The sequence below is a fragment of the Papilio polytes genome, unplaced genomic scaffold (genome assembly GCF_000836215.1).
Source record: "Papilio polytes unplaced genomic scaffold, Ppol_1.0 DF824180.1, whole genome shotgun sequence".
NCBI classification, from domain to species: domain Eukaryota; kingdom Metazoa; phylum Arthropoda; class Insecta; order Lepidoptera; family Papilionidae; genus Papilio; species Papilio polytes.
This window is the reverse complement of record NW_013525024.1, coordinates 3,008,838-3,077,294: the sequence shown is the minus strand read 5'-3', so window position 1 is coordinate 3,077,294 and position 68,457 is coordinate 3,008,838. Positions and strand designations below refer to the sequence as shown.

Sequence of the window (68,457 nt, the reverse complement as noted above, 5' to 3'; positions counted from 1 at the left end):
AAAAAAAAAAAGTGAATATGCCTATGTTCTTCGAGACTGTCCTCTACATCTATGCCAAATTTCATCGAGATCCATTCAGCAGTTAAGGATACAAATTCTAACAAACATCCATCCATCCATCTAAACTTAAGCATTCATAATATTAGTAAGAAGTAAGATGCTTCTACTATAGTTATCATGAAGTTATCATACAGATATTTTTGTTTGTTATAAACCACACGGACGCGAACCATTTTATGTGCCTTTGAAAATAGTTAAAATAAGAGAAAAATAAATGAATGACAAAACTTATTCCTATCTCTATCACACTGTCAGTTAAGTAAATAAGGGCCTGTCCCACTACTGGCTGATAGAGTCTCAGACAGCTTAATTGACGTCACTGTCAGATAAAGTAACAGAATCCATTATTTCCATCACATATTTTACACGTTGGATTGTTATCAGACAATTTGCAATTTGGAGGGACATGCCCTAAATATATTAAATAAGCTGGTTGTATAACCGCACAAAAAATTAAAATTAAAATACGATTTTCCTCTACTATCTATATTTCTGTTTCGGAGGACAAACCGAGAGGCGGCCGGCACTCGCTGAATAATTCAAGCTAATCTTTGTTTCGGCAATAATTTGTTCATTTGTAATGTTTTTGTTCTAAACAAAACAGTAGGACGTTTTCTAGAATAAGGAAATTCTAATGTCCGTATTCTGGTCGTATTGATTCCCGGTAAATAAAAAAAGGAACGTTAAAAAAAACCTTGAATACATCATGCACAAGATTGACGTCTGATTTAAATTTGTCGACAACTGACAATTTTATCGCAATCTCAAAACAAAATTGCATAACAAATCATAACGATAGAAATATTTTACATTACAAAGGTTATAACTAAATGTAAAACTTTAGAGGAATGGATGGATGATTGTTAGAGTTTGTAGCGTGAACTGCTGTACGGATATCTATGAAAATTTGCATAGATGTAGAGAATAGTGTGGATTTTTTTTTAAATGACACCCACACGGAGTCGGGGCGAAAGTAAGTTTACATTAAATGTGATTTTGTCGACATTTCTGAGTAAAAAATAGCTTTATCGCGTTACAATCAAGACAATTGACCATGAAAACTTTATTTTTATTAGTTTTAAAGGTTTTATTTGAATTTTAACCAAAAAACCGCACATCTTTAAAAGTGTTTCGATGTCGTAGAAAAATGTAAGAGTCAATCAACCGTCAATGTTAAGGAGGTTAAAACGTGCTCACCTTTTTTTTAAAAAAAACAACAAAGATAGGACTAACAAAATTCAATTTACTATTCTGAAAATACTAAGTAATATGAGGCGACGAATTCAATTCTCTTATATTAGAAAAAACTCGTAGTTTCAAATTTACTTTATTGAAATAAAAAGGCCGTTGTAAAGAACAATAAACATCTGGAAAAACTGATTATTTAAATCTTTTATTCTTACATTTCATTAAAAACGAAATTCAATTTGAATAAGAAATAGTTTGCTTATTTATTTTTATTTATTAAGAAATGTAAAACGATAATTTTGTTCTGGGAATAAGACACATGGCCTACGGATAAAAGAGAAATTTTGTTTGCCTTTATTTAATACATTCTATAGTTTATTTTATTTATTTATCTTATTGTCAGTACATCATTTGATATGCTTAAAGTTAATATTTTACATGTATGTAAATATAAGCGAAAGCAGCCCTATTTACATGAGATTTCTTTTTTTATAATAATAGGTGGCAAAGGAGCAAGCGGCCACTTGAATCCACCGAGATGGAAAGTGACCGCTGCCCATAGACATCCGCAATTGCAGATCCGTTGCCTACCCTTTAATTGACGGAGGAGAAGACGCACATAAAAAGGGAATTTCCCCTTCCTATGCGTCTCCTCCATCGTCAAATCCACTTTTCCATCCCATCCTCTCGTCTTAAGAAAAGGGTAGAAAGGGAAAGGGACCAAAATTAGGCCGCCGGCACCAAACTCATCAGAGGAAACGCGGAATTGTTTCCACTTCACGCCAGTTTTCTGTGTGGTCGTGGTATTACACCGGGCGAGCCGACCCATTCGTGCGAAGATGTTAAAGCGGGCTCTACCACTGTTAAAAATTTCTACCGGGCAACCTGGTTTACAGGTTTATTTTTTAGATAAACTAACTGCTAGTATGTTAAAAAGTTGTTAAGTACTTTTCTTTTAATTCGTTTAAAATATTAATAATTTATGTGCCTCATTTGCTCGTTACGTAAATGGCGGAGTCGAAATAAATAATGCAGATTCACGAGCCGACCGGACGAATGAACGAAAAATTAAAAAAAATACAATTTACAGCTATTGCGTTTAATTCAGTTAAAAACAAGAAACGGGAGAGCGTTACGAAAGTTTCTGAATAATTTAATGTAATCTTGGTTGCAGGAGTTATTCGTTGATTCGTTGTAATACTCAGTTTAATTTTACAGTCACGTATAATTAATGATTTTTATAACGACAAAGTTAAACGTATCTTTAATCTTACTAATATTATAAATGCGAAAGTTTAGATGGATAGATGGATGGATGGATGTTTGTTAGAGTTTGTAGCCTAAACGGCTGAATGGATCTCGGTGAAATTTGGCATAGACGTAGAGGGTAGTCTGGAAGAACACATAGGCTACTTACTAACTTTTGTTTTTTTGAACTCCACGCGGACGGAGTCGCGGGCAAAAGCTAGTAGATATATAAATACTTTCTTGTAACATAGATAACTACACAATGTAATCTGCAAATATTTGAAAACAAATTCAAAGATGTTTGTGAATCAGTCGGTTACTGCAGCATGTTATTCTAGAATTGATAGAAATCCGTTACTTGGGAAGGATTGTTCAACCGTCACTCTGCTTTCTCTGCCAAAAAGTTTCATTCGTCCCACCTTTTAGTCCCACTATCACCAATAAGGTGACAGATGGATGGTTATAAAATAAGGGGTGGGACTGATGAAACTTTTCATTCTCATCTGTCTCCATGTGGGGACAGAGCGGGTGGACGGTTGGGAATAATCCCTTAGAAAAGTCCCATGCCCTAAGTCCGAAGAGTGAGTGAGTGAAGTATTGATATTAGTGAAAACCTCCAGTTAAATTCGCCAATAATGGTAATTTTTGCAAACATTTGATTTATTTTGGGTACACTTGAGTATACTTCGCTAAATTGTATTAAGAACGTCTTAAGTACTTCTTAACAATTTAAGTATTTTCGGCGCGAACTGTTGTTGAACATAAAATTTAACAACGCAATGTTACTTCGAGTTACTTAAGTCGTTAACTGAATTGTTTGATGAGCAAGCTAAGTGGTACTTGCTAATTGCGATTAAGCTATTATTTTTTATTAATTTAATTGCTTTAATTAATAATTAAAATATCTACTTAGCATGACATCTACATAATAATTTAACAGCTTTCTTTTATTGCGATATCAAATCTTCAGCTCACTATACGTCCCCACCGAAGGGCTCGGAGCCTACCCTAATAAGGGGTGACTAGGCCATAGTAAACCACGCTGGCCAAGTGCGGGTTGGTTGACTTCACACATACCTTTGAATTTCTTCGCCGATATGTGCAGGTTGCATCACGATGTTTTCCTTCACCGTAAGAACGTCGGGTAAATTATGTACATATGAAAATTCGAAAACATCGAAAATCACATTGGTACATGGCGGGATTCGAATCCAAGACCTGTTGATTACAAGTCAAGTGTTCAAACCACTGAGCTACCGACGCTCCTTAACTTAAACTTAAACATACTTAATTGCGTTTAATTTTAATCTGTAATTTTACGTGACAACAATATTTTAAACAATGCAACTTAATCTAAAAAATAACTATATGATCCCACAAGTGTAAACCACAGAAAAAACAAACAGTTTCCTCTGCAAGCCGTCCATCTGGTTTTAAAACTTTCTAACGGAACTTTAATCTTGACTAACGTAATTGCTAAAGTTGGAATACAAAACCGTGTTCGCGGAATGCGCAATTTAGTGTCAGACATTTTGTAATTGATGTAGAGGCAGTGGTACTGTTGTTTTGAACTATTGCACCCCTTGTTTTAGACCGCGAGCATTGATGTATCGATTTAGTTAAGACTCAATAACGACTATTATTGTTCAAGTTTACTTATTTATGACTCGACATCTAAATCATTTGTTAAGTGGTACTTTAAGTTTGAGGTAAATTCGTTATTCTTAGCACTAGACAGAGAACTTCTTAAGAAGCTTCCATGTGATAGAATACTATCTCACCTATGATTTCAAATGCCCTAGAACATGGAGCTCAAGTATCTAGTTTGGCGTCATTATTATCCAAGATTTTCTTTCCTATCTGATACATAGTAAAGCTATGTAATTATTGCACAATGTCATGACTACATGACAAATATTTTTTTTTTATAATAAGGGTGGACAACAACAGAGAAACTACAGGTAAGTTGCCGGCCTTTGAGGAATTGATAGGCTTGCTTCTTGTCGTACTGGTTTTAAAATACCGTCGACATATTTTATATTGACAGGTATCGCTTTTATATATTAACTAGCAGTTGTCCGCGACTTCATCCGCGTAATATTAAGATAAAAAAAAAGCCTGTAATATGCTCGTCAGCTATCCTTCAGTGAAAGTCCGGTCGAAATGGGCTTAGCTGTTTGGACATTACCAGGAACAAACGCGGCTTGTGGAGAGACAGACAAAAAAAATGCAATCAACAACGCAAATAAATTATCTTACCGAAATCTGGAAGTTTTCTTTTGATATTACAGACAATCCAATTTTCTAAAATGTATGGATAGGTTCAAGATACGTACCACATTCTGGTATTTAAATAGATTGGTCGTCGAGACAGTGTGATTGATATCTCTAGTTTATCTTTCGGACAAACTGAATGATAGGTCGGTTAAATGTTGAACAAAGGTCGATGGTAATCCAATCTATTCTTGTCTTCAAATTTATTAGTATTAGGGCCTGTCCCACCAGATTGTAAATTGTCTGATAACAATCGAACGTGTAAGTTATGTGATGGAAATATCGAATTTGTTCCTTTTTTGAAATCTGAAATCAGTGACGACATTTTTAAGCTATCTGAGACTATCAGCCAGAGGTGGTACAGGCCCTCAAAGTTCTATTTTTAAAATATAGTTGCTTTTTTGCATTATAACCCTGAAAAAAACTTCAAGTGACTTTGTTTCTTCCTGTAAATATGCAGTTGTACAAAATGCGCTCCATTTTAACTGTCACAAAATGCATAATTTGCGCACTCACGAATTGCAAATGCTTTATGCATAAAAATTCATGAAGCTTACAGCGATTTTTTTTTTATATTTACATTCCACGTCCTATTTACATTGCCAGATATTTCTTTACAGTTTTGTTATGTCTTCGTTTTTAAATTGAGCTACTGTAAATAAAATTTACATATGTAACACTGCAGTTTCACTAACCTTGATGATCTCGTTTCTCTCGCCTTTTATTTGTTCTATTCTCTTATAAAATGTTCTTAAAAGTAAGTGGTTTAAAGTTCACAATTAGGTTATTTATTTTAAATAAAATTATTTGTAGTTTTTTGTTAATTTACTAATATTTCTTTTAACCATTCCAATAAACTAGGCTTGTGCTAGGATATGGTTCACGACAATAGTCGAATGGCGGGATTCTAACCACAATATCGGTAGTCCGAATCCCAAACCTTAGGCTGTTGGCTTTTCTTTTTGCTTTATTTTCCATAAGAGTTAGGTTAGGAAACACCTACTTATTTTTAACAGTATTTCTAACTATCCCACGTCGTCAGAGACGTCAGATTCTCAACAAATCGCTTAAATGGTCTGTTACATTGTGAACACATAATTCGTATGCATTACGTGGATAGTGTACAAATATACGATGTACGTATGTCCAGATATCTCTTGAAGAGTGGATTAGTTGCGACATGAAGGACGCCTTTCCGCTGTCCGCTGACCCTAAGATTCATTTGGAATTTATCTAATTGTAGAGGAAATATGTTTATGTGAAAAATAACTAAATACTATAACTAACTATAATATATTTACATTCTTTATTCTATGAACATATTGATTTTGATTATTTAATTTTTTAAAAACAAACTCAAATTTCTGATAAGAGCGGGCACCCACCTTTGACTAATCTATCGCATAACTGTTGTGCGATTGTCGATTGTTTCATAGCCCATTTAATTGTTTAGTTGCACAACTAAATATCGAGTAGTGTGCGCACTTCCATATAAGCTCATACGAAGCAAAGCGCGACTAAACAATTGTGCGTGCGCTCCTACATTGTGACACATAATAGGAAAACATGATGCCATCCCACTCATGTTCACTGAGAGAAAAGAGATAGCATGTGTTTATACCGGTAGTAGGGATTGTTTGAACATTTTCCGCAGGTAAAGCCTATAATGAATACTGAGGACGTTTTCCCGGACGTTGACGAATCTCGACATTTATTTTGCTAAGCCGAATTACGTTCACGTACGCTTTAGACTTGTTAGATACAATAAATTACCTATTTTGGGAATTGTTAATTAAGGGAAATACCGATTAACATCGTCTAATTGTTTTTCTTCTTTTATTAATGACTATCTTTTGCTCGTGATTACAAGGAAATAAGAAATTTAGTAATAAAGATAGTCAATGTTAGTATTATGTAGTTTTCTAATGATAAAATAATATTTGAAATAATTTTGGTAATTTTTAAGTTTACTTGTTACATACAAAATCCAAGTCCTTCCTCTTTATAATATTAGTATATACGAAGCTGTTTTATTGTAGATATAATTTTACTTCTTACTAAAATTATAAATGCAAAAGTTTAGATAGATTTATAGATAATTTTTAGAGTTTGTAGCCAAAACTGCTCAACAGATATCGATGAAATTTGGATGTAGAAGATAATCTGGGAGAACACATAGGCTGCCTATTTTTGTCTTATTTTTTAATTCTACGCAGACGGAGTCGCGTGCGAGAGGTAGTATAATCTAAAAGCAATTTCAAATTTCATTAGCACATCAGTAAAGTGACAAGAAATAAACTATTGAAGAAAATAAAATAAAACACAAAAGTTAAATGTCATTTATTTATTAAATTACTACATAGTCATTTATGAAAATGGTTTTAATAACTCATGTAAACAACAAAGCAGTTTAAGTACATTATTCACATAAGCATATTAATTGAATCTTTGCTTTATGAAATTAAAAAAACGTCTGTAACAAATGTAAGTGCTATTTGAGTATTAATTTTAAAAAGTATGTTTTCATTTCGACGAATCACCAATTTTATTGTTTGTAGCTGCCCATGTAATTGTCGCATCTTGCCATCTGAAATTATAAAAATTAATTTTAGAAATAGTCTTTAGTAAATTACTATGAAATGCAAAAATTCCTAATCTACTACTTTGACATTCTACTTTTTTAAAAACCACTAATATAATAAATGCAAAAGTTTATCTGGATGTATGTTAGAGTTTGCTGCCTAACTGCTAAACTGACCTAGATGAAATTCGGCATTGATGTAGAACATATTTTGGACGAAGACACAGGCTACTTTTTTTTTAATTCGACGACGAAGACACGGGCTTAAACTAGTACATACTAATAGGAAAACATACTTGGTGTGAATGAGTTTCTCAAGTGGTGTTGTATGCAGGTCGTCTTTACGTGCAGTCGCTTGGCTCTGCACTCTGGTGTCAATGCTGAGAGGTACGTAGCAACCGCCGCAAGTGTAGAAGTGAATATCAAACCTTGAGTAAGATAAACTAAAATAGTATAGTAAGATCGCGCACACCTCTGACAAAACTGTCGCATAACTTTTTAGTCTCGCTTTGATTTAATGAGCTTATATGCGCACACTACTCCATTTTTAGTTAGTCAATTAAACAGTTAAATTGGCTGCGAAACAATTGACAATCGCTGGACAGTTGTGCGATTGTTTAGTCGAAGATGTGCTCCCGGTCTAACATAAATTAATAAATGTAGAGTCAATCTAAGATAGGAAACAGGCATGTTATAAAACTATTCACGATGTTATTTTTTACGTATTTTTAATGACTTCAGATCGAAGATATAAATACCTTTTTTCCGCTTGATAATTTTTCAATAATTCCCTATTTGTGTTGAATAAAACACCAAAATGTCCCGACGAACATGTTATCTGTAAGAAATAAAAAAACATGTCATCCACGAATCATATACTAATATTATAAATGCGAAAGTTTAGATGTATGGATGGATGGGTGTTTGTTAAGAGTTTGTAGCTTAAGCGACTGGACGGATTTCTATGAAATTTGGTATGGATGTAGACGATAGCTTGGAAGAACACGTAGGCTATTCTTTTTGTGTTTTCAATTCCACACGGACGGAGTCGCGGGCGAAAGCTAGTATTATTATAAATGTGAGATTTTAGATGGATGCATGTTACTACTACTACTACACTACTGAACGGATCTCGATGAAATTTGCCATAAACATAGAGCATAGTCCTAAAGAACACGGCCCATTTATTTATTTTAATTACTTGCGGACGTAGATGCGGGCGAAAGTCAGTATTTTAAATAAACAACTGAGTAACATGTAACTTTATGATGTTTTAATACAGACCCATATGGGAAACGCTGGAGTTTTAAGTCTCGATCCGGGATGTTGTTTAGTCAACGCGGATAAACGGTTGTCTAATCCTTCGTGCCAAAGCAAAAAGCCCACAGAACTGCGGGCGAGTACGCCGAATTGTGGTAGCGCCTAAAAGTACATATATTTTTACATTTAATTTTAAACCAAGATATAAATTAACATTTAATTGGCTTTACCAAACTTGCTAATATTATAAATGCGAAAATTTAGATGGATGGATGTTTGTTAGAGTTTGTTAAACGGCTGAACGGATCTCGATTAAATTTGGCATAGATGTAGAAGATAGTCTGAAAGAACACAGGCAAACTTTTTTGTTTCCTTTAAGTTCCATGCGGACGGAGTTGCGGGTGAAATGTAGTACCTTATAGTTTAATTTGTGTTATATACTTTTCTTACCAATCACTGCACTATAATGTTTGTAAATAATTTAGCCAGAGAGCTTAATTAAGTAGCTCTCTACTAGAAATCAGTTGAACAAAGTTGATTGTAACAAACTCACATAATTATCCTCGTCTCCTACGTAAACAACTCCATTGTGCAAGTACGGCGTTGCCCGTCCTGTTATCACCAGCATAGACACATTCAAAGATCCTTCTGGTTGTGCAGATACTAAATAATTTAGTTTACCGTCCAAGTCTTTTTTAATACTAAAAAATAAATATATCTATTCAAAATATCAAATCTAAACTATTAAGTGTATATTATATTATTATTGTTTTCTGTAAAAAGTTCGTTAATATTTGTCGTAGTTTTCTTCTAAATAATCAAACCAACTTACTTCGCACAACCCCTAGTTAACACCATAGCATATAACAACAACAACGCCCCAGCGCCACCGTCTCCTTGAAACTATAAATGCAGGATTAAATTATTTTAAACGAAAAGTCAAACTATTGTAACTTATTTATAAATACTTACTAAATACAGGTTGCGTTTGATGAATATCTGTAACTCTTCTAGACTTTCCAATTCAAATAATTGCAGCTTGAAAATTAAAATAAATAAATAAATTTTACATTTTCTAACACTATATGATCTAATTTTCACTAAGCTGGGCACACGAATTCAGTTACACTGTAGCTTTATGTCAGAAATCGCGCGGCTAATCAGTGGAAATAGGTACTAAATGTTTGCTTGTTACCTTTTCGGTGACACCGTCCTGATAGTACTTGAGGCTATTGTACACATACGTTGTGTCTGTAGGCAGTGCGACCACAGCCTTGCTTTCTGATCCGCTTTGCGAACCGCATCGCCAGATGACGTCACTGCAGATTCGCCACAAAGCCTCCTCCTGAAGTGCCTCACTAATACGTAGATAACTGGAAGTTATTTGTGTTTGAACTGTCACGGAAATGCGCTTGTTCTTCAGGAAAAATTGCCTTGTTTATTGCAATGAGACAAACTCCGTCTCTTACAAATAACTATTTAGATAGCAGTGAATGCAAACCAAGAGATGATAATAAAAAAAAACTAGCCGTGTTCCCACTCTGTCCCCACATGGGGATAGATAAGATTAAAAAGTTTCATCCGTCCCACCTTTTGCGACTCGGGGACCGTTGGAACTTATTTTATTTCATAACGGTTCCATCTGTCACCTTATTGGTGATAGTAGGACTAGAAGGTGGGATGGATGAAACTTTTTATTCTCACATGGAGATAGAGCGGGGTGACGGTTGGAAATAATCCCGTGTATCACTAACCGCCTTTTTTCGTACACATTTATAACTTGCGTTATATTGATTTTTTTTCCGCGTCTCGATCCAAAAATTCAAAAGATTGTAGCTTTTTAGGTGGTGGTGGAAGTTTCTCCGAGTGTACAAAATTGAGTGTGAAATTTCATACAATATACAACTTTGATAGTATCCTTTCATTTTACCTTTCAGGTGGTTCCGCCGACTTCTTGTCCATAGACGGTGGACGGGAATCGAATAAAATCCATTTGATAATATACGCTTGTAGACCAGTTAACAAAGACCTCGTACTGTTGCGTGGTCCCATTAGACCGTAAGCAAACGTCTGGTCAGGAGGTCTCATCAATAATGGTGACCTGATCCATTCACCACGAGGCGGGCATGCGGCAGTGCCGAATATAGTAATACGGAGTTCCTTTTGAAATTAACAATAATTAAAGATTTTAATTTTATTCCTTGTCTATTCTTAACAACGTACATTGCTACATAGCCCTTTTATGGTTGTTAGAGTCAATGGGTACTACACCTATTTAGTATTCTATACTAAATGATATAATATATTACAGATATTTATTTAGTTTTAATTCTTTAGACCCAACTTTGGTCCCTTTTAGTGGATTTGAAGGTGAAAGAGACGCGTAGGAAGGAGAAATATCCTCTTTATGTGCGTCTCCGTCTATTAAGGGTAGCCAACGCATCCGCTATTGCGAATGTCTATGGACATTACAAGAGATAAAATGACTAATGCACGGTTTCCCAGCTACGTAACAATTCGTTAGTTTTTGGTTCGATAAATTCATGAAATGCGTTTCCGAACGTAACTTGAGTTTTACTCCGTTGAAATTAGGTAAGATTTTTTTTTAACCTAATTAGATCAAAAAGGTGTGGAGTGTATCGCTGATCCTTTTTTTTTTGGACGACATTCCGAATTAGGTAAGATAGGTATAGACTAGAAGAACACATAGGCTATTAACTTGACCTTTCTTAATTCCATGCGGACGGCGTCGCGGACGAAAGGTAATAAAATAAATGGAAACTAGGTATAATTAAAATGATCGAATGACTTACAATAGCGAGTTCTTCAGTAATAATTCTGCCGCCTGTCACAATTGATTTATTAGCGTGTAAAAATTTATTCCGTAAGTAAAGTGCGCGTTCTGGAAATAAAAGAACGATTTTCTTAAAATAACTTTTCTAAAATTGTAATCCAATAAATTAGCTTAGTGTAGGCATCACCAGATTAAACGTATTAACCTCAGATTGTAATTAATGTTTTCTATAAAATTTAATTGTTACTTTTTTGTTTTCAATAAAATACTTAAATTTTTGAATAGATCTAGTAATTTCTTAAAATTCTACCTTCGTAACTTCTACCTAAGTCTGGTGACAAGAGAAGTAGTTTCTTGTCATTCTTGTCAATTGAAGATCGATCGCCTCGTTTTTGAGTAGTCATTCTTAGATGGATCTGAAATAGGTATTTATGTAAATATTGATAACTAGCTGTTGCTCTCGACTTCGCCTATGTAAAATTAAAAAATATATCCCATGTTACTCACAGATAAATTACATTTTTAACGCTGAAAGAATTTTTAAAATCGGCTTAGTAGTTCTTAAGTTATTTCAATACATACAAATATACAAATCTTTACTCTTTATAATATTAGTTTTGTTTAACTGGTGCTGTTGTTGTTAGTATGTTTAACTTAGTAAATTAACATTAATTAAATTGGTTAGATTAAATTATAAAATAAATTGTCTAAATTAGCAGAAACATCAAGATATTTCGAATGATTCTTTTACATTACAGAGACTGGAAAAAACAAGTTAATATGAATATTTTTACGTAATTTATCTTAATATTTTGTATATTAATATGCCATGCAATTTGCACATTAATTACATTTAAATTTCCGTAAGATAATTAATTAAAACTTCAGACAACCATAATATTTCATACGTACTTGAAATCCTCAAAGAGCTTTTGTTTCCTGATTTGTTTTGACAAAATATTTTAATCTCCTGTATTTTCGTTTTAATTTTATTTTAGTATTCTGACTTCTTACCACCGAAGCCTGGCAAGGAATAGCACCAAGAGTCCCAATATTATTTATACGTTAGTTTTCATAAGGGTGTTAACGGTATGCATATCATATGAGTTTAAACAATCTTGGTACTTTTTATATTTCAACTAAAAACATAATTTTTTTCGACAAAGATTTGATTACCAATTATGTATGTCTAAAGGGATTAGATTATAATTAAAAAAACTTAGTTTCTATTACAAAGTATTCTCCTAATATTTGGTTATTTGTATGGTTATTTATGTAAAAGAAATAATAAGAAAGGACTGCGTATTTTATAAACAACTGCGATTTTATTGTACGGATGCAAGTAACTACGTAGACAAAGGAAGATAAATTTAAAACTTTGTTGATTACCCTAAAGGCATGCCAGTTATCTTAAATTATTGTTTCCTAAACATTTAAAGACTCAATACATGATCAAGACTCCTTAATCCATGTATAAATCGATGCGAGTGTCGTGTAAGCGGTTAAGTCGTAAACTTCCACCTCGGAGCAATACATTTTTTCTTCTTATTGAAAAGCTTTGCCCCAAAACCATTGGCAGACACGATTCTAGAATAACTGGTATAGCTGCAGTTCGTGTGACATTTTCACATACTTACCATATTTTGTCTGTGGCTTTGTTTTTTTTTCGTAGAATAAAGCGAGAATTGTCACGTAAGTAAAAATGTATTACGTATCTCTTCTTTCACGTTGTCCGTTCTTTGTTCCTTTTTTATAATGTTACGAATTAAACTTTTTATCTGATTATCATTTTTAATTGTACTTTTCTTTTTAATTTTGGACTATATTTGTATTGTTTAAATTGATAATATACAATGACTTTTTATTTAACTGAAAACCATACAATCACGACTTCAAGTAGCAAACAATAAAATATACTCGAAGAGAAATTTCCAATTTGCTTCCGTCAAATGTACAGTCGAGTAGAAAATCGCTTGAGACAACAATGCAAGCGCGGTAGATAATTGTTATGAAATATCGAATAAAGTCTTTGTTACAGCAAACTGTGTTTGTTTTTAATTAAAATATATCGCGCTATTCAATCAAGAGTCTTACTCTCAACAACTTGTTAAGGAAGAAAAGCCATGAAATTTTGGCTATTACAATAAAAATACGATTTGATTAACTGAATAAAATAAATTTATGTTTTTGTTTAAATAATTTAATGCGTAAAATTGGCCTCATAAATAAAAGTTTATTTTAAAGTAACAATGTCGCTTCCCCTTATCTGTCTACCCTTTTTTGCTTAGATGTAACTACGTAACGGATTGTGATGCAGTTTTTTTATATACAGAGTAATTCAAAAGTTAGGTTTATGTAACAAAAATACCGTAAATTGTTTCCTAATGTGTTGTCGTAAATACTTTTGGACAACATTGGAGACGTGCGAAGCTGGGGTGAGTCGCTAATAATAAAAAATGGGTTAAAACAGTACTGTAATAAATAAAAAACTGCAAATTGGTCAACTACGACGACTGTATCAGGTATACAAAGTTTATTTCATAACACGAATATTTTAAATTCTAATAAAACGTAAGGAATCTTAATAAACTCACTGATTAAATTAAGAAGGGACGACAAAGTTTTACTTGTCTCATAAATGCCTTTGGCGAGAATAATTTTTACTTTAATAAAAGTTTACGACAGTTGTAACTTAATTTTCTCGAGCAATACGAAACCAGTAAAATGAAATTTAACGTTTAGTTACAACTAATATTCTCTGTGCTTACTTTTACGATACAGCCTGCGGGGAACATCGTTTAAACTTATTTTCTACCTGTTATTAGTATTTTATAGTAGAATTTATAAAATTATGCATGCAAGGAAGCTTGATAAACATTTTGTATTACACACATACATAGAATGGTACGTAATTTTTTATGTATAATACTGTTAAGGCTGGCCATCGCCTGCGGATATTCTAGGCTTTTTTTTATAATATAAGGTGGCATACGAGCAAACGGCCACCGAATCCACCGAAATGGAAGCGACTGCTACCCATAAACATCCGCAATTGCAGATGCCTTGCCTACTCTTAAATGTCGGAGGAGACGCACATAAAGAGGACATGTCCCCTATGCGTCTCTTCCACCGTCAAATCCACTTTTCCTTCCCATCCTTTCTCTTAAGAAAAGGGTAGAAAGGGAAAGGGACTAAAATTAGGCCTCCGGCACCACACTCATAAGATGAAACGCGGAATTGCTTCCACTTTACGCCTGTTTTCTGTGTGGTTGTGGTATTACACCTAGCTCGGTCTAAAGTGCTTTTTATAAAGATTTTACATTTTGTTTTACTCATGGAGGTAACTGCGTCCTCTTTGCAAACCCTTGGCGACGCCCATGTTTCTATGAGAAAAAATATTGCTATTGAATAAAGCTTAATTTCACCAAAAGTAGCCAAATAATATTTGACGATTGTGTAATCATTGAAAAAAATAATTAAAAACTGAAAAGCCACAACAAAGAACTTTATAAAATAATGTGTTAATTACATTTAAAATGTAATAATGTACAAATTATTTATTACACTGAGTTTACAAACAGGTCGATGGCACCCTTTCAATTTCGAGAATACTTTAAAATTTACGACCAGAAAGCGGAATTGCTTATTTATTATTAACAGTTCGTCGTTTTTACTTTATATGTTTTACTTTTTAAGCTTCGAAAAGCTCTTCTGTCCTTTAAAGCTTTCAGTAAATTCAAGTACAAGAAAATGTGTAGTTCTCTTTTAATGCTTAAAACGATTTCTAACATGAGGCGTTCGATTTTTAAGATTTGTACTTTTTTTTTTAATTTCGAATGTCAATTGTCTTCTTATCTTATGTCACAAGTTAATTTTTATCATTCTCTTGCATGCCTTAGTAGTGTAGTTAGTTCTATAGCTTTTGTTCAGAACAAATTAAGGAGTGTCTTGGCATGCAGTTTATTTAGTTTAATTGATAACATGAAAGGAGAAAATCTAAATGATACGTCACAACAGAATCGAGGTACATCGTATCTCAGGCACGATGAAGCTGCCTCGTTAATAACGTAACTCTCTCCAATCCCGCGTGTCTATAAACTGAGTGACCGCAACTATGAACCTTAAAGTCGAAGAAAACTCGAATTTACAACGCTTACGTTTAAATGTTATTATTTTCTGTTATCGATTGAATATTTCTCTATATTTAAGGGAGTGTTCGACTTGTTTTGGCTATTTTTTAATTAGTATAAGCACATTATTCTTTTCGGTACAGCTTTATATTCTCTGGCCTGTAATTCTCTTGAATTCATGAAGTGAAAGACGTTTACTATTACATAACATACATTTAAATATCTTATTGCCTTTAACTCTCAACTTTGTTATCTGATCGAGAAAAAGTCGAAAGTAATTTAAACTTGCAACCGTGATTGAATTTAATTTCGAGTATCCGTAGTTGTGGTTTAGTGAATCGATTCATTCAAACGGCTTCACTTAATACTTTATACAGTGTAGATGGGGAATTATGCGAGCGCCTTGAGGGTACTTTCCCAAAGGTTCGACTATTTACAAGAGCCTATACATACATCGTTCATATTAAGTTAGTACTAAATTTATTTGCCCAGGACCGGTGTTGCGGATAAGCAAATATTTTAACAGGATGTTCTTCAGTACTTACATATTTATTGTTGTTTGAATCTCTTTAATTTGATATAAATTTTAAATCACAATCTTTCACAGTTTCTTATTTATTTTGACTTAAATCTATACTAATACTATAAAGAGGGAAGATTTGTACTTTTGTATGTATTGAAATAACTCAAAAAATCGTGAACCAATTTTAAAAATTCATTTACCGTTAGAAAGATAATTAATCTATGAGTAACATAGGCTATATATTTTAATTTTACGCGGGCGAAGTCGCAAGCAACAGCTGGTATTAGATAAAATGTATTCTGTATTAAAGGATAGCAACATATTAATTGGATTTTTAAAAGCTTCCAAGTTAATCAATTAAAATAAAAAATAGATGAGAATCCAATATTTACATGTTCATTGTTTTATTGAAAAAAATTCCTTTTCGTTTTACACTTCTGAAAAACAGAGTTTATTGTACTCTTCCACGTATTTAATAGCTTGGATGATTGTTCAATTTATTTCAAACGCGTTACTGACGTTCACACGTGGACTACAAATTAAACAGGACTCGTATCACTGCGCACAAATTGAATATAAATCCTTCGGGCGTGCTTAACTGCACCCGATCCTATAAAGTGACCACTGGAAACCTTGCGGTGCTTATATTGGATTTACATTTACAAACCAGAAGGTTTACTGTTACAGAACATTCTAGACTATAGAGTGTATTTTAAATAAAACTAGCAGTTGCCATGCGGCTTCATCCGCATGAAATTGTGATAATTTTATTTCAAATTATCAATCACAAATGTCAAAATGACATGACATGATGACAAGGAAGCAACTTGATTTTGGCAGCAACTTATGGTCTCTTTCCCACATCAGGGTTTTATCCAAAATATTTACCCCTAAGTTTGATGGCGTTAAAATGTATAACCTAAAGCGTGACGCAAGTGTAGGGCTTTTTATTAAAAAAAGAATTATTCAAAAACATGCTGTAATTGCTGACATCTTAAACAACAAAGAAGTGTTTGTTTACGATTTATAAAATGCTTTAGTATAAATGTAGGAGCGGGCACACACTACATTATCGCACTGTTGTGTGATTGTCGATTGTTTTGCAGCCAATTCAACTGTTTAGTTGTACAACTAATAATCTTGTAATGTAGGGCTGAGGGAGTAAACAAATGAAGGAAGGAAGTTGAGCGAGGCGACGCGAAGACAACCCAATAACGAATAGATATGTGAGCACTTTATATATAAGGTCATAGAAATCGAAGTGAGACTAAACAGTTTTGCGATTTAGTCAAATTATGAGCGTGCTCTTAATGTGAAAGTAAGATTATTCTTTGATTAATTTACTATAGTATTGACACATTGAAAACATAGTCAAAGGTAAAAGGCTGCGTATTTATTTAAAAAATATTACAGTAACTAAATTAGACTTCATTTTAGGAAACTCTGTTTAGACTTTATAAAATTACAATATAATGTTGACTAAGGAGACGGGAAATACAAAAATATTGAACTATTTCGTTAGAACAAAAAAAACTTTTAACTCATATCGTAACATTTTAAAAGCTCGGTTACTATCAATAAAACGCGTCAAAAAATATGTTCTGAACAAGCATGTTATATCATGCGTTTTTATTGCCAGTTCGTGACGGCACTGTAAAAACTATTCAATATTGGATCTTCATGGAGAGTTCAGCCTGCCATTAAAATAAAAATAGCAACCAAGTTCCGTTTTATTAAGGCTGTGTTTGATGTTTTTTTGATTTAAAGGACCGTATGCCGAATTTTTTTTTATTATTCTTACTAGCTATTCTCGTGCGACTTCATCCGCATGAAATTATGAAAATTTTATTTTGTTGTTTACATTTGTCAAATTATCAATTACAAATGTCAAAATGACACGACACGATGTCAACCTTGCTTCCTTGATGTTGGCTGCAACTTATGGTCTCTTTCTCAAATTAGGGTTTTTATCCAAAATACTTACCCCCTAAGTTTAATGACGTAAAAATATATAGCCTAAAGCGTGACGTAAATGTAGGGCTTTTTATTTAAAAAAGGATTATTCAAAAATATGCTGTAATTGCTGATATGTTAGGCAAAGAAGTGTGTGTTTACGCTTTATTATAATAGTATAGCTTAATATTTGGACAAGATATAAATTGCATTCAATAAGTTATTACTAAAGTGACAACGTATTTTTAAATAAAATGGAATCTTTCAAGAACGCCTTACGACCAATATTTCAGCGACGCCCGTCAGCTGCAATACTTAACCATTTCTCTCAGACTCAGAGTGACAGTATAAAAATTACTATCGTTCTATTTCACAATCACTCATTGTTTATCACACTTTAGTGTCGCGTTCAGACGAAATTCACTTATAGATTACGAGCGGGCGCACACCTTTGATTAAAGTATCGCACGTGTTGTGCGATTGTCGATTGTTTCGCAGCTCATCCAACTTTTTAGTTGCACAACTAAAAACGAGTAGTTTACCTTATAAGCTCATAGAAGAAGCTTTTCACGCCATTAAACTTAGGGGGTTAATATTTTGGATAAAAACCCTAATGTGGGAAAGAGACCATAAGTTGCTGCCAACATCAAGAAAGCAAGATTTCTAAAGTTTGTCATGTCATGTCATTTTGACATTTGCTATTAATAATTTGACAAATGTAAACAATGAAGTATAATTTTCATAATTTCATGCGGATAAAGTCGCACGGGAACAGCTAGTGTATCAATAAAACCATGTTTTATTTTTTTACTCTGATGCATTTAGAAGCAAAAGTTTAACTTAATTTTATGGTAATATGATTAACGGATTTTTCAGCTATCTGTAGAATTAATACGAGAACGAGAACAATGTAATTAAAATTACATTTTTTAATTTAAATCCATCAAGCTGAAAATGTTCCGGCATTGTCTGGTGCATTTGAGGATTATCACTGTACTGGGAAATTAAGCTTGGGAAAGTGTCGGACGGAAATTTTAATTTTCCCTTCACATATTTCATATTAACTTTTCATTTCAATATTTTATTATAATTAATTTGATTTGTTTAATTTCTTTACTATTAAAATATAAAAAAAATGAAGACTCATTACATCAGCACAACATTTATAACGGATCTATAGAAAGGTTGATAATCTTTAGATTTGAATAGTAACGCTGTTGGCTCTCAAAAGGTCCTGCAAATTCTAAGGAAAGCGAATGCAAGTCGTTCATAAATTAAATTATTATCTCAGATAAAAGTACATCTTTACCTGTATCTAAAAGCAGATACGACAAGTTACGAATGTATTTATTAGCTGCATTTACGCGCTTATATTATCTATACCTATACTAAGTAAGTAATGTATGCTATGGAAGAACGGGACATTCTGTCACAAGTAAATAACTTACTTGCAAGAATGTCCCAGCACCAGAAATCTACTTGTAAAATATGTATGATTTTAAGTAATAAATTATTATTGTTATTATTATTACTAAGTAATACAGCGTAAACAAACACTTCGTGGCGTAGAATGTCAGCAACCATAGTATATTTTTGAATAGATTTGTGTTTGTTAAAAAGCCCTACACTTACGACACGCTTTAGGCTATATATTTTCACGCTATTCAGTTTAGAGGGCAAATAAACATGAAAGATGTAGGAAATGGACCATAAACTACGAGCTGCCAATATTAAGGAAGCAAGGTGGTCATACATTTTAATTTTGAGATTATAAAATATAAGCAATAAAAGAAAGTTTTTATAAAAAATCGGATGAAGCCGCACGGGAACAGCTAGTTAGAACATAAAAATGAATCTAAACAACACTTCTCATACCCGAGAACATAAATTCCCTGACAAGAATGTGGCACGTCGCATCCACATTTCTCCACAATGCAGTACACTAAATTTAAATAATGACTTTAAACGAGTCGTGTTTATGATTATGTTTTACAAAGTTATATAGCGTTTGCTGCAAATTTTAAGTTTGCCAACAGAATAATAAGACTCTTATCACTTGAATTTTACATTTAAATTTTAAAAATATTCTTTAAAAACTAAAATACATCTATTGTACCTCAGTTCTAGAATTTTTTTTAATAACTAGGTGTTACTCGCGACTTCGCCCGCTTGTAATTAAAAAGTATAGCTTCTGTTATTCACAGATAAATTATCTTTCTAATGGTGAAAAATTTTTTAAAATCGGTCCAGTAGTTTTTGAGTTATTTAAATACAAAAATACAAATCTTTTTTATGTAATACTAGCTGTTCCCGTGCGACTTTATCCGCCTAAAATTATGAAAATTTCATTTTATTGTTTACATTTGTCAAATTATCAATTACAAATGTCAAAATGACATGACACTATGACAACCTTGCTTCCTTGATGTTGGCAGAAACTTATGATTTCTTTCCCACATTTGGGTTTTAATTTAAAATATTTACCCCCTAAGATTAATAGCGTGAAAATGTATAGCCTAAAGCGTGAAGCCAGTGTGGGGCTTTTTATTTAAAAAAATATTATACAAAAATATGCTGTAATTGCTGACATCTTAGGCAACAAAGAAGTGTGTGTTTATTAGTATCGACAAGATGCCAAGCCAATAAACTTTACCTAAGTTTGATATTACATAAATTTATACCCAGACCTATTTAAAAAAAAGTACAGAGTGTGTATTTGATAAAATGGTATTCGGTCTTAAATTGCAACAAATATTTAACTATAGTGAAAAGTCGGTGTGAATCCTGGATTGACTTAATCCAAAACTATTGTCATCACCGCATTCGCGTCATTACGAATTATTTGGAGAATTTAAATTCAATCGAACGCGTCATGATTATTTCAATCGATGATAAATTGTTTTCAACAAAGCGTATAATTTTATGTCATTATCCAGATTCATCAGATTTATGAAACTAATTAATTTTGACATGATCCATGTTGAATATTAACAGAAATAATAATTGAATACAAAACAAATAACTTCATATTTACATGACACAATTAACTTCTGAAAGAACTCATAAAAATAACCTCTCTTTAAAGCAGATACATCAATTTAAAAATATTTTTTTAATAAGAATAATTTATTGTGGACATTCTTAATCTATACTTAATGTTATAAAGGGGAAACATTTGTATTTTTGTATGCATTAAATAACTCAAAAACTACTAGGCTGATTTTAAAACTTCTTTCAAAAATTAAAAAGCTACGTTATCAGTAAGTGACACAGGCTATATTTTACTATTATTTTAAAGTTAACGCAGGTGAAGTCGCAAGCAACAGCTAGTTAATAATAAAATACGTTACTTTTATTACACCAAATATTTATAATTTACAGCTCATTTTCATTTAATACAGTAAAATTAAAACGAAAAATATTACAAAACATACAAGCATATATCAAGACTGGTACTCCTAACAAATATTTCGCAAGGTGTGTCTACAGCGATATCGGAGGGGTTTTTCAAACCACAAACGAGGGAATATAAATGACTAACGCTCCCTTCACAACCGGGCTCTATATTCCTTTAATAAACGACCTTACGGAAACGCTGCGCTGAAGTAAATAGCTTCGGGGATACCGCGCGAATTACTTTTCAGTTTTGTAATGTACCGGGTGGCGCTGGTCGCGCTTTGAAAGTATAGCTATAGTACTCAAGTATACCCACTAAAGTTACTAATATTTCATAGTAAAATTAGAGAAAACTGAGGTCTATCACGAACGCGTGATAGTTGCGACAGCATATTCGTAGCGTCATCCACTTTGTATAAGATTTGTCGCCGTATTATACGTCGGGAATAGGCGTTGCATATTTCTAATTATAGATTTTAGTGATAAATTTACGAAAACATTCTCATTAATATTCCTGATAAGCCCTCTTATTAATTCGAATATCACTTGTCTGTATTATTAACATATAATATTTTACATGAATACTTTATTAAGTAACAGTAAACCACCAGTTTACAAATATTAACAAAATAATACTGACAGGTACATGATAACTTAGCTGAGTTTTAAGTTTATTTTAGTACAATACGCTGCCTGCTTAAATATTTATAGAAATCATTTATTCACCTTTAGTTTTCCTTTTCAGGCATCTAGATGAGAAAACAACAAAACTGTCAAAAGGGAATGAATAAATGATAACTATATTCGAATAGTTTATCGTCAGAAAATGTTTAAAACATCTGAAAATTGTTGCACCATGAGTTTCCACTTTCAAAATACTTGTATAACAACATCATGTTTTCCTGATAATTTGTTGTGATACAATATTTTGGTGGACTTTGATGGTGTTTCTACAAAAATACGCAACACCAAAAAGTATTCGTTTTCCTCTTTAAACGAAATTATTCGTAATTACATGTTGCGAGTTAATTAACTCAAATTTCATTTGTAAAATACGTTAATTAAGTATTATACTTTGGACGTTCATGAAATGTTTATAACAGAGTAACGAGGCTAATTAAATTGTTTCAAAAAATATTTTCATATACAAAACGATGAGATGTAATCATACTCGTACATATATCATAAATGCCAAAGTTTAGATGGATGGATGTTTGTTAAAGTTTGTAGCCTAAACGGCTAAACGGATTTCTATGAAATTTGGTAGAGATATAGAGGTCATTCTAGACGAATACATAGGGTACTTACTTTAGTTTTCTTTGATTCCACGCGGGCGAAGTCGCGGGCGAAAGCTAGTAGTTCATATAAATAAAAAGAGAAGCGTATACTTAGATTGTATAGTAATGTTGTAGTTTTGTAATCTTTTTTATAATATAAGGTGGCAAACAAGCAAGCGGCCGCTTGAATCCACCGAAATGGGACGCGACCGCTGCCCATAAACATCCGCAATTGCAGATGCGTTGCCTACCCATCATTGACGGAGGAGGAGACGCACATAAAGAGGACATTTCCCCTTTCTATGCATCTCCCCCACCGTTTCATCCACTGTTCCTTTCCATCCTTTCCTCTTAAAAAAAGGTTGGAAAGGAAAATGGACTGAAATTACGCCTCCGGCACCACACTCATCAGACGAAACGCGGAATTGCTTCCACTTCACGCCTGTTTTCTGCGTGGTCGTGGTATTACACCGGGCGAGCCGGCCCATTCGTGCGAAGATGTTAAAGCGGGCTCTACCACTGTTAAACTACAGATCTTGGGTTTCCACAGTGTACCAAAGTAATTTTCAAATTTCATATAAACCTAATTTACTGTACGTTTTTACTGTGAAGGAAAACATCGTGTTATACATACCTTAAGAAATTCAAAAAATGTGTAACTTAACTTATAAGACAGTTTAAAGAACTTCACAGTCTTTTAAATCTCTGCGCAATACTGTTAGAATTAAGAGATTAAGATTTTATGCGCGATATCTAAAATTTCAGTGTCCCTTTAAGCAATATATTATCTACAATAGACCCTAAGACATTACTTTTAAAGACTCATTGAAACGAATCATTAAACTTTGTGCTTAAAACGAGAATGGACAGCGGAGCGGAGCGTGGCGCTAATGTGCTCTTAAATCTACAGACAAGGATCTGTGTCTTCGAAGCGTTTCCACTGTTGTTAAACTTGTAGGAAACATATATGCATACCTCTTATCCTAATAGATGTAACCGCGACAACATGAATGTAATTCACGGTTAAATTAACTCAAGTGGTTTTCGAAAATTTTATGTAATTACTTAAACTTTTTCCTTTTGCGTGACTTTTTTTCTTAGCCTAACACGTTTCATTTTCTTTAAAAAGTACTTATAGCATACATATGTTGACACACAATCACGTTGACTTACTTAATATAAAACAATAATACTGACGTTCAATGACTTTTCATCATCATCATCATCATCACCAGCTCACTATATGTCCCCACCGAGGGGCTCGGAACCTACCCTAAATTAGGGTGATTAGGCCATAGTCAACCACGCTGGCCCATTGCGGGTTGGTCGACTTCACACATATCTTCGCCGATATGTGCAGGCATCACGATGATTTCCTTCACCGTAAGAACGTCGGGTAAATTATGTACATATGAAAATTCGAAAAATCGAAAAATCGAAAATCACATTGGTACGGCGGGATTCGAATCCAAGACCTGTAGATTACAAGTCAAGTGCTTAAAACACTGAGCCACCGACGCTCATCTGTTCTAAGATCTAAATTTTTGTTATAATACAAAATGATTAGAATATGTATTATACTCTTAAGTTATAAATGGGGTTAAGTTATAACTAAGAAATTAAACACTGTATTACAATTACTTGGAATTCTTTTCAATATCCAACGCTATTTAAAATTCCATCACTTATTTCAAATTAACTCAATTTTGACATTTACAAATTGCAAATTGTCTATTGAATTCGCAAAGGGCTGATCGACCGGTCGTATAATTTCTTGGACTGGTACTTTCAAATTAGTAGAAATCGCACGTACACCAGGCACGATCTTACTCTGGACCTTTCTTAGGCTTATTATGTCTGTAATTGCTATTTTAAATGGTCATTTATTATGAAACTCTATTAAGACATTAAATCCAATAGCTTCGAATAAAAGTTCGACGATGTAAGGTTCTGGATATATTCAAAACATTTGGCAAAGATCTATCTGCGTATATACTCAAAATAATATACTATCTATACTAATATTATAAAGAGGAAAGATTTGTATCACTGAGTAAAATAGGCTATATTTTGTACTGTTATTCCACGTGGACGAAGTAGCAAGCAAGAGCAAGAATATAATAAGATGGAAAGGAAATAAAATTAGACCTCCGGCACACTTATCAGACGAAATAAGAATTGCTCCCACTTCACGCCTGTCTTCTGTGTGGTCGTGGTATTGCAATAGCGAGCTGGCCCATTAAAACAAAGACGTTAAAGCGGGTTCTACCACTGTTGAATTTTCTCGTCCTAAACAGCTATAAAAACAACACGTTAACAAGAAAACAGCGACTAAATTACCAATTCCACACTGTGTTGTATGAAGCAAAGACAAACATTATTCGTTTTGACTAATAGGAGGGAAATAGTGCTCGAGAAAACGATTCGATCCGAACGAATGAATATGTAGATTCAATCAACGTCCGGGAAAGCGACGCGGGAATTTGTTATCTCGATACGTGAAACAACATTAACACGAGAAAGAAGAACAAATGACATGCGCATGCTTTGAATCACAAAGAACATTCAAACTGAACAGATTTTGTAATGAAAAACAAAGTTTTGCGGTAAAAATACATGAACTAAGAGAAAAGCATATTATGATCTGATAATCTTGTAAAATTATGTAAACATCAACTCCAAATTGAGCACCAATAGCCTAATGGTTTTGGGATACGGACTACCGATCTTGCGGTCGAGCATTCGAATCCCACCAAGCGACTATTGTCGTGAACCTAGCACAAGCCTAGAGTTTAACTGGAACGGTTAAAGGAAATATAAGTAAATTAACAAAAACCTACTAACATTTTCTAATAAAAAATAAGAATAGCAAATCTTATTCCATTATTATTTATCTACCAACTCCTCTTTCTCTCCACATCTTTACTAAAGTTAGAGGAAAGATTTGTATTTTTATAATTATGTATTGAAATTACTCAACTACTGGTCCTATTTCAAATATTCTTTCACGATTATAAACCTCCATTATCAGTGAGTAACACTGGCTATATTTTTTTATGATTTTTAAATTCTATTTCAATGAAGTCGCAAGCAACAGATAGTCATTTAAAATTTTTATATAAAATCTAATATTAAAACAAATCATAATAAATATCTGTTAATACTTTAATTCCTAATCTGTATTTCTTATTTCTAATTAACAATTCATTCAACGTGAACTGCGAAAGACAAACAGACATTGTACATAATATCTTCATTCCATTACGTATGTATTGAGGTCGTGATTTCCATTAAGCGCACTGACCTGAAAATTTGCATCAAGTAATTGAAGTAATAGATTATATCAAGTGAGATACAGTTTCATGGTTAATATGATGATAATAACGATGAAACAACCATAGCTCGGTTACTAAATACTCCAACTCTCTCAGAAGAACCCTGAACATAGGGTGGATTTAACAGTGGTAGAGCCCGCTTTAACATCTTTGCACGAATGGGCCGGCTCGCCCGGTGTAATACCACGACCACACAGAAAACAGGCGTGAAGTGGAAGCAATTCCGCGTTTCGTCTGATGAGTGTGGTGCCGGAGCCCTAATTTTAGTCCCTTTCCCTTTCCACCCTTTTCTTAAGAGGTAAGGATGGGAAGGAAAAGTGGATTTGACGGTGGAGGAGATGCATAGGAAGGGGAAATGTCCTCTTTATATGCGTCTACTCCTCCGTCAATCAAGGGCAGGCAGCGCATCTGTAATTGCGGATGTCTGTGGGCAGCGGTCGCTTTCCATTTCGGTGGATTTAGGTGGCCGCTTGCTCGTTTGCTACCTTGTATTATAAAAAAAAAGGGACACTCTAAGACTTCAATGATCTATGGTCTTTATAACTACATGTGTAAATTTAATTGCTTGAATATGTATTAACTAGATTTTATTAAATCTTACTTCTTACTTTCTACTAATCTTATAAATATAAAAGTTTGGATAATTGGATGTTTGTTACTATAAATCTCCGAAATTCTAAGGAGTTTACTGAAATTTGGAACATAGTTTAGAAGAAAACATAGGTTATTTACTACGTTTTTATCAATTCGGCTTACAGCTACACAATATTAATACACGCATTTCTTTTACTAAACTATGACACAACCGTTTAGTCTCGTTATGAGCTTATATGGAGGAGCGCACAATACTTTATTTTTTAGTTGTGCGATTGTCGCTTGTTTTGTCACTGTTTAGTCACAGGTGTATGCCAGCTCTTTGTTATTGACTGTGCATTGTAAAAAAATATAATATTTTGTCAACAAAACAAAAACGAATATACTTTTAGAGCGAATCGCTTTTCATTTGTTACGATATGTTTATGAAATATATTCATAGAGAGGTTGACCCCAATATTAAGTGGAATTCTCAACAACTTCGTGTAGAGGGGTCATGACTTGGCAATAAAAAGCGGTCCCTACCACGTTACTTTATTATGAAATACATTTGAAGCGTTTGCAGTTTGATTTAAAAAATATTTCGCAATATTAGGTATATAAATAATGTTTATTATCCAGTTTTACTTTCAATTTGTTACGTTTTTATTTCAGCATCAGGCATTTATACTGTGGGCATTTTTAAAACTGTAAAGAAAATCAATCGCTTACATCACACTTTTAGGAGCCAACGATTTCAAAAGGATCTAATCGAACTAAAATCAAGACTTTGGCTTTCTTCCAAATTTAACGAACTTACTACCAAGTTCCTTAAAAATATTTATTATAGTACAAAACTCCAAAATATAGCAAAAAATAAAGTTTTACTTGACTTATCATCTTTTTAAAGCTATATATAGCTTTCATAGCTTGTCTTAGGAAACCATTAAGAGCCCACATTTTAGAAATTACTGATATTTTCACAGAGTTTACGCCTCAAAAACTACTTCTTATGAAAACTTTGACTAAAACAATCCCACAACTGTCTCGCTTTGATTCCTGTGACCTTATATGGATACACACTATTTTTGTTCTGCAACTAAACAGTTGAATTGACTGGAAAACAATCGACAATAGCAGTTGTGCGATAGTTTGGTCAAAGGTGTGCGCCCTCTCTAAGGCTAATCATCTAGACCTAGTCTAGACCATCTAGCGACGCTTGCGCGTATGTAAAACATGTCCTCCGTCAATCAACGGTAGGCAACGCATCTGCAATTGCGGATGTTTATGGGCAGCGGTCGCTTTCCATTTCGGTGGATTCAGGTGGTCGCTTGCTCGTTTGCCACCTTATGATATAAAAAAGACATGTTTGTCGGCCGTACTGCGAATTTATATGAAGTAAACTTGTAATTAAAGAAAATAACGATATTATCTCATAATATAGGTAATAAGAATGATATATAGTATAAGAAAATAAACACAGCGGGGAGTAGAATACATAAAAGCCTTTATATTTTCCTAAAACATTTTTACTCGAAACGTAGACACTTGGAATGAGTAAATATTATATGAAGTCTCATATCTCGTAGTTCGTACGAATGAGGGCATAAATATGAAGTCACCTTTACATTATAATTTTTCACCGCTATTCATAAGATATGTACAAAAGAACAAAATTCTAAGGCACCGGTGAGGAGGTTATTATGTAACCTCTACGACCTTTGATTACGACATGTTTAAAAAAAATACTAATGAGTCTAAATACTAATAAGTCTAATACTAGAGAGTCATTTAAGGCGATACTAGAAAAGTGTATTACAATAAGTTAAACCAAAAAAATGTAACGCATTTTTTAGGTACATGTGTTCAATTACGACTGCTCCTTAACAATTAAAAAAACATAAGCACGTTACGGGCTTGTTCATTATTTTAAATTATCTCACTTATGTTGCTTTTACGTCTAAAACAACTTATTAAGGAAAACTTTTTAAAACAAATGGAATGTAATTGTTTTTTAAATCATCAATTTGTGAAGTTTAAATCTAGAAGACAAAGTGTAGACTAACACAATATAAAAAACAAACAAAACATCACGGTTTGCTTGTAGTATTTTATTATTAACATCTAAGCATATCTATTATGATAAGTTAAATAAATAAAGTTTAACATCAAGAGAATAAAATAACATAAATTAATATCTAGATATAAATTTATTTACGTTTTTTCTCGTCTTCATTCTTTACTTCGGTTAAACTCAACGTTGATTTCCGAACGTAATGATCGTATTGTAAATCAAGCCGATACGAGTCTAAACTCGTCTGATGTATCATATAACGACTGAGGTTTCTTGGTGCTTGAGATCCAACGTACTGAAAAAGAGCTAACATTAACTTCTTCTAATCCAATTTTTGACATAGACAAATTGTGAATATTTGTATCAAAATATCTACTTACATATCGAGAATCGTACATCTTTCTAAGTTGCCTGATGTAGACATTTCTTGGACCCCATCCTGGTAATGGTTTAATTAAACTTTTGAAGCTCTGAAAAGTAAAACGACAAGTTGAGCAACAACTCTTCTAGCAGATTTATTAAATGTTACTACTGTTTCCACTGCATTAACACACGTAAAACTATTGCCATCTCAGTCATCACAAGGGGAACGACAAAGACGACAATATGTTACACGACATACCTTATTCTTCACACACACGTGCACAAACGAAATGTATATTGCTCCTAACAAGAAAGGGATTGACATTGAGTAAAATATTAGTTCAAAATTGAAGAGTTTTGCGTAATCAGATGATCTGAAAACGTGGAAAAATCCTTTAAACATTTCGTACATTTTTATCTGAAAACAAGATTTATATTTAGTTTCTGTATTAGTATGCTAACCGTACGTAAGGTGACAAACATTTACATTGCTATTTTATGCAGAAGATTAAAACTTACCAAGTAATAAACAGGTACTATACGGAAATTTATAATTCTAAATTTAGTTGGCGACACTCCGTGAAAGAAGGTTATATCATCCACTAGACGTCCCAGAGGATACAAGCAGTAAATAAATATTACTTCAAATGTGGTCACTGAACTTATAGTGTACATGTACAGCAAAATGCGAAACTAGAAAAAAAAATCATAACTAAAATCGACTATTCAATATTTAAAAACAAAAACGCAATATTCTCAATGACAATGAAATCACGTGAATGTGAGACAAATGACGATCGAGTAATGTACAGAAAATTTACTATAAAAGGTACGAGCATGTACGTAACATCATCAGCCTGGGCCAATCTACTGCTGGGTATAATCCTTTCCAGTTGCGTTCCAAAGTATGCGTGAAGTATGCCATAAAATAGTATACTTACAACGAAATACGTGATATAATTGTACATAATACCCAAAATGCACAAAGCGACAGACACCAAAATTCTGTTGGCCCATCTCCATTCAAATATAATTATCTCAATCAGACATTGCATTGTTATTATCTGAAATTTACATACAAATATTATAGTTCGTACATGTACTGATAATAAATAAAACATTAAATAGAACAGCTCCAAATTTGTAGAAAATAAAACTTACTATTGTTAGATATTCCATTAAGAAACTCAATGTGAAATACAAAAGTGTGTAAAAATTCCCCAAGTAGAATGCGGAAAAATATATAGGCCATAGAAATAGATATGAATTTGGATCTGAAATGAAATACGCGTAAAGCATAAAATTGAGAAACACATTACTCAGAGCGATCAGAGGTATCTAATAAGTGGATGACGAACTTCTTAGTGGTCTTTCAACCGATTGTGTCTGTTGTTGGAATGATAGAAGTCGAATAAAGAACTTACTAAATTCCGTTAAAAATATTGGACATTTCACCATGTTTTCACAGTGTATCTTCAGTCTATAGCCCAGTAAACCTCTGAATATGTAGTATAGGGAATTAGACAAGATCATTGCGATACTATCACGATCCGGGTTAATCTGCAATTAAAAATGTAGTTCAGATATTCGTATTAGAATATATTCTGAAAGTGTTAGTAAACTTCCTACAGTAAAGATGAACTGCTCGAACTATGAAAATCAAAAGAACACCACATATTATTAAGCATTGCTTTTGCCTTTATTTGTCTGTGGAATTAAAAAGTAAGGAGTCTATGAGTCATTCGAAATTGTAATCTGTCTGTTCTGAACATCGAGATCCGTTGACGCGATTCAAACAGACGTAGTAACAAACTTATATGCACCATAAGATTAGTAAGAAATTTTGAATACCTTCGAAGTGCTCCGAGACGTCAACACGTGCACGATGGGTGGCGCGGTCATTGATTCTGACAAAATGTCGGTGTCAGCTGCCTAAAAATTATACTTTTTTAAATATTTTTCAATCCGCATACATAGCTAAAAACTTTGCAGAAAGATTAACGTATATCCATTAAAATCTTTGAAGGCTTAAACTAAGTGTTTAACAGTTCCCATACCGCAAATTTAAAAAATTGTTGTCTGTGCTGTAAATCATATGCTGCTTTAAAAAGTCAAGATGTTTGAAACCATAATAGTGACATACCCAAATAATACGGACTTCTTCGTCATAAGTTATTGGTATACTTTTGAGGTCGGTTTCAAAATATGCAATCACTAAATGTGTAAATGTAATTAGGTACAAAGCAGTTAGAATCATTTGCACGTTGTTAAGCATCTGTAAGCAATAGCGTATTAATCAGTAAGATGTAGATTATTTATGAACAATGGAAAAGTTTCCCTTTCTGATTATCACCATCAAAGAAGCCATAATTGAATGTATAAATATAACCATAACAAGAATTAGACCCAATGCAGAGTGATTATCAAATGACATTTCACCTAAAGAAGTAGGAGCCATTTAAAGTGGCATTACTTTAAAAATAGCGTTGACTTACTTTCCAAATACGTCTATTGTACAATTGTTTGTAATTAAATATGGCAGTTATCCAAAGAAATACGAAGTAGAGGCTGGTATTTAGTAAGTCGGCATATCGATGTCTGGAAAGTGTTATACAAATTTAATCAAATAATTAATTCATTCATTGGATTAATTAATTAGTTTTTTATTAAATCACCTGTGATATACAATAGGAGCCAACTGGAACGATACATTTCTAGCAGTTAGATAGATTCCACTTTCAAAGATCAATGTTTCGTTTTTTGTGACTTGATAAAAGTTTTCTATGTCCAAACATTTGGCAACATTTTCACCAATTTTTACGTATTCTGAATAACACCTATGTAGTAAAAATATAAGATAATAAGCTTGAATATAAAGAACGTAACTCTGCAACTGTCTTTACCATCAATGTCATTTTTCTTAGGAGGATTGTCACAGTATTGTTATTCGATACATTAATGTTAACTTGAAAAAATGTCAAAATACTGAAATACCTGTTCCAAGGGTTTTTGTAAAGTATACCACAGACTATGTAATCCAATAGAAAAACCACTGTATCGATGTATAAAACTAAATAAATTAAACCAGCTACAACGAACGCCAAGTTTGTTCCTATAAGTTAAAACATTTGTTAACAGCATAACAGTAATCTTATCAAAGAAGAATTTACATAGATGTAAAAAAATGGTATACAGCTAGCGGGTATTCTCAAAATATCAAAAGTTTACAGTCTATTCAGAGGTCTACAATAATTTAGATTTAAATAGATTTCGGATGAGTCTTCTTTCTTTAACAACCAGGCGACAGGATGTTTGACCAACGGTACCTGTCTTTCCACTAAAGGTAGCGAGGAATTGGAAGTGAATGTGGACCGCTTTCAATCCCTCATTTATGAGAAAATAGTTCGACAGGGACTACTTCACAAATGAGATCTAGAAGTTCCACTTACTACTGTCTTCTATACGGTCGTGGTATTTCAGCTGCAAGATCTAATGTTAAGCAGTTACCATAAGCAAGTGGTACCATCTTCGATAAGAACAAATGTTGATCAGGTACATAGGAACTTAAGAACATATAGATGTACGTGTTGGGCAAACTTTTGCAGAAGACGTTCATGATATGAAACCATAAGTATCTGAAAGCAAAGACGTAATTAGTTCCAACTGTAAGTCGTTTGTCTTCTATGTTTGTGAATATTTTAGACCAGGAATGAGGAACCTTTTCGTATTAACTTGCCAATTTTCCAAAGAAATGTCTGATCAGGTTATCAAATTTGACTTTCTGATTATTGGGTTTTTATTACTGTTATAAAATGTATTTACTTGTTAAACTGAGCCTGCTGCGTGCATATTATTTGTGTTTTACTCGGTGATGAAACGTACGCTCGGTAAAACGCCAGTTTTTCATATACCGTCGCTGGTATTATAGGACGGTTAGTATGAATTTCATTCTGAGAAAATTACACGATTATTAAATGTAGAAGACTAAATATATCCGTATTTATTTTAGGGTTCTTTGGACCTTGTATAGATCAAACAGTACTTTTAGCATAATTCAGCAGTTTATGCTACAAACTCTAACACAGATCCTTCCATCTATTCATTTAAACTTTCGCGTTACAATATTAATAAGAAGCAAGATTAGAAATGTCAGGTTGATCAGTTCTTTGAACTAAAACATTTAATTTCTATGTAACGTGTATGAAATATTTACCGTTTTTAAAACTGTGAGTTGGTTGGAATTTGGATCGATGAGTGGTTTATCAAAATCAATCGACGCTGTTGGTGTGATGCCAGTATCCCAGCTCGCGAATTGGCTAGGTTTTGGCTCCTCTAACTGTAATGTACCCATGTTTATAACAATAATGGCAACCAAGAACTTATTTAAAAAACCTTCTGTAAGATAAGTTCAAATCGGCTCTGAAACTCGTATAAATTACGTAAATCTTTGTGTGGTATTGTTATTAAAAAATAATCAACATTGACAATTGACAAATGTCAATAATGAAAACAATATCTTTAAAAAATCCAGCAATTCTCACTTATAAAGGCAGTTACACACGGTCAGTTTTACAAAGGAGATAAAACCGTACGGGTAGGAACGTGATGATGAAGTGAATAGTTCCTTGCAGATCTAATATTCATAGTACAATCAATACACTCCTATATCTCCAATACTGCCTCTATCTTATACTGGTATACTTAAAATTTTAGCAATAACTTACATATGTCTAATGTAAGCGATTATTTAATCTTTATAGTACGTGAGGGAGTACGAATGCATCGTTGTAAGTTATTGCTTGTTGTTTCCATATAAATAACCTTCATGTGTTTGAAAAAGTAGTCGAAACCTAACTTCTGGGATTACTAGCTATTTCTATCTATCAATATTCTATCAATATCTAGCTATCAATATTTTTCATTAAATTTGTTTTTCTGATTTTGTTTAATTTTATTAATTACAAGCTTTCGCCTGCGACTCCGTCCGCGTGGTATTAAAAAAAAAGAACCCTATGTGTTCTTCCATACTTTGCTCTACATTTATGCCAAATTTCATCCAGATCCGTTCAGCCGTTTAGGCTACAAAATCTAACAAACATCCATCCGTCCATCCATCCATCCATCTAAACTTTCGCATTTATAATATTAGTTTGATGTAGTTAAAATTTTCTAAATACTGTTATGAAAGATGACACAAGAAATGTACGATCAGTTTTTAGTACTTATGTATATTTAATTGAATCAGATTTCCAACACTTAAGAATTCTCGGAGTGGCATGTTTTCTTTTTTTAAATTTCACTTTAAATTGTAAATATGAATTACGGTATTCATGAATTATTCAAAATGTACCTTTTTAATTTAAAAGCATTTCACTTCAGTTGCAGTGCTTATTTAAACATTTAAAATATTAACGTATAAATATATGTGTATATCAAGGATGCAAATTAAATTTTATATTTAGAGGTATTTGTCTATCTATGTACACTTATATGATAAGGCGTAAACACACACTACTTAGTTATGTTATCTCTACAATATTATTAATCAAAAGCCATACATTTACTACATAATTTTAAAACTAAAAAATGCCACATCAAAATACACAATTTACATTCCTACATCAGTGACGTCACTGGCGCATTACACGAGAGCGTTATGAAATTTGCGCATTCATTGTTTTGGAAAAATGAAAGCAAAAAGCAATTTTCCGAAGCATCGGGGAATTTTAACATCACATGCTCCGACTCGACTCTATGAAGCTTACAAAATGTGTAAAGGAAATGTATGCAAAATAATTTCCCAATTTTCACTAAAATCTTCGACATCTTTTTCCAATGCGTGCGTCAAATGAAAAGGAAAAGTCTTAGAATAATTTAATTACAACTATATAAAAACATGCTTAGGAAAAACGGTACTTGTTTTACGAACGCTTATATAGTCGCAACACATAGAATATGTCAAATTAATAGTACAATAGTTAGTACACTGTACTATTCATTTTTAAGGTCAAGACATATGTACTGTACACAAAAATATGCACATTTTTAATACCAAAAAGGGGAACACGAGCGGAGGGAACACCTCAGTGTTCGACGCCTAAAGACATCCGCAATACCAGAGGAACTGCAGAAGCGATGTCGGCCTTTGAGAAGGTGTGTTGGGTTACCATTTAACATTATTCCTGAAAGCCTACAAACATTCACTCAGCTTATATGATAGCCATGCATAGCAGAGATTTACGTCAAAGCGTGTGATAGTCTGAAGAATTATGATCGGCATTTTGCGGGTAGTTTGCGGGTACGGTCGTGTCGGCTTTATGGAATATTTGACAAACGGCTTTTAGTTGAACGACGTTTTACAAGGGAATATTGATTATAAACGCATTATTTTCGCATATACCGCTTACTTGGGCCTTGATGATATAGAGAGACTACTAACTTTCGCCTGCAATTCCGTCCGCGTGGAATAAAAAAGTAAGTAGCCTATGTGGTCTTCCAGACTATAATTCAGATCTGTACTAAATTTCATCGAAATCCATTCAGCAGTTTAGGCTACAAACTCTAACAAACATCCAACGATCCATTTAAACTTTCGCATTTATAAAATTAGTATAAAAAGTATGATTGTTACAGATTTTTTCTAATGTAATATTTATTTGTATACTCTGTAAGTGTGATATTTTTTTTCATTGTTGACATTTGTCAATTGTCAATGTTGAATATTTTTTATAAGAACATTAGATAAAGATTTACGTAATTTATACGAGTTGTAGGGATGATTTGAATTTGTTTAAGAAACGGTTTTTTTTTAAGTAAACTATTTGTTGCCATTATTGTTATAAAAATGGGTACATTACAGTTAGAGGAGCCAAAACCTAGCCAATTCGCGAGCTGGGATACTGGCATCACACCAACAGCGTCGATTGATTTTGATAAACCACTCATTGATCCAAATTCCAACCAACTCACAGTTTTAAAAACGGTAAATATTTCATACACGTTACATAGAAATTAAATATTTTAGTTCAAAGAACTGATCAACCTGCTGACATTTCTAATCTTGATTCTTTTTAATATTGTAACGCGAAAGTTTAAATGAATAGATGGAAGGATCTATGTTAGAGTTTGTAGCATAAACTGCTAAATTATGCTAAAAGTACTGTTTGATCTATACAAGGTCCAAAGAATCCTAAAATAAATACAGCGCATATGAATAAATTCGGATTTAATAATCGTGTAATTTTCTCAGAATGAAGTTCATACTAACCGCCCGATAATACCAGCGACGGTATATGAAAAACTGGCATTTTATCGAGCGTACGTTTCTTCACCGAGTAAAACACAAATAATATGCACGCAGCAGGCTCAGTTTAACAAGTAAATACATTTTATAACAGTAATAAAAACCCAATAATAAGAAAGTCAAATTTGATAACCTGATCAGACATTTCTTTAGAAAATTAGCAAGTTAATACGTAAAGGTTCCTCATTCCTGGTCTAAAATATTCACAAACATAGAAGACAAACGACTTACAGTTGGAACTAATTACGTCTTTGCTTTCAGATACTTATGGTTCCATGTCATGAACGTCTTCTGCAAAAGTTTGCCCAACACATACATCTATATGTTCTTAAGTTCCTATGTACCTGACCAACATTTGTTCTTATCGAAGATGGTACCACTTGCTTATGGTAACTGCTTTAACATTAGATCTTGCAGCTGAAATACCACGATCGTATAGAAGACAGTAGTAAGTGGAACTTCTAGATCTCATCTGTGAAGTATCTTCTCTTTACTACCATTATCTATTACACTAGGGAATGGAAGTGGTCCACATTCAGTTCCAATCCCTCGCTACCTTCAATGGAAAGACAGGAACCCTTGGTCGAACATCCCTAGTTGTTAAAGAAAGACGACTCATCCGAAATCTATTACATTATTCGAGACCTCAAGATAGACTTTTGATATTTTGAGAATATCCGTTAAAATTACTATGTTATGCTGTTAACAAATGTTTTAACTTATAGGAACAAACTTGGTGTTCGTTGTAGCTGGTTTAATTTATCTAGTCTTGTACATTGATACAGTGGTTTTTCTATTGGACTACATAGTCACCGGTGTATTTTACAAAAACCCGTGGAACAGGTATTTCTGTTTTTATATATATTTTCAAAAGACAATGGAATATACCAGCAGCCGTTAAAATCCATTAAAAAGCCGTAAAAAAAAGTTCGTGTGGTAATGAAAAAAAAACAAAAATGAGTAGCCTATGTGTTCTTCCGGATTATCCTCTGCATCCATACACAATTTCGTCGAAATCCGTTTAGCCGTTTAGGCTACAAACTCTAACAAACAATCCATCCATCCATCTAAATTTTCGCATTTATATTATTAGTATGATTAAGGTTCTCTCAAAATTTACAGAGAGGGAAAAGGTGAAGTCCGAAGAAAGTATGAATGGATCGTGTGAAAGGGAATACGATAGAGAAAAGGGAGTGAACTCAGATATGACGGTTGATAAAAATGTATCGAAGAACGTAATTTGCAGACCCTCCCAAGAAAAGAGGCATCGATGCTGAAGACAGTTACAGAGAATGTGTCGTTTCTTGTTGTCCTAAATCATGATAACTCCTTTAAATTCTAGTTTTTTACTTTATATTTTACTACATAGGTGTTATTCAGAATACGTTAAAATCAGTGTATTTATTGCCAAATGCTTGGACATAGAAGCTTTTTATCAAGTCACAAAAAACGAAACGTTGGTCTTTGAAAGTGGAATCTATCTATCGGCTAAAAATGAATCGTACCAGCTGGCTCCAATTATATATTACAGGTGTTTAAATTGATTAAATAATTAAATATCCAATAATCATCGGCACCAGCTCACTATACGTCCCCACCGAAGGGCTCGGACTACCCTAATAAGGGGTGAATAGGCCATAGTAAACCACGCTGGCCCACTGCGGGTTGGTTGACTTCACACATATCTTTGAATTTCTTCGCAGATATGTGCAAGTTGCATCACGAAGTCTTCCTTCACCGTAAGAACGTCGGGTAAATTATGTACATATGAAAATTCGAAAAATTGAAAATCACATTGGTACATGTACATGGTGGGGTTCGAACCCAAGACCTGTAGATTACAAGTCAAGTGCTTAAACCACTGAGCCACCGACGCTCAATGAATTAATCTCCAAAATATCCAATGAATTAATCAATTAATTTTATTAAATGGTATAACATTTTCTAGGCACCGATATGCGGATTTAAAAAATACAAGCCTGTACTTCATATTTCTTTGGATAACCGCCGTATTTAATTATAAACAATTGTACAATAGACGTATTTGGAAAGTAAGTCAACGCTATTTTTAAAGTAATACCACTTTGAATGGATCCTATTTATTTAGGTGAAATATCATTTGATACTCAGTTTGCAATGGGTCTAATTCTTGTTATGGTAGTATTTATATTATACATAGAATTGTGGCTTCTTTGATGATGATAATCAGAAAGGGAAACTTTTTCATTGTTCATAAATAATTTACATCTTACTGATTAATACGCTATTGCTTACAGATGCTTAACAACGTGCAAATGATTCTAACTGCATTATACCTAATTACATTTACACATTTAGTGATTGCATATTTTGAAACCGACCTCAAAAGCATACCAATAATTTACGATGAATACGTCCGCATTATTTGGGTATGTATTAAGGTTTTAAAACATATTGACTGCTCGAAGAATTACAGAAAACATTTTATGAATGTTCAAAAAAGAAACTGCGCAAAACTGACGTAGTTTGAGTCTCCAAACATTTTAATGAACAATGCGTTAATCTTTGCACAAAGTTTTTAATAATGCACCTAGATTAAAAAAAATCTTTAAAAATGTAATCTTCAGGCAGCTGACACGGACATTTTGTCAGAATCAATGACCGCGCCACCCATCGTGCACGTGTTGACGTCTCGGAGCACTACGAAGGTATTCAAAATTTCTTACTAATGTTATAAATGCGAAAGTTATGATGTATATACGTTTGTTACTATTTAAATTTTGAATGGGTCAACCTATCTGGATGCTCAGAACAGACAGATTACAATTTCAAATCGCTCATAGACCCTTACTTTTCCATAGACAGGTGAAGGCAAAAGCAATGTTTATTCTTTTGATTATCGTAGTTGGAGCAGTTCATCATTGTAGGAAGTTTACTAACATTTACGGAATATACTCTAATACGAATATCTGAACTATATTTTTAATTGCAGATTAACCCGGATCGTGATAGTATCGCAATGATCTTCTCTAATTCCCTATACTACATATTCAGAGGTTTACTTGGCTATAGACTGAAGATACACTGTGAAAACATGGTGAAGTGTCCAATATTTTTAACGGAATTTAGTAAGTTCTTTATTCGACTTCTATCATTCCAACAACAGACACCTTCGATTAAGGGACCAACAAGAAGTTCGTCATCCACTTGTTGGATACCTCTGATCACTCTGAGAGATGAGTGTTCTTAACTTTATGCTTTATGCGTATTTAATTTCAGATCCAAATTCATATCTATTTCTATGGCCTATATATTTTTCCGCATTCTACTTGGGGAATTTTTACACACTTTTGTATTTCACATTGAGTTTCTTAATGGAATATCTAACAATAGTAAGTTTTATTTTGTACAAATTTGGAGCTGTTCTGTTTAATGTTTTATTTATTATCAGTACATGTACGAACTATAATATTTGTATGTAAATTTCAGATAATAACAATGCAATGTCTGATTGAGACAATTGTATTTGAATGGAGATGGGCAAACAGAATTTTGGTGTCTGTCGCTTTGTGCATTTTGGGTATTATGTACAATTTTATCACGCATTTCGTTGTAAGTATGATATTTTACGGCATACTTTGGAACGCAACTGGAAATGATTATACCCAGCAGTGGACTGGCCCAGGCTGTTGATGTTACGTACATGCTCGTACCTTTTATAGTAAATTTTCTTTACATTACTCGATCGTCATTTGTTTTATATTCACGTGATTTGACGGTCATTGAGAATATTGCGTTTTTGTTTTTAATTATGTTTTTCTTTCTAGTTTCGCATTTTGCTGTACATGTACACTATAAGTTCAGTGACCACATTTGAAGTAATATTTATTTACTGCTTGTATCCTCTGGGACGTCTAGTGGATGATATAACCTTCTTCCACGGTGTGTCGCCAACTAAATTTAGAATTATAAATTTCCGTATAGTACCTGTTTATTACTTGGTAAGTTTCAATCTTTTGTATAAAAAGCAATGAAAATGTTTGTCTCCTTACGTACGGTTAGCATACTAATACAGAAACTAAATGTAAATCTTGTTTTCAGATAAAAATGTATGAAATGTTTAAAGGATTTTTTCACGTCTTTAGATCATCTGATTATGGACAAATCATGAATTTTGAACTAATATTTTACTCAATGTCAATTCCTTTCTTGTTAGGAGCGATATACATTTCGTTTGTACACGTATGTGTTAAGAATAAGGTATGTCGTGTAACATCTAGTCGTCTTTGTCGTTCTCCTTGTGATGACTGAGACGGTAATAGTTTTACGCGTGTTAGTGCAGTGGAAACAGTAATAGTAACTTTTAATACATCTACTAGAAGAGTTGTTACTCAACTTGCCGTTTTATTTTTCAGAGCTTCAAAAGTTTAATTAAACCATTACCAGCATGGGGTCCAAGAAATGTCTACATCAGGCAACTTAGAAAGATGTACGATTCTCGATATGTAAGTACTTATTTTGATACAAATATTCACAATTTGTCTATGTCAAAAATTGGATTAGAAGAAGTTAATGTTAGCTCTTTTTCAGTACGTTGGATCTCAAGCACCAAGAAACCTCAGTCGTTATATGATACATCAGACGAGTTTAGACTCGTATCGGCTTGATTTACAATACGATCATTACGTTCGGAAATCGACGTTGAGTTTAACCGAAGTAAAGAATGAAGACGAGAAGAAACGTAAATAAATTTATACGTAGATATTAATTTATGTTATTTTATTCTCTTGATGTTTAAATTTATTTATTTAACTTATCTTAATGCTTAGATCTTAATAATAAAATACTACAAGCAAACCATGATGTTTAATTTGTTCCTGAATATTAGTGTACACTTTGTCTTCGAGACATAATCTGCACAAAATTAATGATGTAGGAATCCTGAAATAACTTTGTTCATTTGGAACAACAATTACAATTGTTGATTAATTTCTTAAGCCCGCTACAGACGATCAATTCCGAATGTATAAACTCAACAGTCGAACTGTTTAGTTAGCATAGTTTGTAGCAGGCTTTACAATCTTACTAATATTATAAATGCTAAAGTTTAGATGGATGGATGTTTGTTAGAGTTTGTAGCATAAACAGCTGAACCGATTTCGATCAAATTTAGTATAAATGTATAGGATAGTGTGGAAGAATACATAGGCTATTTTCTTTTTTTTTTTTAATCAATGCAGACGACGTTGCGGGTGAAAGTAATACAATGTGTATAAGTAAAAAATATTAAACAAAACATAAACCTTGCATCATTACATTTAGTTTATTTTATAATGTTTCCCCTTAATATAACAGGCGTTAGACTCGCGTAAAAGAAATATAATTGAGATAATTTATTTTAATGAACAAGCTCATAAAGTGATTATGTTTTGTTGAATTGTTAAGGAGCTGTTGTTATTCACTTATTTACCCAAAAATACCTTTCAGGTATATTACAGCTAATGCTGATTCCATTGTTAATCTAACTAATATTATAAATGCGAAAGTTTAGATGGATGGATGTTTGTTAGAGTCTGTAGCTTAAACGGCTGAACGAATCTGGATGAAATTTGGCATAGATGTAGAGCAGAGTACGGAAGAACACATAGGCTACTTACTTCTGAGTCTTTAGTACCACGCGGACGGAGTCGCGGGCGAAAGCGAGTATGAAATCATTTCACAAACTAACTTTAGTAAATGTACAGTAACAAGCAAAAGTGTTTCATGAGTCTGGAAACTTTTGTTAAAAATTTCCTTTTGCTTGTAGTTTGTAAAACATTTTTACTCCAATTAAAAAACAAACTTTGTTATAAATACCGCTACTCTAGCGTTATTAAAATAAATATTCTTTATTTCTAATATCAACAAATTTTGTGTTGATAAACCTAAAATACTGTTGCTCCCGATTCGTTTGCCCGAAATTAAAATAAATAAGCCTATATTACTCACTGATAATATAGCTTTTTAATATTGAAAGAATCTTTGAAATCAGCCCAGTAGTTTTTGAGTTTTTTGAACACATACAAAAATCGAAAAATCCAAATTATTCCTCTTTATAACATTAGTAATTAATTAATACTAAGATTAATAGGATCAATTAATACTAAGAAACAATAAATGTAAAGTAAAAACATAAATAAAATATCTAAAACACTTTTGAGCAGCACTGTACTTGAAGCTGATGTTCTACGTAATCTTGTAGAACATCTCAAGTTTGATGAGCCAAGTATTATTGGCCGTTTGCATGCTGATGTATTTAGTTGGCTACAACAGACCAACAATAACACTTACGTCCGAAGCAGGACGTTTCCTCCTACAAATGACGATACATGCTTCGAACAGGTTACTGTAAAGGTTGAATTTAAGTATACTGAAATGTATACAATTAACTTATATTTATCCATACATCTATACTATTATAATAAAGCGTGAACACACACTTCTTTGTTGCCTAAGATGTCAGCAATTACAGCATATTTTTGAATAATTCTTTCTTTAAGAAAAAGCCCTATACTTACATTACGCTTAAGACTACATATTTCCACGCCGTTAAACTTAGGGGTAAATATTTTGGATAAAAACCCTAGTGTGGGAAAGAGACCACAAGTTGTTGCCAACATCAAGAAATCAAGGTTTCCATGGATTGACATCATGTCATGTCATTTTGACATTTGCAATTTTATGCGGATGAAGTCGCTTGGGAACAGCTAGTAATTTTATAAAGAGGAAAGATTTTTATTTACATTTTTGTAAGTATTGAAATAACTTAAATACCACTGGGCGAATTAAAAAAAATCTTTCTATACTGTTATTACAATTTTAGTCCTAAATGTAAAACAATCTGTTTATTATCTTGTAATTTTCATAATATATAAAACATTTAAACAACAATAACATACGTTATAAAATTTAAAAGTAAAATGCAATTTAAAGCGCCGCTAACGTAGAGGCAATAAAGTCCAATTTCGCGTCGTAAATATTGCTGCAATTACGTTTTGTATAATAGTTATTTATTGTTGAGTTAATGGACAGAAATCTGTGTGTGTCACGTGTCACGTATCGCTAATTAACAGCCTGCTGCCCTCTGCCGGCCGCTCATTGAAATAGACGGCGATACATTTAGCCAGCGTTTCTGCGATTCATTACGGTCTATTGGGAGATTGTATGATTGTTCATTACTAGTATAATTTCCATTTCTAAATCATGTTATCTATATTTGTAAAGAGGAAAGATTTGTATTTTTGAATTTTTCTGTGTATTGTGATAACTCAAAAACTACTAGGGCGATTTAAAAAATCTTCATTTTTTTATAATAAAAGGGGGTAAACGAGCTGCTTGAACACCAAGGTGGTCAACGACGCCCATGGACATCCGCAATATCAGAGGAACTACAGATGCGTTGCCGGCCTTTGAGGAAATGATAGGCTCGCTTCTTGATGGACCCTAAGTCGTATTGGTTTGGAAATACCGCCGAGGACAGACCGTTACACAACGCGGCTGTGCGGGGCAGAAAGTTCCGCGAAAACCGCACGGTTGTGGAATGCCAGCCATCGAGATGGTGAGGACGGTACCTGGCGGTCTGTCGTGTCGTCCGATGACGAAACTAGGCGGCAGCAACCGTTCCAAACAACTCCTCCATCGTTCCAAAGGAAATTTATCTGTAAGATTTTTTTTAAATAGCACGCTGACGAAGTCGTGAGCAACAGGTAGTCTTAAACATGTTGAGAAAAATGGTTTTGTTTCGTTGTATCGAAAGTAGTAGTTTTAGAGCCTGTCCCACCGCTGACGTGATCAGATAGATTAAAAATGACGTCATTGTCGAATAAGGGCACAAAATCCGATATTTCCATTACATGTTTTACACGATGGATTGTAGTCAAACAATTTACAATTTGGTGGGACAAGCCTTTATCTAGTTTAATTTTAAGACTCAGTACATTAAAAAGAAAATATTACTAACACGTTATTTAGTGAATATAATACTGGATTTCGAAATGTGAAAAAATCGCCAGTGTTTATAGCAAGCTAGCTCAGAGCTTTATACGTATTTATTTTATTTAGTGGTTAAGAAGGACTAATGTGCTTCTGGGAGAGACCTGCTCGGATTATGTTCGTATATCTTCTCGTAGTTTTTATTATTTAACGTAATAGTGGTTAACTGGTTTTTTGATCTCACTTTTGTTTTTAAAAACTGATAAGAGGAATTCTTTTTTCATGTATCAATGCAACAGTAAAAGTTTCGAATCGTTCATAAACAGCGCCATCTAATTAAATTGTTTATTAATTACAACGCCATCTATATTAAATTAATAACAAGAGATTTTTTTAGTTTTTAAACTAGTTTCTGAGTAGTTAGTTACATTTCTATTTTAGATTCTTTCACAAGCTTTTTATTACATTTCCGGTGTAAAAGAAGTAAAGTGCACTTTACTGCCGTACGTTAAAATGATAAAAATGTCCCACAAACAAAAAATTGAGCTCTTTGAATGCACGTAGAGCTAATTACGTGAGATATATGAGCATGATAAACCGACAGTTTTAAATGTAATATCATTACAAACGGCTGGAATAACAATTAAAAGTACTAGTTAACATTGTAATGTTAAAGTCAGAGACATTTGGCCTTGCGCCAGCCGGCGCTGTAAAAGCAGATATTATTTTAATGTTTCCATCCGTTAGCGGTTGCTATTTTAATAAAACTTCTAAAGCCATTCATTTGTCGTTAAAATACAGCTGATGAAAGATAAATTGTACAGATCGCAAAGGGGAATATGCTTCAAAACATTAAGTAATTTTGTCAACGGATTTTAGTCAACAAAAAAATAATGTTCACTAATGTACAAATGTATTAAATTCATGATTGGAGAAACTCAAAAAAAAAACACCAGCAAAATATTAAATAATTGCGACTTCAGTTAGTAATTTACACTAATTTTTTTTTCGTCATCTCTCAATTTCGCATAACCTAAGTAGCCGAAGACAAGTAGAAACTAAGATGAAAGAAAAAAGAGTGTTAGAAAACTTGAATGAACTAATAAACAACAAGAAAACAAGAGATATTTTTGTAAATTTTAGTAAAGAGATAGCGAAGAAAGTGATAAAAAGAAACAAAGTGTAAAAACCGAATACTGGACATATTTTAAGAACTGTACATAGGTATATATTTTAAAATGTAGTCATAATTATAATCTAGTCCTAGTAGTAATAGTAACTTATTGCTTTTTTTTAATGTTCTTTAATTGTAAATAGGTAAAAATTTTAAAATGTAGTAATGATTGTATTAAATTAATAAAAATGTTTTTGAAATAAAATAAAGTAAACAAAGTCCTTGGATTCACCACGCCAGGGGGAGAACGACGAGGAGAACGGGGCGGCGAAGAGCCGCCCAAAAAAATAAAAAAAAGTAGCCGAAGATAACCAGCATATTTACATTCACAAATCTGAGACAGCCTTAAATTCTTCTATTATGGAAGAAGATAAGTTGGTAACGAAAGTATATTTTTTTTTATATATTTTCCCGCCAAAATGGCGAAGCGACCGCTGCCCATAGACATCCGCAATTGCAGATGCGTTGTCTACCCTTATCCGACGGAGGAGGAGACGCACATAAAGAGAATATTTCCCCTTCCTATGCATCTCCTCCATCGTCAAATCCACTTCCCTTTCCCTTCCTCTTAAAAAAAATGGTGGTAAAGAGAAAGGGATCTTCTTATAACAACTTCTACAGACTCGTGGTCCGTACTCTTTTTTGCACAGTTTTTTTTCTTTTCTTTTTTTTTGTTACGTAATCTTTATTACACTAGTGAGTTCCTTTTTTTTAACGAAAGTATATTTTAAGCATTGAAATGTGTTAAAAGTAAAATTTTCGGTAGAGTCAATATATGTTTCGACAATCGCTTGCCAGTCCTCAATCTACAAAGGAAATGCCTGTATTTAAGTCTTATCATATTCACATTAAAAACAAAACATTATCACGGAACGCCACATTACAATAGCGTTTAGTGAAGATATAACAAATGTAAAATGTGGTTCAAGAAATTATTGTATTGTGCTATTGTGTATCAAGTGATTGCCTATTCAATAAAGGGAATGAAAACAAACGGTAATGTGGAAAAGAATCAAAATATAAGTATGTATTTGCTTCTTTTATAAACATGTTTATTTGTGAGTGCTTTTAGTGTAGGCAACATGACTGATGTTTCATAATCAAATACAAGTTAATTCAAATAGTTGCTCGTTTCTTGTTCACTGAATTAAAAAAAGAAAACAAAAGTTAATAGTCTACGTATTCTTCCAGACTATCCTCTAGATCTATGCAAAATTTCATCGACATCTGTTCAACTGTTTAGGCTACAAACTCCAACATACATCCATGTAAATTTTCGCATTTATAACATTACAAGCTTTTGCCCGCGACTCCGTCCGCGCGGAATTAAAAAACAACAAATGCAAGTAGTAGTAGTAGTGTGTTCTTCCAGACGATCCTCTAAATCTATGCAAAATTTCATCGAAATCCGTATAACCTTTTAGGCTACAAAGTCTAACAAACATCCATCCATCTAAACTTTCGCCATTAATATGATAACATCAGTAAGATTAAGAAATAAGATTATACATGTTATTGATTTAACTAATTTATGAGATACAACGGAAATAATAGAAAAAAGACTGTTTAGATTCAGTGGGGCTATCTTTATCAATGTCTTCTATATCATTCCATCCTTGACATCCAGATCTGAAATTTGACACTCACCCAGACTACCAAATCTTTCCATTATTTTAGGTCTGACCTTATCTCTTCGATTCTTTGTTTAATTAGATTGTCTTAAATTTCAAGCGTTATAAGCATCTATTGTTTATTAACTTTATTTCTTATGTTTCAGTTGGCGTACGTCCTACCAACAATGAACTCCCTTGTCTTGCAATCGGTGGTAATTGTTTAAACATCAATACATGTCCGGAAGAAAGACGTTCATTGGTCAAAGGGTTATGTCCTATGCAAGAACAGCACGGCATTGAATGTTGCGATTTAAGTATGTATTGCTTTTTAAATTTACTTCTGCAGTATAAGCTTTGCCATTTAAAATTAGACTTTAATGTTAGTGGCTCAAAGTTGATTTCAATTTGACCGTTGATTATGTTTTGATGTAGTTTATTTTATTGTAGGGTCTGTAACAGGTGAGTCATGTGCTAAAGAAGGAGGGAAATGCGTTCCTCGATATTCAGATTGTGAAGAAAAAATCACTTTCTTTGAAGGTGGGGATTGTTCGATAAATGAAAAATGCTGCTGATTATTACACAAAGTAAAGTAACTAATGTTATTTTAAATACAGTTTATCTAAATAATAAACGTAGATACTACTTCTTTAGTCTTTTATTTAACTAATCGTCGATTGTTTTAAAATTTCCTCCAAAGCCTGTTCTCGTAGTGAAAGATTGTTAAAAATGTTACGCTTGGAGCAGTTGAATGAAAATCATTGAAGAATATGATAAAGGCCCCTATTTTGGTTGTCATAAAGACTAAATTATATCAAAAAGATAGCTACATTAATTATATAGCAAAAAACCGTGTAATAAACAATTGTTATCGAATTGAAAAGTTAATTTGCATAGTACTGATGCGGGCTCAGTGTATAAATGTGTTAGTAGAACCCAACTGAGTATATAAGCGGTCGCAGTTGTGTTTACTTTAGTGTTTAAAATGTTGGTTATCAGCGTTTCAATTCTTGTGATAATATCCACAACATGTGCGTCGGTTTTATCTACAAATAAGGATGATAAAAGCGGTTAGTAATTATTGTTAATGGAATATTTGTTATCCCTAATACTAGAAACATTTAGAGGCGCACACCATTGACAGTTGTGCGATTGTCGATTGTTACGTAGCCAATTCAACTATTTAGTTGCACGACTGAAAATCGAGTAGTGAGTGCAACTCTATTTAAGCTCATAGGAATCAAAGCAAGACTAAACAGTTGTGCGACAGTTCCGTTTCAGGTGTGCGCATGCTGTTAATAGACATACCATTGTCAAATTTTTATTGGTACCTAAAGATATTTACCAGTAATCTTATTGTTTAAGAATATTAGTTAATAAACTAATCAAGGCTGCGCTTTTGAAAGCATATAAAATCTATTTTATTATACTCTATCGTATCTATTCCAGATACATTCAATGAAATACCATGTTTGAGTATTGGAGGTATTTGCATCCCGGCTGTTGAATGTCCCAACGGACATAGATCTATCGGCGGCTTGTGTCCGTTGCAGCAGAGAATGGACATCGAATGCTGTCATTCGTGTAAGTTAACAGCTTCTAAATAACAATACTGATTAATGATAAACTAAATCATCTCCCCTACCCTAACCTATTCCCGTTGGTTGATGCAACGGGTTTTCATCCTCCAAATAACTCTATCATACATAATCTCAATCGCTCCTTTATTGTTCATGTCACCTTTCATTCAATCTATCTCTATGTACGTCTATCTCTACTGATGTACCTCCACACTCATAGATAACCTCCTTGTTAAATGCGATTTCTCCCTTCTCTATGCCCATACCGTTCTAACCTTTTACTATTTAATTTCTCAACCACTGGGTCTTGACATCACAACGAAATCATGACAGGTCTTACCACGGTCTTGTAAATTTTCCCTTTATGTTATGGTAAATGAATAGGTAGGTTTTTTATATAATATAAGGTGCCAAACAAGCAAGCGACCACCGAAATGGAAAGCGACCTCTGCCCATAAACATCCGCAATTGCAGATGCGTTGCCTATACTTAATTAACGGAGGAGTAAACGCACATAAAAAGGACATTTTCCTAAGGGTCTCCTCCACCGTCAAATACACTTTTCCTTCCCATCCTTTCCTCTTAAGAAAAGGGTGGAAAGGAGGAGGTATTTAGTTAATTTAATCTTTATATTTAGTTAATATAATAAAAGCCCGTGCTTTAAGAGTTTTTTGAAGTCGTCCTTTTGAATTTAATTATCAAACATAAGCAAAGATTTAATCCTTTCAAAGATTGAATTTAAACATTCTAGGAATCAAGGTTTGATATGAATCTTGTGAGAAATTTTGCAATCGGTATTTCAATGGAGTAGTTTATTTTGAATATTATTTTTGGTATATTTATGGTTTTCTTTACAGTGCCGTTATCTGAGAATAGATGTCACCGTAGAGGCGGTCTTTGTATGGATAAAGATGTGACCTGTCCAGAAAAACTATTATTTAAAGAAGCCCGCGATTGTGAGTTCAACGAAAAATGTTGTATCTTAGTTGATTAAATTTTTATGTTTTATTGTATTGAACTTTTGGATTTACATTTTTTTAATAAATAGTTTTCATAAACGTTGTATTAGATATTTACATACTTTTATGTACTCTATGCCGCACTTAGAGTCCTTAGTTGGCTTTCCTTTATTTGTATATTCAAGTTTCTAAAAGTGTTTATTTACCGCCAGTTTTCACTGTAGATAAACTTTGTAACGTATAAAATTGTCATACTATATACTAATATTATAAATGCGATAGTTTAGATAGATGGATAGATGAAGGAATATTTGTTAAAGTTTGTTGCCTCAACGGTTTAACGGATTTCGATGAAAATTGGAATAATGTAGAGAACAGTCTGGGAGAACACATAAGCTACTTACTTTTGTTTATTTTAATTCCATGCAGACGGAGTCGTGGGTAAAATCTAGTTATTATTTTTAATCTATAGTAGATTGAAATTAAAAACAATAAACGTAGTGTCAACAAGAAAATCAAAAGTTTGTACGACTTAAGAAATGACTCGTTTTGTTCAAACATTTCTCCGACAGCATTAGTCTTATTGCAACAGTAACATCGCCTTAAGTTCTAGTACTTTCCACTTACTCTTAGTTTATAGTTTCAAGACTGTCGTACAACTTATAAGACAAAGGCAATATTATTTCAGACACGCTGACTAATTTTAATTGTATCACTTAAAGTTTTCTTTTCTGAGAGTTTCTTTATCTATACTATTATAATAAAGCGTAAACACACACTTCTTTGTTGCCTAAGATATCAGCAATTACAGCATATATTGGAATAATTCTTTTTTTAATAAAAAGCCCTACACTTACGTCATGCTTTAGGCTATATATTTTCACGTCATTAAACATGGAGGGTAAATATTTTGGATAAAAACCCCAATGTGGGAAAGAGGCCATAAGTTGCTGCCAACATCAAGAAAAATGGATTGCTAAGGTTTGTCATGTCTTGTCATTTTGACATTTGCTATTGATAATTTGGCAGATGTAATCAATAAAATAAAATTTTCATTATTTCATGCGGATGAAGCCGCACAGGAACAGCTAGTCTTGTATAACTTATTTCAAATGTCGAGAGTTATTTCTTAACTGTCTTGATTGTTAGAATCAACTGTGAGATGTGATTTACGACCTATAAGTGTTAAACCGTTTAGAAGTTGTAAACGTGCGTTTCCACTGGTAAAACGCATATATATATACAAAACGTTTTTTTTTAGTAAAGGATAGGTTTCAGTTTGCTTTTGTTTTGTGTCATTAGTGTTAGAAAAATAGCAACATTAAAATTATAAATATAATAGTTTATATAGACGTTTGTTAGAGTTTGTAGCCTAAACGGCTGAACGGATTTCGATGAAATTTTATGTACCTGAGTAACGTAGGTTTTTATTATTAAATTTATCTATTCCGTGCAGACAAAGTCGCGAGCAAACGCTAGGGCGTATAAAACAATAGCTAATATTTATTCTGCAATTACGCGTTTAATAATAAATTGAATACGCTCAAACTTTTCTCAAAGGTTATATAACAAATTTGTTCGCTTTTGCGGTTTACTACTGGAAAACAATTATGAAACAATTTATTTGATTGTTCGTGCGTAAATGGTTATTGATGGCTACCATGCATGCTTACTTCGCAAACAATTTCTTATCGAGAATACAAGTAAATTCCTTTTCCTAATGCATTGCGGAAAATGTATTATTCGATTGTGAATAAAATCAGACGTATTACTTTGTTATTCCATTCATGCGTCATTAACTTAATCGACGGTGGATAGAATTATATTAACAGCGATATCGTTTTTCGTATATTAAGTTTAGATTCTTTATTTCATTTTCCCAGAAATATGATATTTGGTGAATGTAAATTAGACGTGATTTTACGCTTTGTTTAAAAACATTTTTTAATATTCCAAACAAACAACATCGAGTTTCAAAACGAAACTAACGCCATCTAGTTTTATCCTTCGACATTAAGTTTGAGGTACACTCAATTTGTAACATTGTCACTTAATTGATCCGAGTTACTGTTTTATCGCAGTAAACAAAAGAAGAAATGTGACTTTTGTTTCCTTTTGTTGTTTCATACAGTTCAAGTTTTATGGCAGAGGTGTCGTACGAGGCAGTTAATTTTGCAAACAGTCTCCGAAGGGCATTAGCCTGAATGCAAACTAAACCGCAACAAACTGCAACAAATAATGCAACAGTAGCAGTAACTTCCGTACCGTATTCCACTAAAGTTTGAACTTAAGAAACGACGCTGGGGAATATTAAATCGAAATTGAATGTAAAATTATTTATAAACGTATGTTTGCTTGTTTAAAATTCTATCGTGGAATTAAATAAGAAACAATTGAACTTTAAAACGTTACTATTTGAAAAATTCAAACATTTAACCACAATCAATACTAATATTATAAAGAGGAAAGACCGGTATTTTTATATATATTGAAATAACTCAAAAACTACTGGAGTGATTTCAACAAATCATGCACTGTTAAAAAGCTATATTATCACTGAGTAACAGAGACTACATTTATACTATTTTTTTTAATTTCACGCTGGCAAAGTCGAGCAATAGCTGCCTAATTATAATTGTGACAAAAAAACAGGACGAAATATTACTGCCATTTATGTTTCGGCTGAGGTATACGCCCCATACAGTAAGAATTGGAATACATTTTAGATAATTGTCGGTTATTATCATTTGCCGCAGCCGACTGATTAGTCTCGTCACAGCAGCGTCCCGCGTCATCTGAATTTAGTGATAACTTACCAGAGAAATATGGTGAGTGGGATTAGGTAATTATTATAAATATCTATACTAATATAATAAAGCGTTACCACACTACTTCGTGGCGTAAGATGTCGGCTATCACAGCATATTTTTTAATTATTTCTTTAATAAAAAGCTCTAAACTTATGACACACTTTAGACTATATATTTACACGTTATTAAACTTAGGGGTAAATAAATACAGCAATCATAACATTTTTTTAAATAACTCGTTCTTTAGTAAAAAGCCCCACACTTACACGCTTTAGGACATATATTTACACGCTATTAAACTTAAGGGGTAAATTGGAAAAAAACCTTCATGTAGGAAAGAGACCATAAACTACAAGCTGCCAACATTAAGGAAGCAAGATTATTATGGTAACGGTAATTTAGTCATTTGAGAAATTTAAACAATGAAAGTTTTTATAATTTCATGCGGATGAAGCCACACGGGAACTGCTAGTCTTGTATACACGTGACTCGGGTCTGTGATTTATTTTGTAAAGGTCTTTAGGTAACTTGACTTTGTACATACATAATATCGTTATGTTTCATAAAAATGATTTGTTTTTTAGTCCTTTTTAATAAGTTGAACATATTCCCTATTAGACTGGGAAAAATGTTGCATTGAAGATATTAACATTTTTATATTGAAGGCAACCACAGGTGATCCGAAATGAATTATGGTATTATTATAAAATCAATTAATTTGAGCATTATTTCCGCGGCCAAATTTGATCAATACCGCAGATATAAAGTGCTCGAACCGCAAAATACTAAAATGGAGCACAAAATCCTTAAATTTAATTGTATTACGTCGTTGCCATGACCAAGCGATATTGAATTTTTATCAAATTTTGCTTTCATGTTTATTTATATCAAATCTATATTTTTTAATTTAAATGTTGATTTACTTTATGGATTTTAGATCAATTTGCCTACTACATAACTTTAAACTGTCGTGGTTTTTACAAATATAATATTCGTAAGATACGGGTTTGGCATTTATTCCCTAACTAGCTGTTCCAGTGCGGCTTCATCCGCATGAAATTCAAATGCACAAATGACAATTGCCTCCTTAATGTTGGCAGCAATTTATGGTCTCTTTCCCACATTAGGGTTTTTGCCCAAAATATTTCCCCCTAAGTTCAATGGCGTGAAAATATATAGCCTAAAGCGTGACGTAAGTATAGGGCTTTTTATTAAAAAAAGGATTATTCAAATATATGCTGTGATTGACATCTTAGGCAACAAAGAAGTGTGTGTTTACGCTTTATTATAATAGTATAGATAATGATAATTGCCGAAATGAGAAGCAGGTGCCAAATGTTATTTAGACAAAGTATTTCATGTCACACATTACTGGTATAATCCTTGCTACTTGACTAATGGGACATCGCAGTCATGATTAATGGCACCGGAAAGTGCTGATGAGTTATCGTTCTGTCATTTGGGGTAAACCTTCGTATTCAGTGGTAGTAAATATTGGTTATTTATGATTATTCTGGAGTAAATAAAGGTATTGTAGGCGATATAAGAGCGTACACCTTTGACTGTACTATCTTATAACTTTTTAGTCTCGCTTTGATTTCTATGAGCTTATATGGAGGTGCGGACACTGCTGGATTTTTTTTGCAAATAAACATTTGAGGCTGTGAAACAATCGACAATCGCATATCAATTGTTTCAGGTATGTGTCTGCTCTGAGTCGCAAATAATAGTAGATATAATTTTTTTTTAATACAACATGAATTTACTGCTTCGTTTTAATGCCAGCATGAAATAGAGTATTACTGATAATCTATAGGATCCAAATGGCTTCGATTTAACTGATCGCAATTAAAAGAAAGCTTAAAGAATTTACGTAACCAAGTCCGTTATTGTTCCAATGTTCTAAGGTGACAAATGAAATAGAAACCTTACTACTACAAAGTTACTTAATAATTACAAGAAAATACGCAAGTGAATGAAGAAGTAACTAACGGCCAAATACTGAAACGATACTTAAATGCATCGTTACGTAAGCGCAGCTAACAATCTAATAGTCGTCTTTGTAAGGAGTTTGGAATTTACACGTGGCCCTATCATTTAATACGCTGTTACATATTTTAATTACGTTTCAGTATTTGACCATAAATTTCATATGCGTAGTCTAACTCACTTCTTTTATCCAATCGCTCCTTCGTCTTTTTAAAAAAATATTAATTACAAGCTATGGCTCGCAACTTCGCCAACGTGAATTTAAAAAATAGTAAACATATAGCCCATGTTACTCGTTGATAACGTAGCTCTTTAACGTAGAAAGAATTTTTGAAATCGGCTCAGTATTTCTGAGTGCGTAAGCGTCGGTGGCTCAGTGGTTTGCACACTTGACTTGTAATCTACAGGTTTTGGGTTCGAATCCCGCCATGTACCAATGTGATTTTCGATTTTTCGAATTTTCATATGTACATAATTTACCCGACGTTCTTACGGTGAAGGAAAACATCGTGATGCAACCTGCACATATCGGCGAAGAAATTCAAAGATATGAGTGAAGTCGACCAACCCGCAGTGGGCCAGCGTGGTTGACTATGGCCTAGTCACCCCTTATTAGGGTAGGCTCCGAGCCCCTCGGTGGGGACGTATAGTGAGCTGGTGATGATGATTTCTGAGTTATTTCAATACATATCTTTCCTCTTTATAATATTAGTATAGATATACATATTACATATCAACAAATAATAGTTGTGTAAAGTGAATTAACCACATAGTCCTTATGGTATTGAGTAACCGCATCATATGACATCCTGACCGCTAAATGTGGTTACGACGTGTTCACACACTTACCGTAAAATTCCACGGCCGTGACGTTTCTGTTGATATGGTAGTCTCTATTTTATTAATCAGCGTGCGCACTCTGAAACTAAACTATCGCACAACTGTTTAGTCTTAGATTCTTATGAACTTATATGGAGGATACACTACTCGGTTTTTAGTTGTGCAACTAAACAGTTGCGGCTGCAAAACAATTGACAATCGAACAGCAGTTGTGCGATTGTTTGGTCAAAGGTTTGCGCCCGCTCTTAGGATAGAAACACTGCAACTTTACTCAAATTGTTTATTGGATTTTTGTTTTGATTGTGAATATATCAACTGTGAACTTTTTATCATAGAATATAAATCAGAATGGTCTTGATTCTAATTTCGATAAATCCAAAACAAATTTGTTAAGGAATTGGAAAGTGGAAGAGAAATGCCGAAGGAATCGTAGGTCGGATGCTCGCCTTTAGAGCGCGCATACTTCTGACTAAACTATCGCAAAACGGTTGTGCGACTGTCGATTATTTCGTAAACCATTCAACTGTTTAGTGGCACAACTAAAAATGGAGTAGTGTGTGCACCTCCATATGAGCTCATAGATATCGAAGCAAAACTAAACAGTTGTGCAATAGATTAGTCAATGCTTTGCGTGCGCTCTTTGACATTCCAAGGTAAGAATTTTTCTACAGTAAAAACCTTCGAGTCACTATTCTTTTTTGTTGTTTTACTAGCTTTCGCCAGCGGTTCCGTCCTCGTGGAATTAAAAAAAAATACAGAATAGCTTATGTGTCCTTCCAGACTATGCTCTACATTTGTGTCAATTTTCATTGAAATCTGTTCAGCCGTTTAGGCTACAAACTCTAACAAACATCCATCCATCTAAACTTTTGTATTTATAATAATAGATTACTGTTAATGAATATTTAGATACTCATTTTAATGTGTGAATGTTTCTTTTATCAATTACTCTCGTCCTCAAAGGCAGAGTTAACAGGTAAGCAAACATCGTTAGCGAAGGTAGGCAAATATTAGAGGGGAAACACTTGGCTCTCGGAAACATTGTATAAACAATATTATATTATTCACTTTGTTGCATTAATGTGTAGTCAAAAGCTTTAACCTCTACAACTACTGTAATACATATTTAAATTTGTTTCCTTGAGTTAACATTGTTACAAAAAAAAAAAATTTAAGAATGATTTTATTTCTAAAATGTTGTTTTTTTTTTTTATAACATAAGGTGGCAAACGAGCAAGCGACCACCTGAATCCGCCAAAATGGCGAAGCGACCGCTGCCCATAGACATCCGCAATTGCAGATGCGTTGCCTATGCGTTGTTTCAAAACACAGAAATGTTTTTTGGTATTTCTTTTATTAGCTCAAATATTTCATTTTAGAAATTAATGAATAATTTAAAATATAAAATTAATTTTCATTCATCGGGAATTTAAATTACAAAAGAATTAAAAATTGATTTTATTTTAAAATATACTCCATTGATATTTAGCAAAAAAGATTATATTTTTAAATGCTTCTTCATTTTAAAAATTGAGAAATCATTTTTTAAATGATAATAAAAACATTTTTATTTACAAATTCTGTTTCTTATTTCACTTCGAAATATTTTTGTGCACCAGAACTTTCTAGGTTTCATATTGCTAAGCAAAGCAGTTTGGGAGCTGATTTTTCGATTACGCTTATTGTTTGTGTTTTAGTTTTTTTATTTTTTTTTATTTCATTTTTTTATACTATAAAAGACACTAATAATCTAAATGAAATTCTCCTGACAACAAACATATTTATTTGGATAAGGATTAATATTAAACCCAATAAAATGACGCCGCAAACGTCATGAGAATTTTATGGTTACTGTAAGAAAACCGTTAAAGATAAATATATGCCATCTCGGACTTTTCTGTAGAAATTTTTGAGAACTACAATTCTTTCATACATCATTTTTATATACCTCTAACGATTTAGTCAGGCTAAGCCGAGAAAAGGTAATACTTAGTGAATCCTTAACGCCAGGGTCTAGTAATACGTTGTTTATTATTGGTTCCTAAACGTTAGTAATAATAAAATATAGCCTATGTTACTCACGGATAAATTACCTTTCTGATGGTGAAAGAAATTTTAAAATCGGCCTAGTAGTTTTTGAGTTATTTTAATACATAAAAAATACAAAATTACAAATCTTTCTTCTTCATAACAATGCCATGGAAGTATAGATACAGAACAATTATAAAATTTTCATTATATAATAATATATATTTAATATATCTAAAAAGTTAGTGTATTAAATACCGAAATCAACAAACAACACTTACTTCCATTAGGAATTAAAATTAATCACAAACTACAATTCCGAGAATGGGCAGTCGGCAGTGCCCGCGACATCTCAAGGGGAATGATTTATGACGTCACATCAAAACTATTAGCTCTCAGAAACTAGGCCAGATTGTTAAGTAACTAAGGTATCCAAGAACCCTTTTATCATAATGTTTACTGTAACGTCGGGAATGGAAGTTTTTTTTTGCTCTAACTTTTTAGGATACAAAAGCATTTATGACTTTTATCAGTTTTAAAATTAGTAAATAAACAAAAGAACATCAGGAAAGTCGTACTCATATTAAAATGTTATAGATTAGCTGTTCCTCGCGACTTCTTCCACGTGAAATTAAAAAAGGAGGTAAAAATGTAATATTTTATACTCAGGATTTTTGAAATCGTCCCAGTAGTTTTTGAGTTATTTCAATACATATAAAAATACAAATCTTTCCTCTTTATAATATTAGTATACATATAAATTGCCTAGTTTCCCATTAGTGTTAGATTAACCTAGGTTTCAAAGACGTAAAACTCAAGTAACGTACTACGGCAACGCATTTTAGTTATTGCACTAAAAATACTAATGAATGGTTAAATGTAGCTAGGACCTAATTTTAATCCCTTTCCCTTTTCACCCTTTTTTTAAGAGGAAAGGATGGGAAGGAAAAGTGGATTTGATTTTGCATAGTAAGGGGAAATGTCCTCTTTCTGTGCGTCTTCTCCGTCAACTAAGGGTAGGCAACGCATCTGCAATTGCGGATGTTTATGGGCAGCGATCGCTTGCCATTTCAGTGGATTCAGGTGGCCGCTTGCTCGTTTGCCACATTAAATTATAAAAAAAAGGAAACCGGACTTAAAGGTAATAAACTAAAGTAAGTGTAGGCTCCGTTCGTCTAATCAAAGTGCATTTGATCGCTTTTAATTAAAGTTCGTGAAGCATAGGCAAAGTTTCATATGTTCTCTACATAAGCCGATTACTAAACTATGATACTAACTTTGAAGGGTGACTGCTAATAAAATGGCATCTTAAATAATTAATAAACACTTTAGCATTAGATAACACTAGCTGTTGCTCGCGACTTCGCCCGCGTGATACTAAAATAATATTAAAAAACATAGCCTATTTAACTCACAGAAAAATTACCTTTCTAATGTGAAAGAATTTTTAAAATGGCCCAGTAGTTTTTGAGTTATTTCAATACATACAAAAATACAAAAACACAAATCATTCCTCTTTATAATATTCGTTTATATGAGACGCTGTTGCGACCTAAATTATCTAGTCGGAAAATAAAGTATGTTTAATTATTTGAAGTATTTGATAAAAGTGTCTCTAAAAAGGGTCTATTCCTGTACTGTCTTCATAAGCAATTTTTTATCTAAGAAAAGGTTGGTCTAAATACAATTGTGATCTGCTGCTTTACTAAAAACTGCTTATCATTCTGTATAGGAGTACACAGCTGCAGTTTTAAATACACAATACTGTAGGAGAATTTTATTGTCAAATTCTACAATACTCAGCATTGCCTACAAACGTTTTGAACTGGACAGTTAAAACTGACAATGTGTGGTAACTTTAATTATTTATTTATTGAAGAACTAGCTGTTCCCGTGTGACTACATCCGCATAAAATTATGAAAATTTTATTTTGTTGTTTACATTTGTCAAATTATCAATTGCAAAGGTAAAGATGTCATGACATTACGGCAACCTTGCTTCCTTGACATTCGCAGCAACTTATGGTCTCTTTCCCACATTAGGGTTTTTATCCAAAATATATAGCCTAAAGAGTTACGTAAGTTTAGGTCTTTTTTATTAAAAAAAGGGATTGTTAAAAAATATGCTGCAATTGCTGACATCTTAGGCAACAAAGAAGTGGTAACAGTGGTAGTGCCCGCTTTAACATCTTAGCACGAATGGCACGCCCGGTGTAATACCACGACCACACAGAAGACAGGCGTGAAGTGGAAGCAATTCCGTGTTTCGTCTGATGAGTGTGGTGCCGGAGGCCTAATTTAAGTCCCTTTTTCTTTACCACCCTTTTCTTATAAGGAGAGGATGGGATGGTAAAGTGGATTTGACAGAGGAGGAGATACATAAGTAGTGGAAATATCCTCTTTATGTGCATCTCCTTCTCTGTCCGATAAGGGTAGGCAACGCATTTGCAATTGCGGATGTCTATGGGCAGTGGTCGCTTCGCCATTTCGGTGGATTCAGGTGGCCGCTTGCTCGTTTGCCACCTTTTGTTATAAAAAAAAAGTGTGTGTTTACGCTTTATTATAATAGGATAGATGATCACGATATCACTATTAGAATATTCCACATCATATTACTGTAAGCTATTTGAATAATCTTACTTCTTAATTCTTACCAATCATACTTATATTATTATACTCATAAATGTGAATGTTAAGATGGATGGATGAATGTTTGTTAGAGTTTGTAGCCTAAACTGCTGAACGGATTTAGATGAAATTTGGGATAGATGTAGAAGACAGTCTGGAAACACACGTAGGCTACTAACTTTTGTTTTTCTTTAGTACGACATGGAGTTGCGGGCGAAAGTTAGTATACATATAATATCAAGTAAATGTGTTGTTGTATTATGTAATGTTGGTATAACATCCCTAACGATGTTTGTCAACTTGTTTGTCTTTGGTGTGAGACCTGTAAGATTAATTGATAAAGGGATATTACGAACAACTTTAAACTCGCAGTGTAACTTTGAGAAGTTTATAATAATGTTAATGTTATGCTCACACATATTTCAAACATAAGTTAAACATTAAGTTGTGTATGCATTTTTGATAATATTTTATTTTGTACTCTAATAAAAATCCGGGCAAAAAAAACCGAATGATTTTCACGACAAAATCTTTCCATCGATTTACAATTTAACTAACTTTCGCCCGCGATTCCGTCTGCGTGGAAATAAATTAATCATAATCGAGTAGCCTATGTGTTCTTCCACACTATCCTATACATCTATGTCAAATTTCATTGAGATCCGTTTTGTCGTTTAGGCTACAAACATCAATCCATCCATCTAAACTTTCGCATTCATAATATTAGTAAGATAGGCATATACAAAAATATGTCTTACGCGTTAGTATAGCAAAACATATATGCGTCCATACTTAATTAATCATGTCTTTAATATTATTTTATAAATAATTATAATAACAAATGAACGCACGAGTAATTCTTTACCATAATTGTAATTAATTAGGGTGCTATATAACTGTAGGTTAGTGGGTTAACCGAACTTATTGTGAGTAACTTAGAAACTTAATTAACACGTGGGAATGTTCTAAACGATGACAAGGTTGAGCGGCATAATTATATGAATAGGGTTTCATTGTGTGTTCATATCGTCTGCTTGTGGTTGGCTCCTTTGTTACCATTATACGTTTTATGTAGGTGAATATTTTACTAGCTTTCGCCCGCGACTCCATCCGCGAGAAATTAAAAAATAATATAAAACATAGCCTATGTTACTCAATGACAACGTAGCTTTTCAATAGTGAAAGAGTTTTAGAAATCGGCTCAGTAGTTTTTGAGTTATATCATTACAAACAAACAAAGTTTTCCTCTTTATAATATTAGTATAGATATATCCTTAGGTAACTTTCTATAGTACAAAATATAATAATTTGAACAGAGATAGAACCACTTTAACATCTTCACACGAATGGGCTCGTTGTTATAATACCATGGCAAAACAGAAGACAGTCGTGAAGTGGTCGCAATTCATCGCTTAGTCTTGTGAATGTACATACATACGTGGCCGACGCCTAGTTTTTGTCCTTTTAATAATATCTAAGACTATTTTATCTGTTACTAGCTACATGTTCTGCTGCATATCCCCGTAGAGGCAGTCAAACCTAGCTTAAGTTAGGAAAAACTCGCTAGGCTTTACTCAACAACATTGGTCTAGTGCGGATTGAAAAAAATATTACAATCGTGACGTGCAGGTTCCGTTGAAATCCGACACGTTGAGAGCCTCTGTCACAGTTCCTTGAATTGTAGACAAATCACTTGATAACATTTTAATAAAAAAATCAATTCGACCCAAAACGATAAAGTGTTACAAAATATACGCATTGCGTGTAAAAGCTTTGCAATATATTTTTTTGTTTCCAAATTGAATTTCATATTAAGATACAATTTAGCCGATGGAAGCATATCAAAGTGGAGTTACAAATTATTTATGAATATGGATATCTCCGATACGTAACAGATTTACGTACGTCGGCGTTCACGTAAATGAAAAGGGTTTGAAATAGGAGAGTAACATAAATAAAATCGCAAACGGAAGCACTTCCCTTTTTATTTATTAAATTGCTTACATTTTTTTCTGAGAAAAAAGTTATTTTCTTTACGTTTTTATACCGTGTTATTAAAATTAAAAAGGCTCAAATACAATTTATTGAATGGAACAAACTTTTTTTTATAATATAAGGTAGCAAACGAGCAAGCAGCCACCTGAATCCGAAATGGAAACCGACCGCTGCCCGTAGGTAGACATCTGTAATTGCAGATGCGTTGCCTACTCTTAATTGATGGAGGAGAAGAACATAAAGAGGATATATCCCCTTCCAATGCGTCTCCTCCACCAAAGAGTGGAAAGGGACTAAATTTAGGCTTCCGGCTCCACACTCATCAAATGAAACGCGGAATTGCTTCCACTTCACGCCTGCCTTCTGTGTGGTCGTGGTATTGGACCAGGCGATCCGGCCTATTCGTGCGAAGATGTTAAAGCGGGCTCTACCACTGTTAAAGTCGCTAACACATTCCTTCTAATTGACGATTTGTGTCTTTAATGAGTTTTATTACCACACTGAATATCAAAAGTAATCGTTAATCCGTTCTTAAGTGTTGATTGCTTACAGACTTACTCTGAGTGATACGGTTGATAGTATTAGAGATGAAACCCAGAGAGCGTAGCAAATTATGTTTGTCAGGAATATTATTTGCATCAATTCCAAAACTATATCAAACTTAACAAGATCAAATATCAACCTATACATAAATTTAATGCATGTTCTATCTTGAATAGTTCATGTTTACTATGTCAACTTGGAAATACTTGTATAATAGGCAAACATTATAAACATACAGAAACAGCCTCGAATAACTTTTTCCTAAATAAATATGCACGAGAATAACTATTTTCTCGATAATTATTCGAAAGAATAACTTTTAAAACAGATTTAAAATGAGTTCAACAGTTATTTAGTTACTGTAAGGAATATATAAATATTTTCTCACATTAAAATGATTTTTTAAAAAGAAAATATTGTTTTAGATTGAATTTATTAACTTTGCAATAATAATTATTGTAGTCTTTATCGCTAAGTATTATTATAAAAGTTTTATGATTGTTTTGAAACTATAAAGTAAGTGGAACGCTCTAGAACTTAAACACAGTGTTACTTAAAACTTTAACATTGGTAGCGCCGGTGCTGTCTCTGCTACTGTCGAAGTTTTATAATAGAAGTTAGTACAATATTTGTTTATAAGATCTATATTACGTAGTATTTACGAGTGTTTCTTAACTGCACTCAGAGATGTTAAATATAACGGTGTTCTAGTGTTTTTTTTTATAATATAAGGTGGCAAACGAGCAAGTGGCCACTTGAGTTCACCGAAATGGAAAGTGACCGCTGCCCATAAACATCTATAATTGCAGATGCGTTGCCTACTCTTAGTTGACGGAGGTGAAGACGCACATAAAGAGGACATTTCCCCTTCCTCCACCGTCAAATCCACTTTTTCTTCCCATTCTTCTATTAATTGTTTCTTAACTGCACTAAGAGATGTTAAATATAACGGTATTCCTTAGTCTACTGTTATTATGCTTATAGTACATAATCTATACTATTATAATGAAGCGTAAACACACACTTCTTTGTTGCCTAAGATGTCAGCAATTACAGCATATTTTTGTATAAATCCTTCTTTAACAAAAAGCCCTATACTTACGTCACGCTTAAGGATATATATTTTCACGCCAATAAACTTAGGGGGTAAATATTTTGGATAAAAACCCTGATGTGGGGAAGGGGCCATAAACTACAAGCTGCCAACTTCAACGAAGCAAGGTTGTCATTTATGCATTTGAATTTTGAAATTAAAAGAAACTGAATGTAATTTCATGCGGATGAAGCCGCACGGGAACAGCTAGTTAACCATGAACTGTTTTTATAATATTTACGCCTGAATACTGAAACTAAATTCAAACCTTACTATTATTATGAATGCAAAAATTTAGATTGGATGGATTGATGTTTGTTAGAGTTGTTTAGCTTAAGCTGTTTGACGGATGCCAATGACTTTTGACATAGAAGTAGAGAGTATTGAAGAACGCATAAGCTACTTTCTTATACGTTTTTCCAATTCCGTGCAGACGGAGTCGCGGACTAAAACTAGTATTATGTAACATAGTTTTAAATGACAAGGTTAACTCCAAATTCCATAATATAACGCTTACGAATGCAAAGAACTTTTTTGTGCTTAATACTTACGATCATTAGTTATGTTTAAGATATTAAGTTAAGCAATTCGTAAGTAACATTACGTTAAATTCTAATATAATCTGAGCCACGTCTCCTGTTGGAATTATTACGTGGCACGTGACATGCATGACAATCAGAAGATTAACTAAAGATCGCGCACAGATGACGACTTACGTCGCTTCATAACTTTGAACTACATACCGTTTTAGAAATAACGACCCGGCTTCGAGAGTCCAATACTGATACGTAAATGTGTTTATTTTCATCACAATAACCTCTAAAATTATCAGTATTGCTCTACTATATTATAAAAGCATTTTACATATAGTCTTACCTGTTGAATTATTCTACTTCTAGCTTTCGCTCGTGACTACGGCTGCATGGAATTAAAAAAAAACAAAAAGAAAACAAAAGAGGGTAGTCTATATGTTCTTCCAGACTATCCTCTACATCTATATCGAATTTCATCGACGTCCATTCAGCTGTTTAGCCGTTTAGCCTACAAACTCTAACATCCATCCATCCGTCTAAACTTTCGCTTTCATACTCAGTGATAACATAGTTTTTTAATGGTGCAAGAATTTTTAAAAAAGGTTCAGTAGTTTTGGAGTTATTTCAATACATACAAAAATACAAAGCTCTCTTTATATTAGTATAGATATAGATTTCTTGATTTTTAGAGTATTTTTCTTTTATAAAATCAATAACAATTATGATAAAACAAACAAGAAATAGGATAAGTAGAGAAAAATCGTAAAGAAATTTAAATAACGTGCAAAGCAAGCAAACTATTACCGAACAAGTATTAATTACTGTAATTTAATATCTTCGTTAAGGCGGACACTTAAAAACTTTACAGCTTTATGGAAAGCATAAATCTAAAAACTTACAACTTGAATTGCTTAATTATGCCTCAGCATGCCATTAAGTCTGTCTTATGACTCAACTACGCGAGGAATCTCAGAAATTTGCATAGGAAAATTTTAATTTCGCCCGACGCAAATACATGTGTAGATGAAATAAAATATTCTATAGCTACTCGTCTGTATTTGTTATAATGCCTACGTCACTGAACTCAAAGTCTAATAAACATTATTGAATAATTCTTAGAATGTGTTCGATTTATTTCTCAATTTGTTGCTCGCGATTTCGTCCTCGTGGAATGAAAAAAAGTAATAAAAATAGCCTAAGTTACTCAGTGGTTACATAGCTTTTTAATGGTGCAAGAATTTTTGAAATCGGCCCAGTAGTTTTTGAGTTACTTTTAATAGTACAAATACCTCGAAAACTACTGAGCCGATGTCTGTACACGTATCTATATACGAAATTCTTAAAATAAATCTTTCCTCTTTACATTTTTAGTACAGATTTATTTCAGTATTTTTAGAGATAGATTGCGTGAAAGGTGACATGATCAAGGAGTGATGAATGAGATGACGGATGATAGAGTTATTTGGAGGACGAAAACCCAATGCGCTGGTCCTATTGTAGTAGGATTAGGTAAGGAAAATGATTTATTTTATTATCTTATTTTAGTTACAGATTACGAACAACAAGAGTGTTTAAAGGTTGTACACGTTTGCATCGGTTCCGCGCGTGCTTAGCGCTGTATTGTATGCCTTAACAAAAGCGGAATTTGCATTTTATTTCATGAACAATGGAACATTTTCACGATTCGTTTCTTTCTGGAAATTTAAAGTAAGTAGATAGGGGAATCTCTTTTTAAAAGTTTGCAAACATTTCGCTTCCGCTGGCTGCGCGACTTTTATCCCCAGTCCGGATTATTGTTTCCTGAACCGCTTTCGAGCTCGACTGCATTATTTTGAATATTATTCAACTTCTACATTTTGTACTATTTAACGACGAACTACGATATAACTATTACTCGGATATCTGTACTAATATTATAAAGGGGAAAAGTTTGAGTTTTTTGTATGTATTGAAATAACTCAAAAACTACTAGGGCGATGTCAAAATTTCATCATTAAAAAGCTACGTTATCAGTTACTAACGTAAGCTATGTTTTTTCTATGTTTTAAATTTCACGCGGACGAAATCGCGAGTTACAGTTACTAAAGTATAATGTATCTTTTTTGTATAAAGTGTCAAACGAGCAAACGGCCACCGGAATTCCGTGATCGCTGCCCGTAGACATGCATTTGCAGATGCGTTGGATACCTTTAATTAACAGAGAAAGGGACGCATAAAAATTTATTTTCCCTAATTATGCGTCCCATACATTGCCAAACACTCTTCCCTTTCCAAACCTTACCTTGTACCAAAACGGTGGAAAGGGGAGATAAGTTAAATAACGCCTCCAGCACTGTCCTAAGATAACGCAAAATTAGTTTCACTTTACGCCTCTCTTCTGTGTTTATTAAAATAGTTTTATTATTTTTAAAAAATGTCTATATCATTAAAAATGTATAGATTATTACATTAGATACGTTACTGAATAATCAAATATTTATTCAAGAAACAAATCTCTATTTGCGCTATTAAATTACGTCATTTATTTTGTATTTGGTATAAGTAAAGAATTCGTAGAAAGCAACGAAATGTTTTAATAATTTATTTATACGAGAAAACGTTACTTCACTTTTTCACGTGACCCCTTTTTAGGAAAGATGTTTGCGAAACGGAGACATTGTTGAGACTACTCTGAAAAAGTGACCGACATTTTTTCCTCTCAGAATAAACAAAGAATCAACATTTATATAAAAATAATCGAATGCTCTTAAGATTTCAGTATTGTATAACATTACATCTACACTAATATTATAAAGAGAGAATTGTTTTTATAGATTTTTGTATGTATTGACTTAACTCAAAAACTACTGGGTCGATTTCAAAAATTCTTTCAGCATTAAAAAGCTACATTATCAGTGAGTAACATAGGTTATGTATTTTACGATTTTGAATTCCACGCGTGCGAAGTCGCGAGCAACAGCTAGTTAACACACTTCTTTGTTGCCTAAGATGTCAGCTATTACAGCATATTTTTGAATAATTATTTTCTTAATAAAAAGCCCTACACTTTCGTCGCGCTTTAGGCTATATATTTTCACGGCATTAAACTTAGGGGGTAAATATTTTGGATAAAAAGCCCTAATGTGGGAAAGAGACCATAAGTTGCTGCCACATCAAGGAAGCAAGATTGTTAAGGTTTGTCATGTCATGTCATTTTGACATTGGCAATTGAAAATTTGACAAATGGTGTCAAGAAAATAAAATTTTCATAATTTCATGCGGATGAAGCCGCACGGGAACAGCTAGTCTAGAATAACATTACGTCTTCACTGTTTCTATTATTATTTAAAACTATCAGTTAAAGTTTGATAAAACAATTTACATAACATTACATTGCTATAACTTAGAGAAAATAAAAAGCCTAAGAAAATCCCATTTCCCTAAACGGTCTATAAATTACAAAACCTACAATACGAACTTCAAAGAAAAACCGATATAAGCGAGGTGCGAACGCGTGAGATAAAAGGAAATGTTAACTTAAGAAAATATTTACTAAAGGCTTCATTTCCTTTTGTGACGCTTTGCCTGTATTAAAATAAAAGCCTATATATTTCTTTTACCCGTTTTGAACTGTTTTATTACGAAGAATTCATACTAAGGTATTGATTTTTTAATAAAGAATGCAAGATTTTCACCAAATTCATGTCGAACTAGCTGTTGCCCGCGACTTCGTATACGCAATATTAAGAAAATAAAAATGTAACCTATGATATGCCCGTATACGTCTGCAAGTTACCCTGCAGTGAAAGTTCGGTCGAAATCGGATCAGCCGTTTCGGATATTACCCGGAACAACCGCAGCTTGCAGGCAGACAGTCAGACCGACAGACAAAAAAATGCGATTTTCGTTATCAGCCTAATTTTAGTCCCTTTCCCTTTCCACCCTTTTCTTAGGAGGAAAGGATGGGAATAAAAAGTGGATTTGACGGTGGAGGAGACGCATAGGAAGGGGAAATGTCCTCTTTATGTGCGTCTCCTCCGTCAATTAAGGGTAGGCAACGCATCTGCAATTACGGATGTTTGTAGACAGCGGTCGCTTTCCATGTCAGTGGATTCTGGTGGCCGCTTGCCCGTTTGCCACCTTATTATTAAAAATATCAGCAATGCAAATACATCATCTTTCCGAAATCTGAAAATTGAAAAACACTTCAATTTTATTATATGAACAGAATAGATATAGAATTTAACTCTGTTATTTAAATTTCTTAATCTTCGACAATATAATGTATAACTTTTATTGGGATTTAATCGGTTTTAGATTTGCTATTTTTTGTGTTAATCTTGTTATTACAGTGTTAATTATGTTATTAACAAATCAGTTCTCATTTGGTAATAATATACACAACGAAGTCTTT

At 33.1% G+C, this 68,457-nt stretch overlaps 5 protein-coding genes across 5 annotated transcripts; 3 read left to right on the top strand and 2 right to left on the bottom strand.

The window, feature by feature from the left end:
* Positions 1 to 7,293: 7,293 nt before the first annotated feature.
* Positions 7,294 to 11,809, bottom strand: LOC106111029 (protein FAM188B2-like). Its single transcript, XM_013292995.1, has 11 exons — positions 11,716 to 11,809; positions 11,425 to 11,456; positions 10,542 to 10,771; positions 9,807 to 9,984; positions 9,584 to 9,649; positions 9,444 to 9,514; positions 9,165 to 9,312; positions 8,636 to 8,773; positions 8,110 to 8,189; positions 7,648 to 7,779; positions 7,294 to 7,357 (listed from the first exon to the last, which is right to left on the bottom strand). Exons 1-11 carry the CDS (start codon positions 11,807 to 11,809, stop codon positions 7,294 to 7,296), a joined length of 1,233 nt encoding a protein of 410 aa, XP_013148449.1.
* A 16,971-nt stretch (positions 11,810 to 28,780) lies between these two features.
* Positions 28,781 to 33,495, bottom strand: LOC106111096. The gene is made up of 15 exons (XM_013293068.1): positions 33,243 to 33,495; positions 32,852 to 32,979; positions 32,537 to 32,664; positions 32,024 to 32,141; positions 31,705 to 31,866; positions 31,525 to 31,627; positions 31,173 to 31,304; positions 30,881 to 30,961; positions 30,454 to 30,589; positions 30,191 to 30,303; positions 29,971 to 30,093; positions 29,549 to 29,722; positions 29,289 to 29,447; positions 29,047 to 29,136; positions 28,781 to 28,961 (listed from the first exon to the last, which is right to left on the bottom strand). The coding sequence occupies exons 1-15, from the start codon at positions 33,378 to 33,380 to the stop codon at positions 28,803 to 28,805; spliced, it is 1,944 nt and encodes a 647-aa protein (XP_013148522.1). The 5' UTR covers positions 33,381 to 33,495; the 3' UTR covers positions 28,781 to 28,802.
* Positions 33,496 to 35,855: 2,360 nt separating this feature from the next.
* Positions 35,856 to 41,115, top strand: LOC106111090. The gene is made up of 15 exons (XM_013293061.1): positions 35,856 to 36,011; positions 36,279 to 36,406; positions 36,594 to 36,721; positions 37,058 to 37,175; positions 37,702 to 37,863; positions 38,281 to 38,383; positions 38,609 to 38,740; positions 38,939 to 39,019; positions 39,304 to 39,439; positions 39,591 to 39,703; positions 39,801 to 39,923; positions 40,139 to 40,312; positions 40,413 to 40,571; positions 40,727 to 40,816; positions 40,902 to 41,115. Exons 1-15 carry the CDS (start codon positions 35,874 to 35,876, stop codon positions 41,058 to 41,060), a joined length of 1,944 nt encoding a protein of 647 aa, XP_013148515.1. The 5' UTR covers positions 35,856 to 35,873; the 3' UTR covers positions 41,061 to 41,115.
* A 5,202-nt stretch (positions 41,116 to 46,317) lies between these two features.
* Positions 46,318 to 47,715, top strand: LOC106111105. Its single transcript, XM_013293077.1, has 3 exons — positions 46,318 to 46,479; positions 47,234 to 47,383; positions 47,517 to 47,715. The coding sequence occupies exons 1-3, from the start codon at positions 46,374 to 46,376 to the stop codon at positions 47,639 to 47,641; spliced, it is 381 nt and encodes a 126-aa protein (XP_013148531.1). The 5' UTR covers positions 46,318 to 46,373; the 3' UTR covers positions 47,642 to 47,715.
* A 290-nt stretch (positions 47,716 to 48,005) lies between these two features.
* LOC106111099 lies at positions 48,006 to 49,665 on the top strand. The gene is made up of 3 exons (XM_013293070.1): positions 48,006 to 48,136; positions 48,516 to 48,650; positions 49,504 to 49,665. The coding sequence occupies exons 1-3, from the start codon at positions 48,052 to 48,054 to the stop codon at positions 49,638 to 49,640; spliced, it is 357 nt and encodes a 118-aa protein (XP_013148524.1). The 5' UTR covers positions 48,006 to 48,051; the 3' UTR covers positions 49,641 to 49,665.
* Positions 49,666 to 68,457: the final 18,792 nt, after the last annotated feature.

What these genes read in the sequence shown, in the direction of transcription:
- LOC106111029 (XM_013292995.1), bottom strand. Translation starts at nt 11,809, where the DNA reads ATGACTACTCAAAAACGAGGCGATCGATCTTCAATTGACAAGAATGAC. An exon ending in CTTAGGTAGAAGTTACGAAG is followed by an intron (nt 11,457 to 11,715) that starts GTAGAATTTTAA and finishes CAATTGTGACAG; the next exon opens with GCGGCAGAATTATTACTGAA. An exon ending in AATTATCAAGCGGAAAAAAG is followed by an intron (nt 7,780 to 8,109) that starts GTATTTATATCT and finishes ATCTTACTCAAG; the next exon opens with GTTTGATATTCACTTCTACA.
- LOC106111096 (XM_013293068.1), bottom strand. Translation starts at nt 33,380, where the DNA reads ATGGGTACATTACAGTTAGAGGAGCCAAAACCTAGCCAATTCGCGAGC. An exon ending in AACTCACAGTTTTAAAAACG is followed by an intron (nt 32,980 to 33,242) that starts GTAAATATTTCA and finishes TAATTTTCTCAG; the next exon opens with AATGAAATTCATACTAACCG. An exon ending in GCTCCTATTGTATATCACAG is followed by an intron (nt 31,628 to 31,704) that starts GTGATTTAATAA and finishes AACACTTTCCAG; the next exon opens with ACATCGATATGCCGACTTAC.
- LOC106111090 (XM_013293061.1), top strand. Translation starts at nt 35,874, where the DNA reads ATGGGTACATTACAGTTAGAGGAGCCAAAACCTAGCCAATTCGCGAGC. An exon ending in ATTTTATCACGCATTTCGTT is followed by an intron (nt 39,924 to 40,138) that starts GTAAGTATGATA and finishes TTTTCTTTCTAG; the next exon opens with TTTCGCATTTTGCTGTACAT. An exon ending in AGATGTACGATTCTCGATAT is followed by an intron (nt 40,817 to 40,901) that starts GTAAGTACTTAT and finishes GCTCTTTTTCAG; the next exon opens with TACGTTGGATCTCAAGCACC.
- LOC106111105 (XM_013293077.1), top strand. Translation starts at nt 46,374, where the DNA reads ATGTGGTTCAAGAAATTATTGTATTGTGCTATTGTGTATCAAGTGATT. An exon ending in GGAAAAGAATCAAAATATAA is followed by an intron (nt 46,480 to 47,233) that starts GTATGTATTTGC and finishes CTTATGTTTCAG; the next exon opens with TTGGCGTACGTCCTACCAAC. An exon ending in CATTGAATGTTGCGATTTAA is followed by an intron (nt 47,384 to 47,516) that starts GTATGTATTGCT and finishes ATTTTATTGTAG; the next exon opens with GGTCTGTAACAGGTGAGTCA.
- LOC106111099 (XM_013293070.1), top strand. Translation starts at nt 48,052, where the DNA reads ATGTTGGTTATCAGCGTTTCAATTCTTGTGATAATATCCACAACATGT. An exon ending in AAATAAGGATGATAAAAGCG is followed by an intron (nt 48,137 to 48,515) that starts GTTAGTAATTAT and finishes TATCTATTCCAG; the next exon opens with ATACATTCAATGAAATACCA. An exon ending in CATCGAATGCTGTCATTCGT is followed by an intron (nt 48,651 to 49,503) that starts GTAAGTTAACAG and finishes TTTTCTTTACAG; the next exon opens with TGCCGTTATCTGAGAATAGA.